The following is a 72,089-nucleotide window of genomic DNA, read 5'->3' on the forward strand; positions in this document are numbered from 1 at the left end:
TTTCCTAAATGCAACTATATGTCATGATGCAACTAACATTTATACATCCTAATGCATATGCTTCTACCAACTAATATGCCAAATAATCTAAATGCAATCCTATAATCACATTGTTTATACCGCATCAATCAAAATAAAGCCACATAGTCATTAACATAAAGAGGAAAAAGGAGATTGGAAAGATCATACCATGCGGTCTTCAATATCCTCATGTCTCGGATGTGGCGTAGTTGATCAATGTGAAAAAGGATAAACAAACAAGCAAACAAACAAGTGTATACAATATATACAATTCTAAACTAAAAAGGAATGAACATGTTTTTGGGTTTTTGCATTTTTCAAATTTTTATGGTTTTTATGTTTTTATGAAATAAAAAGGACATGTTTTTGTATTTTTCAAAAAATTTCAATTTTTATCGTTTTTGTTTTATAATTCATGTTAGAATTTCCCATCCCCACACTAGTATGGGCATTGTCCTCAATGACCAATACGATAGGAAATTATGCAAGCTATATGAAAATGCATGATTCCTAAGCTAAATGCAAACTATATGATATATATACAAAAGTGAATGCAAACTAAGCTATGTTATATGATGCATGAATTTTTGTTTGGTTGGAGAGTATAATTTAAATTAACTCCCAATGCATATGCTTGAACTTCCCCAAACCAAGTGAAAGCGAGGGAGTTCATGCATAAGAGATGCTATGCATGAATCTAAAATTGTCATTTTGGATTTTTTTTATGTGGGAACAATAAAAGACACCTCAATGGGACCGAGGTGGGAGTCCTCTAAGTGGTGCTAGGACTCGAACTCATGATCAAGAATAAATTAAAAATGTTATAAAGACAAAGCTAAAAGGAGGGGTAGGAAACTCACAATGGGTAGTGGTATCCTCCAAAAGCTTGTCTAATCCTCAATTGTCGCTCATAGCGACATCACTACCATCTCCATCATCATCATCATCATCATCATCATCATCATCATCATCCTCACTAGCATTATTGTCATTATCTACCTCCATAGACCCAGAGGCTTCACCACTATCACTTGAGCTTTCTTCTTCTTCCTCACTTCCCTATTCTTCACCTTCTTCTTCTTCATCACCACTCTCAACAACAACCTCCTCATCACCCATGCTAGCATCCCTAGGAGCATTAGGAAAGAAAACTTCCTTATCCGCCCAACTAGGCAAAGGACATGATGGGTCAAGAAGTCCTTGCCTAACTAGGTGTAAGCGGGGCGGATAGTGAGCTCTATATGCATTGACTCGGTCTTCATGGGCTTGCTTATGCATTTCTTCCATCAAAAGAGTCAAGTAATCATTCCCCACAGTAGCATTTTCGGGTCGGAATTCATGGTAGGTGAACGGGTAGGGTGGAGTGACAATAGAGGAGGAGGGCTCGGCAATGGCCTCCCTATGGTGTTGCATTATGGACTCGGCTTCCTCAGAGAGTGGGAGAAGATAGTGCGGGCATCGGACATTTAGTCGGCAAATTTTGTTCGGTAGAATGAAGGACATGGCATCTTTTGTAAGCCACTCAAATTTGTTGTCAAGATTGTCGTTCTTGACCCAATGGAATTTGTGAACCATAGTGGCTAGATTAATGAGGTGGCCTCCCTTAACCGGCTTATAAGTGTCATCTTTGTTGAAATTCCGGTTGAAGTGCTTTGCCAACCACGTTACCAATCCCTCATTTACTATAAAGGCCGCGCCTTCCTTGCCATGATCGATATTAAGCCACCTTTCGATTAAAAGTTGAAGGATATTGTATTTCTTGGTGAACTTCTTATCGACATTCAAGGTTGACTCGAGATAGATGAAATCTAATTCTGTGAAGTGATTAGTCCCCTTCCTAGCAATAAGAGTATTTCCCACAACCTTGTGCCACACCCTTATGCCCGGGTGATGAACATAAAGGGCACGACATTCATGGAAGGACTCGAATTTCCTCCCAGTAATAGCTTTCCACAAAGGGGCGGGATTATATTTTGTTAAAGGTTTCTTCACATAAGTCGAGTCATTATCAAGACCGAAAACTTTGCCAAACTCATTAAAAGACATCTTCCTATCCACATTCTCAAGGCGGAATTCAATGTTCGTTCGAGTCTCCACCTTTGTAACTTTCAAAGAACTGAGAAATTCCAAGGTGAGGGAGGGGTAGGTCAATTCTTGCATATTAAACAATGTAAGCAACCCCGTAGACTTAAAGAAATTCTTGGTTCTTTCAAGGACACCCAATTTGGTCAAGGCATCTTGGCAAATAAACTTGGTGGGTAAAATCGATTTCTTAGCAAGAGACACAAAAATTTTCCTATGAGAATCGGATGTGAAAGTTACCTCCGGATATTTTTCTAGTTGCTCAATAACCGGGATAGAAGTAGTGGCTTCCACCATAGGAATAGGAGTTTCTTGAATTTCCATTCTTGCTTGTTGAACCACCAAAGCCTTTGAAGCTTGAAGTGCTTGTTGCCTTTTGGAAAGGTTTGGTTTTGTAGGTGTCTTGCTTCCACCTTTAGTCCTAGCCATTGTTCTTCTCCTTGTATGTATCAACAACCAAAGATTTGCTTGAATTCTTCTAGTATCCTCAAGTTTCAATGAATCCCAAATTGATTTAGGATTTTCGAAATTTGCCTTTAACCCTAGAAAATCGATTCAATTTTTAAGGATTTGGATGTTTGAATGGTTTTTTGTTGACACAGGAGTGATTTGTTTGAGTTTTGAGGAAGTTTATAATTGATTTGGGTGAATTTGGTTGAGAAAATTGATTTTTGTGGATGAAGGGATTGAGGGTTTTGAGGGTTTTGAATGAAGGAAATGAAATGGGGAAAGGGGGTTTTAATCCCGTGTTTTTGAATTGCAACAGAGGGAGACGAGCGTCTGCAGCACGGGACGCTCGGATTGTTGCCCAGTCAGCTTTATAAAATGTAACCCGTGCTGAGACGAGCGTCTTCAGCAGGAGACGAGCGGATTCTTTTGAGGACGCTCGGATTCAAGGTCAGTGTGAAATCCCAGATTCTGATACAACCAAGACGAGCGGATCTTTACTGAGACGAGCGTCTTTTGGTTGAGACGAGCGGATTCCTGAGGAGACGCTCGGATTCATACTCAGTACAAATTTTTCCTTTTCAGCTCTGCCAGGACGAGCGTATTTCAGTCAGGACGCTCGGATTTACAGCCAGGACGAGCGACTTCTTCTTGAGATGCTCGGATTGCTCCTGTACCTCACGTGTTCAGTTCCACCCGTGGGTACTTTCATAACCCAAGTCATTCCGTCTTCGTTCCTTTGGTCTTCATTGTGGGGGCACTACGAAGGCTTGGATAGCCTAGGCAATTGCTATCCCACACTAATCAAAACACTACACATCAAGAAACATATAAGTCCCTCCCTCACTTTCTTTCAAAATGATAATCTTGATCGAAGTAAAATAGTAAATCCAAAAATTGACAAAAATGCAATAAGTAAAATGCAAGTTAAGGGGTTAGAATATTTACAAATGGTGGTTTAGGGAGGACTCCACCAAACTCTCATTCATGTATGAGATGTCAAGGAGGCATAGCCAAGATGTTGTTGATGTTGCTCAACACCTTGAAGAAGTAGTCGAAGGCTTGTTCATTGTCATTATAAAGATCTTCAATAGACCTTTGCATATGTTCTTCTTCATTGTGATGATTTGAGTTAACATGATCACCAAAGCCTTGTCTTGGGTCATAGCATTACCAATATAAGGATTGAATAACCTTTCAAACTCATCATCCCATAAACCGCATACTTCATTAGCTTGCTTCCCAATAGTAGCATGAGTTGATGAGAACAACTCCTCTTCCTTCTTGTCATTATGGCCAATGAGGCCTTCTTCTTCTCTTGTCATGAGTGGTGGTGAGCTATTCAAGCTCTCATTCTTGTTGAAACTTTCTTGCTCTTTGGATGGATCATCTTGGAGATTATCCACTTTCTTCTCCCATATAGGTGGTGATTCTTTGCCCATAGCTTGTCCTTTGTATTGAGATGCCAACTTCTTTCTATCACTTTCTTGGCTATAATGCATGATCAATCATGAAACATGGCTCATGTAAGTGGGGGGCTCTCATTGTCTTATCAAGGTTAAAAGTGATTGTTTCATCTCCCACTTCAAGTGTGAGCTCTCCATGTTTCACATCAATCACTGCTCCCGCGGTGTGTAAGAATGGTCTTCCTAAAATGATAGGAATGTTGGAGTCTTCCTCCATGTCAACAATAACAAAGTCCACCGGGATGAAGAACTTGCCAATTCTTACCAGCACATCCTCCCACACCCCTAAAGGTGTCTTCGTTGACCGATCCGCCATTTGAAGTGTGATATTAGTGCACTTGAGTTCTCCCATTCCTAGCCTTTTACATACCAAGTATGGCATGACACTTACACTTGCTCCAAGGTCACATAGAGCTTTGTTGATTGTAGTGTCGCCAATGGTGCATGGAATAGAGAAACTTCCCGGATCCTTGAGTTTTGGAGGTGAACTTCCTTGTAGGATGGCATTACTCACCTTAGTGAATAATGCAATAGTCTCTAGCTTCCGGATGGATTTCTTCTTTGTAAGAATATCTTTCATGTATTTCGCATAGGCCGGAACATGATTGATTAGTTCCGTGAATGGAATTGAGACTTCCAAGTTCTTCACAATCTTCATGAACTTTCCAAGTTGTTCATCGAACTTAGGCTTAGCTTGACGACTTAGAATGAAAGTCTAATCACAATAGGCTCTTTCTCCTTAGCCTTCTCTTCATTCTTCTTCTTTGAAACTTCTTGAATGGTGGTGGGTTCTTCTTCTTTCTTAGAGTTTTCAACTCTTTCCTTATCACTAGCATTCACAACATCTTCATCAATGGGCCTCTTCGGCCTTTCATACCTTGTACCACTCCTCAAATGGATGGCACTCACCGACTCATGTCTTGGGGGATTACCTTGAGGTGGTAATTGCCTCTTTTGTCTTTGAGAATTAGAAGATGCTAATTGAGACATTTGGGTTTCCAACATCTTTGTGTGAGCTAGTATGTTGTTGATGGTGATGTCTTTTGCTTGGCTATCCTTTTGCATTTGAGTGAAAAACTCTTGTTGGTTCTTTTGCATTTGGAGGACCGCTTTTTGGACATCAAAACCTTAGTCATTGAGAATGTTTCGGGAGTCTTCATAAAGACCATTCCAAAATTGTTGTACAAGGAACCACTCGCTAAGTCCATGGTGTGGACAAGATCTACAAGTGTCCTTGAATCTTTTCCATGCTTCATACAAAGATTCCTCATCCCTTTGTTTGAACCGGTGATTTGGGCTCTCAACATGTTAGTCTTTTCTGAAGGATAGAAGTTCTTGTAGAAAGCAAGTGCCAATTTCTTCCAAGAATCAATACCAAGAGTAGCCTTATCTAGGCTCTTCAACCATTGTTTCGCGGTACCAATCAAAGAAAAATGAAATAAGACCCATCGAATTTGGTCTTGAGTAACTCCGGTTTGAGAAACCGCGTCACAATAGTCACAAAAAGTCTCCATATGAGAATGAAGGTCTTCACTAGGCATCCTCCCAAATTGACTCCTCTCAACTAATTGTATAAATGAGGATTTGGCAATGAAATTACCGGTTAAATGTTGTGGTGTAGGAGTACCATTTGGTAGGTTCTCCTCGATTGGTACGGAATGTGATGAAAATTTAGGCATTGTGGGTTGATTTTGTGGCGGGTTTTGTATTGGGTTATCCTCTGCTTCTCTTATAAAAGGGTTGATAAACTCAATGTTATTTGGTTGAATGTCCACAATCTCACCAATACCTCTCAAAGTATTCCAAGCAAGTCTTCTATTGTTGGTCAAAGTTCTTTCGATTTTAAGATCAATGGGTAACAAGTTACCTTGTGATCTCCTAGACATGCAAAATATCAAACAACTTGAAAACAATTAGAACAACCTTGAGGAGATTGACTTCCCCAAGGTAAAGAAAGACACAACTAAAAACAATTAATGAAAATCAAATCAAGTTAACACCGTCCCCGGCAACGGCGCCATTTTTGGTTCGTAGGTTTTTAAACTCGTCGTCAAAAGTTACCCAACCAAAACAATATTTATAACTTCACCAACTACTCTTAGTAAAGAGGCAAGTAAAGGTCGGATCCCAAGGGACGGGTATTGATGTACGATTTTCAATTGTAAATGGTCGTGTCTTAGGGTGTCACAATTTGGGGTTGAGATAGAAGATCAATTAAAACTAATCAACAATAAAAACAAAGGTAGATAAAATGAAGGTGTAAACAATTGATTAAAAGCACTAGGGTATCATGGGTTCATAGGGGAATACATGGGAGTTGATCATACAAATATGTTCTCAAATTATAAGCAAGCAATTATTGTTGTAATGGGATCCAGTTAGTGTATATCTTACAATCCCTAAGAAGGTTTGGGTCCCGGAGCCAAATCGATTAGATTGTACAACACCTACAAGTCGACTTAATCCTTCCTATCCAACTATATGCATGGTCTAATGAGGCTCGAGTTGGTTTATGTCTTACAAGCCTTATTGAAAAGATAAGTGATGGGTAAAAAATGCAAGGATTCATAGGCTCGCATTTCATCAAACATAACATATGCATAAGTTGAAATCACAACAAGCAAACAAATAAATTATGTGAACATATTAGATTAAGCATGAATCATTCCCCATGTTGGTTTCCCCTAATTACCCATTAACCCTAGCTAAGGAAACTACTCACTCATGATCAAGTTTAACATGCTAACAAGGTTGTCAATCACATTAACAAGGGAAAACATGATGAATGAATAAAAATGATTAACAATAATTAAAGCAGGGATTAGGAGAATTATACCTATGGAGATTCCAAAATAATAATGCAAAGAATAATAGAAGTACTTGATGATTGATGAAAGGTTGTCAATCTCCCAATAAACCCAAATGATCTTCTAATTACCCAAAATAAATGATGAACAATAGAGAAATTAAGGAAATATTAAGTATTGAGATTTGTATTAAGACTAGATTAAGAGTTGATTACAAGATTAAGGAATGATTACTAATTGATTACAACTTGATTACTAGATGATTAAGAGAGCATCCTAATATAAGTAATACAATGGGGTATTTATACTAAAGATTAGGTACATAAATTAGGGTTACTAAGGGCTTAAATGACTATTAAGTCCTTATGAAAAGTTGAGGAAATGCTCCTCTCGAAGGAAATGAGCATCTCCGTTTTGCTAGTCTTGCCATGATCCGAGCGACTTTAAAACAGGCATGGGCCGCTCTCTGGGGTACGATCCGAGCGGATTGTCAAGGGAGACGCTCGGATCTTCTTGCTTCAGAACGAGCGTCTTGGTCACGGGACGCTCAGATGGTTGTGGGGAGACGCTCGGATCCTCTATGATCCACTCGTATCCCTTGGCAGAAAACATTTCTTCTTTTCTTCCTTCATAATCCGCGAGGATCAATCCAGGGATGCAAGGATCCTTTCGTCATTGCCCGTTTCACTTTATTATCTACATAGGCCTTCTAGTATCGTCTTCCCTTTGATGATTGGTCATTAGATGCGATTAATTTAGCTCCATTTCGCCATGTAAATTCAAGGTTTGCACTCCTCTCCTACAAAGGAAACAAAACCTCAAAGAATATGCAAAATAGGAAACTAAAGATAGTAAATGACCCAATTATGCGCTATAAACTATAGGAACGAGGCTAATTCGGGGACTAAATGTGCTCAAATATGAGTCACATAAAAAAGGAAGCAAGACGATGGAAGCCTCTTACTTCAATGATGCTTTTAGGGATTGGCCAGGATTTAATGGCATCAATCTTATCCTGATCCACAGAAATTCCCCTCCCAGAGATGATGTATCCTAGGAACTTAATCTCAGAAGCCAAGAAGATAAATTTCTCCAATTTTCCAAACAGTTTGCTGTCTCTCAGGATTTGGAACACTTCCTCAAGGTGGCTCAAATGTTCTCCTGTGGATTTGCTGTAGATTAGGATATCATCAAAGTACACCACATAAAATCTTCCCAAACAAGGCCTCAACACTTCTGTCATCAACCTCGTGAAAGTGTTGGGGGCATTTGATAACCCAAATGGCATAACCAGCCATTCATAGAGTCCTTGCTTAGTTTTGAAGGCGGTCTTCCACTCATCACCCTCCCTGATTCTCACTTGGTGATATCCTTGCTTAAGATCAATTTTAGAAAAGATCATGGCACCACATAACTCATCCAGCATGTCATCCAATCTAGGTATAGGGTGAAGGAAATGTAGATTCATATACATACTAACATACTCTTATATGTCAAAATTAATTTGTCATAAAATTAAACATGGATTTTATGCATGCAAACAATATAATAAAAGAGAAGAAATCATATCCTTACATTGAAATTTCGGTTCAAATGGGCACAAAAGAAATCTCCTTTTCTTTTGTTCTTGAGCTTTCCAAATGGAAGAACAAGGATTCAAGTGTAGAATCCCTCCCAAAAGCATATACCCAAGGAATACATCTTAATAAACCAATACTATTTAGATCTAGTAATAATAATGGTTTTACAATAAAATTGATACAATATAAATTGTATTTTCACTCTTGAAATTTCGGTCAAGAGGTGGTAATATTTGTGAGTTTATTTCTCTAGAATTATCATAAATTGTAGAGAGTTTTCAAGGATTTTCTTACACTAGGAAAAATAAGATGGGAGGAATGAATGATGTAAAAGAGAAGAGCTTTCCTCTCTTTTCTTGTTGGTGGCCGAAAAAGGGGCATTGGGTAGTATGCCCAATGCCTTTTGTTTTTGCTCTTCACAAGAGACTAGGCATGCAAGCCTACTACCTAGTGTCATGATTGTGTTTTTATTTAAAAATAAATAACACAATATTTACTAAACACTCACCCATATTTCGGTTTTAAGTATAAAATGGAGAATCCATTTTATTTTGTCATTTGTCAAATTTGTCACATGTAACATGTTACATGACATGTTACTATGCAATGTATTTTTATCATATTAAAAATCAACATACTCATAAAATATGTCATTTACAAAATCGACTAGTAATTCGTAATTACTTGTACCAAAATATTTCACCAATTTATAAATCGTATTTATAATAATTCATTCAAATTTAATTGTTTCTTTAAACAATAATTTCATCCGAGTAATGATACAATTCGATTACTCAGACCGTATCTCATTTAATTACATTTCAATTTGATACGTAAATTATACTCACAAAATCATCCGTCAATTTTAAGCAATTTAATTAACTCGTATTGGTATACGATTAATTAAATAATCAATTAAGAGTATTTCCCTATAGGTATGACCTAAGGGGATCAACTGATCACCACGTCGCCGCACGATAATGTCAAACTCTAGTCACCAATCATTACCGATATATGTTGACCAGTTGACAAAGAACAATATTACTTCCCAATTGTATTCTTTAAAATGAGATTTAATAATGATATTTAAATCATATGATCGCACTATTGTTGAGGACACATTTCCCAACAATCTCCCACTTGTCCTCGACAAGTGTGCGTCACCAATTCTCTTGTCCTATTACTATCTCCCACTCAATGCAAGGTGTCTTTCAGGTCGTACTTGCAAGTGATCATATCGAGAGTGGTTTCCTCGATCTGGAGAATAACTGATTGACCGGATTTATCTATCATAGATACCTTCCGAGCGTGGCCACGCATTTCCAGTTCATTACTCCTCGAGTGGCCCTGAGATATTGTTTTAACCCTGACAAGGGGATGGACAATTCCTATCGCACTCATTCCCTTTGACTAGCCACAACCATCATAACCCAAAATATGCCCATTTGACCCCATTTACGAAGGTCGTAGTAACACAAATCAAAGTTAATCTGAAACTGTGCCATCTTAGGTGAATAGTCTTTAGTCAAAAGAATCGACTCATTAGAATACTATAGCAGCTCTCGCCACGACCAGGCTATATAAATTTGCCAGAACTCTATAAGCGGTCATAAGGCCCGACAAAACGTTCCTATCAGTCTGCCTATGTGATCGACTAGTCATCTCACATGACTCTATGGCACTTGAACTTGCCATCAATCGCATCACACTCTAGTCACTTCGAGACGTCACCTCATACAAGTGACTATGGGCGAATACAATGTTAATCCGTGTTCACTTTAACGGGGTTCAATTGTCTCCACAACCCGTTTGGATGTAACAAAGTATAATAAAAGAGTTTTAAAATAAAACTCGAACGACAAATGCGATTATCACACATGAATAGTGAATGCCTGATTACCATTTCATGTTCTATAATCTAATTTGATCTTGTACGTAGTTGTTCATTTCAATTCAATTGAAATAACATGACTCATCATGTTTAGCCTTTAAGGAGGCTTTGGTTAGTAGGTTTTATCAATTTCTTGTACCTTACTCAACCTCACTACATACTCGTTTTCCTTTTGTAACTTATACATTTGCATTACAAAACTTTCTGAGTACGTGTCGAGATCCAATTAAGACATAGGCCCTCTAGCCTAAGAATAGCTCCCCTTTGTTTTCACGGTGTGCGAGACTCATCCTTCTTGCACATCTCATGATCACAAGTGTACTCAATTTCCGTTATAAACATCACTCATTGTTCTTTATTGCCTAGAACGATTCTAGAAAATCTACTTCTTAATTAACATTGCCACAATGGTATCTTAACCATCCTAATGTATTTTGATTTTGGTTTTTTCGGAAACCATGCGCAATCTCAATTGTCAATTGTCACTTGTGTAACACCCTTACACAATATTGCATCATAAACACTTTGCTTTACTTCCTTAATGCTTCAGCAAGCACTTAAGGGTAATCTTTATGACTTACTTGGTAAAGATTACTTAAATTCGATTTTGAAAACAATTCATCATACTCAAAGTATATGAAGTGTTATACATCATTACTCATTTAATTGATCCCAGAGTAGCGGAAGCAAATGGAATCAATCAAATATGTTCAATTAATTGAACTAGTCATGAATCTTATCAACATAAGACTTCTTACTGACGCTAATATCATGTGGATTTATCTTCATAAATCCGGATATTCCAGATGTATTATAATACTCCAAAAGTCTTAAATCATTCTCAATGATCAATATGTCATCCACATATCGGACTAATTAAAATTTCCGTAACTCCCACTAAACTTCATGTATAAACACAACTTCTTGACTTATCAAGAAATGTTTTATCACATGATCAAAATGTTGATTCTAACTCATTGATGTCCTACTTAAGACCTCTCTTAAGTTTCACATTATCTTAGGATTGCAAGAATCTACTAAACTCATGATATGTATTGAATACATTCCTTCTATTGAAGAAGCGGGTTTTAGATTTACTTGCTAAGTATTTCATAACCTCATAATGAAACACAATCCTTAAGAAGATCCAAATATACTTAAGCATTTCAACTAGTGCAAAACCCTTTGCAACCAATCTTGCTTTGAAATATCTCTTTATTAGTGCAAAACCCTTTGTCACTAATCAAGCCCTTTCGTTTCGGATTTTCACGGCTCTAGGCCTTGTATTGAGTTGTGACTTAAACACTCTTATGTAAGTCATATGTTCATTACTTTCTAGAAGTAATCAACTTGAATCAACCAATTTCTTTTGTAAGTTATAAGCTTTTTACTTTCTTAAAAGTAGCATGAATTCATCATTTTTAACAAGTGACGAATTTAACCTCCTAGGTTTTAAAGAAACAATATTTTACACAAAACGTCTCATGTAGCCAAGAAAGACCAGTTTCTTGCGACATAACATTCTCTCTGTGGCATTCTTTGTGGCTCTTGAATAATTTCTCCCACTCTGTCTTCTAAAATAAACTTGTATTTTAGAAAGACAACTTCATGAGCCGCAAACCCGTCGTGCTCGTGATAATTGCAAGGGAAAAATGAGCATTTGTTTCTTGTGAAAAACTTACAACCATGGTACCCTTACCATTTCATATCCCATATGATTCGATTTAGTGGAAAAATAATTTTAGACAAAATGATAAAATCCCCAAAAGGATCAAGTAACTCAAAGTAACTTGATTGAAGTTCAAACCATATCGAATAGCGTTTGATTTCTTATCCAATCACACATTATTTCATAATGCGTGCTAAGAGAGATTAACTTGTGATATTAGATCACATTTCCATTGGCTTATATCAAAGTCTTCACTTTGATAATCCCATCACGACTAAATCGTGATTTCTTGAACTCTTGAACCTCTTCAAAGATTTCTCTATTTACCTTATTAAGTGAACATATTAGTGTCAACTTAAATCGTTGGTAAAAGAAAATGATCAACCTATTTTGAATCAATGATTTACAATCTCGATCTCCTTTTCAACCAAAAGGCACGAGACATCTTGCTTTGAATACAAGATACGCACATACCATTAACAATCTAATGGTTTCAAGAGTACTCGATAACTCTTTGCGTTCATCATTCCAAAATTTTAAGGTTTAATCTTGTGTTACCAATTTGAGTCTTGCATCATCTTCATGATATATCGTTCTAGTTTGGTTTAGAATATACTCACCTTGATGATGGGCTAGCCATACATCAAATCGTGGTGTATAGGGTCACAAAAGTGAAAACCTCTTTTGTATCTTAACAAGTTTATATTCTTATTTAGAGTTTATGCACTTAATAGTCACAATTAAGTACAACTTTAAATCCAAAAACTAGATTGAGTACACAATTACTCTATCTCTCGACATTATTGTCGCTAGTCGTCATATTCTTATCATCCCATGTATCAAACATAATGATGAAAACCACCACCGGTTTCTAATATTGACGAAGTAGGACTAGCAAAAATTTATGTTTAATCAAATAAACATTTAAAGAAGAAGGTCCCATTAGATGTCCCACAACTAACTTGTTGATTCTTCAATAATTTGGGGTAGTTTTTTCTCGTGTCCAACATTTAAGACAATGGAAACTTTATCGGTCGGGATTGATAGGTTTAGTATCGTCATTCTCAACAACTTTACCTTTAACATAACCTTGTATCAATTCCATTCTAATTTTACTTCTTTAACCTCGTCCTCATCTTAACGGTTTAAGAGAATGCTCCCATTCATTTCAATGAGTCTTTGCTTTGAGAAGCAAAATTGAATTCATGAAGATTACTCTTCATTTGTTCGTTTTAGTCTTAAAACTTTCATTGAAGTGGTTGCGTTATTTTGGTCAATTATGAATTCTTGACAAAACTAATTACCAAAACAATTTATCGCTTCAAGGTACTTAATTCATTTAAGTACATGAAAAATAATCCATTGTAAGTAGAAGTGTTAGTCATGAATCAAAAACCTGTTTGATAATGAATAACTTTAATCTATACTCTTTACAAGAGATCCTTATCAATGGTTCATTTGAGGTTTTAGAAGCAAATTCATATTTGTCTTTAGTTACGATGTTTTAAGGAGATTTGAATCAAAAATCAAAATGATATCGTATATAAATTGTGGTAAAGAAATAGAACAATAATAACGGAATAGAGGAAAACTTAACATTTATCGTTTTATTAATACTTGGAAAAACAAGTATAGCATTTACATAGTGACCTCTACCCAACTATGATAAATGATTCCAAGATCCAAATTCATATTAACTTGGGCACGGTGGGGCCGATACATCCCTTATCAATATAACTCGGTGGATTAACTCTTTAATCGATTCTACTTTTAGAACTCTTGGTCGATAATATTACATTAACAATTATCTTTAGCCCAAAACACATCGACAAGGGCACGGTGGGGCCGATACATCCCTTATCAAATACTTTTGTTGAGTTCAATCCAAATTTCGAATAAATGTGTCCATGATCCAAACCCACGTTAACTTGGGCACGGTGTGGCCGATACATCCCTTATCAACATGAATTCGGTGGATTAACATTCATCACCCACTTCCCCTACGTAACAAGGTTTGTACCCCGGTGGGGCCGAGCGCACTCCCTCGCGAAATAGGTTTTCATGGTTTCTACTATTTGGTAAGGCTATGTCTCAATTGATTGTTTTAGCGAGAGGTCATGTCAATTTATTATCTATCACGTTTTAAGTGAACTAAAGCGGTGAACTACGATAATTCTAATTGACACGGTCGATAAACTCGATAAAAGACAATGCATGTTTAGTTATGGCGATTTAGCGATGCATGTGACATAAAATAAAATGCAAGCATAAAGATAAATAAATCCTAGTATGGCCTTTCCTAAAATAGAAAAACTCTTTAACTATTACATATTCGGAAACCAACTCCATTGGTCCCTTGAACTTCGGTTGTGGCACGCATCTCGAGGTAACACCGTTTTTATGTATCGCCATTCTTGAAGAAATCCGTCTTTGGGAACTCCGGAATGAATAAAATTACATAATAAATTACATAATTTCCTATTATACATTTGTAACTAAAATAAAATAAATCTATTAAATTACAAAACGGTGATACGAGATCACAATAAAATTACAACCGAATCGATATTCCCATACATTTCGGGAAATACCAATTAAATCTAAGGCCATACTAAGTAAAATTACATAATTCAAAATTACATAAATTAAAATTATGACAATCATAAAGAAAAATGCAGCATTATAATATGTATGAACATGCTCAATTTTTATGCTAAATCGCCTTTTAATTAGCCAATATCGTATATTACTCGGTTTTTACGGATTTGCGTGATTTCAACATTTTATAATCACAAAAATACATAAACTCATATTTATGCATAAGTTAATTACCCTAACCTCTTAGGACTCCAAATTTAGTCTTCACTAATAATTTGACCATAATTAACCCATATCTTATAAAATTGTTCATAAATGGACAAAAATTACAAAAATAAGCTATTAAACTTCAAATAAATCACAAAATTTCAAATAAATTCAAAATTTGAAATTTAAACTCATGAACATTCTGGAAAAATTCCATGACACTCATAATGTTCAAAATCTTAGGTTAAAAATTTCGAAAATTTTCCGGAAAAACAATGTTGCGGTTTATCGATTTTTAATAAAATAATCATAAAAAAACATGGAAAAATTATTTTCACTAACTTTTCAATTTTAGATCTGAAAAAGATAATAAAATGCAACATTAGACGTTTTTCCTAAGTCATAGATTATGTTTTATTAATTTTCTACTAATAATGTCACTATTTATGCTATTTTTCTTCAAAAATCCATAAATCATGCAAAAAGACTTCTTTATAGCCAATTATTTTACACACATCTTGTAAAATTGCATGTGACAACATATAAATTTTCTATGACCAGATTCAAAATTTAACTCATATTAACCTATTTTTCACTTAAATCCGAATTTAATAATGAAAAATTCATTTTTCGAGCATAACAAGTCCAAAAATTATGAAAATTTACAGGTTATCTCAAAATAATATATGTGACAACATATCCAAAAACCAAGTGAAAATTCGAAGTATAGCTAATTTTAGACCAAAAATGACATTTTTACTCATAAAATCACATTTAAATGCCATTATTGTAAATTATGAACAATAAAAATCCGAAAAATAACCAAAATATCCCAAAACACTTTAGGACCAGAAATATTAACATGCATGTAATAATTTCGTGATATATCATAATAACACAAATTTTACAAGTTTTATTTGTTATTCTTATAACTCGGAAAAACTTTTAACCAATTTGCATGCAAACAACCGTGGCTCTGATACCAATTGAAGGAAATGTAGATTCATATACATACTAACATACTCTTATATGTCAAAATTAATTTGTCATAAAATTAAACATGGATTTTATGCATGCAAACAATATAATAAAAGAGAAGAAATCATATCCTTACATTGAAATTTCGGTTCAAATGGGCACAAAAGAAATCTCCTTTTCTTTTGTTCTTGAGCTTTCCAAATGGAAGAACAAGGATTCAAGTGTAGAATCCCTCCCAAAAGCATATACCCAAGGAATACATCTTAATAAACCAATACTATTTAGATCTAGTAATAATAATGGTTTTACAATAAAATTGATACAATATAAATTGTATTTTCACTCTTGAAATTTCGGTCAAGAGGTGGTAATATTTGTGAGTTTATTTCTCTAGAATTATCATAAATTGTAGAGAGTTTTCAAGGATTTTCTTACACTAGGAAAAATAAGATGGGAGGAATGAATGATGTAAAAGAGAAGAGCTTTCCTCTCTTTTCTTGTTGGTGGCCGAAAAAGGGGCATTGGGTAGTATGCCCAATGCCTTTTGTTTTTGCTCTTCACAAGAGACTAGGCATGCAAGCCTACTACCTAGTGTCATGATTGTGTTTTTATTTAAAAATAAATAACACAATATTTACTAAACACTCACCCATATTTCGGTTTTAAGTATAAAATGGAGAATCCATTTTATTTTGTCATTTGTCAAATTTGTCACATGTAACATGTTACATGACATGTTACTATGCAATGTATTTTTATCATATTAAAAATCAACATACTCATAAAATATGTCATTTACAAAATCGACTAGTAATTCGTAATTACTTGTACCAAAATATTTCACCAATTTATAAATCGTATTTATAATAATTCATTCAAATTTAATTGTTTCTTTAAACAATAATTTCATCCGAGTAATGATACAATTCGATTACTCAGACCGTATCTCATTTAATTACATTTCAATTTGATACGTAAATTATACTCACAAAATCATCCGTCAATTTTAAGCAATTTAATTAACTCGTATCGGTATACGATTAATTAAATAATCAATTAAGAGTATTTCCCTATAGGTATGACCTAAGGGGATCAACTGATCACCACCGTCGCACGACAATAATGTCAAACTCTAGTCAGCCAATCATTACCGATATATGTTGACCAGTTGACAGTAACAATATTACTTCCCAATTGTATTCTTTAAAATGAGATTTAATAATGATATTTAAATCATATGATGGCACTATTGTTGAGGACACATTTCCCAACATAGGGAACCTATACTTGACTGTGATATTGTTGATAGCTCTGCTGTCAATGCACATCCTCCAAGCGCCATCCTTTTTAGGTACCACCAGTGCTGGGACAGCACAGGGACTCAGGGACTCTCTCACAAACCCCTTATTCATCAGCTCATTAATTTGCTTCTGCAATTCTCTTGTAGCATCAGGATCACACCTGTATGCAGGTCTGTTAGGGAGTACAGATCCAGGCACAAGGTCAATCTGGTGCTCAATACCTCTTAGTGGGGGCAATCCACTAGGCAATTCAGCAGGAAAGACATCCTGGTATTGTTCCAGTAATGGCCTAACCTTTGCTGGCAGTTGATGCTCCACATCCCCATGAATTTCCTTGGACAACAAGATGAGAACAGGCTGCTCTTGTTGCATTTCCTTGACCATTTCTGCTTCAGATAGAAATAAAACTCCGTTGAGTCCATCAGTCACACTTGGACTCCCATAGTTCTTCTGATTAGGTGGTAGAGGGGTCAATGTGATCTTCTTGCTACCCTTCTTGAAGGAATAGGTATTGCTCCTTCCCTGGTCGATAGAATTTTTGTCAAATTCCCAGGGTCTACCCAACAGTAGGTGGCAAGCATCCATAGGGACCACATCACACAAGATCTCATCTTTATAAACATTGCCAATTGAAAATGGAACCAGGCACTGTTTATCAACCTTAACCTCTGCTCCCTTGTTTAGCCATCTGAGCTTGTAAGGGTTGGGGTGCTCCTGGGTGCTGAGATTGAGCTTATTAACCATGGTGACAGATGCCACATTGGTGCAGCTCCCACCATCAATGATTAAATTGCATACCCTTCCTTGAATAATACATCTACTCCTGAAAATGAGGGATCTCTGATCCTCCTCCAATGGTGCTTGTTGAGAGTGCATTACCCTCCATAAAACAAGACTATGGTCTGTATCAGGGTGAGCCAAGACTTGTTCCTGGTTGGGTTCCTCATCAAGAGTTGTCTCCTCATTCACTGGCTCCTCCTCACACTCAACTGAACCCTCTCTTTCCCACTCCTCTACTTCCATTGCTGTCAATGCTCTCTTGGAAGGACATTCCTTCCTGAAGTGGACATACCCTTGGCATTGAAAGCATTTAATCTTTTCTTTGGTCAAAGGTGGGTTGGACTTAGGGAACATGGGTGCCTTCCCCTTGTCTCCTCCTGCCTGGGACACTGGTTTAGGTGTCTCAGCAATTTTAACACCAGTGTAGGGTCTAAAGACAGGTTTGGGTTTAGGTGTAGCAGGTTTAGACTTCCCCATTTTTTCCACTCTGAGTGCCAAGTTGACAACATCATCATAAGACCAAAGTGGTTGGGTTCTAACCTTAGTAGCAATGTTCTTATCAAGTCCTTCTAAGAACCTAGCAATCATTTGCTCAGTCTTCTCATTTATCTCACACTGTAAGGTTAGCCGTTCAAACTCCCTCAAATAGGTCTCAAGTGGTCTCTCATCCTGTCTAAGCTTAGATAAATTAATGAATAGGTCCTGGGAATAATCTTTTGTAACAAACTTATCCAACAATTTCTTTTTAAGCTTGGACCAAGATTTAATGGGTTCTTTCCCTTCCCTTAACCTCTGATTTTTAAGGTTGTCATACCACAGTGATGCATAACCCTTTAACTTTAACACTACAACTTTACAAGCCTTAGCATCATTGTAATAATTTTTGAACTCAAATATCTTTTCAACATCCCTAATATATTCTAGTAAGTCATCAGGGTTAAGACTACCAAAAAAATCAGGAATTTCTACCTTTAGATGCTTGTCTGCTTGCTCAAGAGCCTCCTCTTGTGTTCTGATGCTCTCCTCAGAATCTGACTCATAACCAGGTGGTGGTTGTCCTCTCCCTGCTCCATGAAGAAGCCTTTGTCTCTACCTCTTCCTCTGGCAGCTGGCTGTCTCCTTGGATCATGGTTTGGAAATCTTTCCATTACCACATGAACAACATTAAGTAGTGTGTCTACATTTCCTGCAAGTGTTTATATTTTGGTCTCAATACCAGCAAGTCTCTCTTCACTCATGGTCATTTTTGTGTTTTTAATGTAGGTAGGGATAATAATCTCACAGCTTCTCTCAACCCAAGACTAACATAAAGGTGGAATTGTGTTAAACCTTGCACTGATACCAAAATGCAGTGTAAACCCTATGGACAGGCAACAATGCTGCTGGACCTTGCAGGACACCTTAAAAATATTAAATGACCTTGAAAAATTCTGAAATTTTATGACAAATAAGATTTAATATTGTTCTAGGACTGTACCAATTTTCATGAATTTTCAAGGACTCTAAATATTTTTAATGTCAACTGAAACAGCCTGAAATCCTGGGATTGCAGACAGACTGGCTCAAATGGTTCTATGACTTGTTTGAGTGACAAAAGGATATAACTAAGACCCTAAATTTCCACAGAAGACTCACAGGAAATCTAAGATTATAACTCACCAAATTTCAGACTCAAATCCAAAGCTAAACACAGGATTAAAGTTTGAACTTTGCTCAACACAATTAAACTGAACCACAGATAGACACAGGTTCAACTTAATAATGCCAAACTGACTTTGATCAATTAATTACAGAGATCACAGGTTAATCACCAGGCCAGGTTTCCAAACTACAGTTTAAACACAAGTTTGAAAGAAATGAGAGAAATCTCAAGGCTAATTTTCATTCAAAAACAATCTGCCTGAAACAGATGAGACACAGGTCCTTATATAGGCCTTGTCTTTGCATTACAGTTCGAAACCCTAGCATCCAATGGTCCAGAATTAATCTAAGATGAATACAAACAACATAAATTATCTTACAAGCTGGTAAATAAAGTGAACAAGTGAAAACAAAAGCAAATAGGTAAAACAGACTGAAATAAAGCATGGTTGCAGGCTGTCACTGTCAGTTGTCCTCTTGTGCACAGTTTGCTGTTCATTTGGTGGCTAGCTGAAGTCAAGGCTTCTTGTTGTTATCTATGGCAGGCTTTGTGGAAAAAGTTGCAACAACTCTTTTCAAGGAGTCTCACAAATGCCTCACCAAATAAGGAAATGTTGTTTTATGCTTTAACTTCAACATGTGACTACCTTGCTTTCCTTTTGCTGGAATTTCTGCTGAATTACATTGCATTTTAGGATGACTGGTAGGATGCTTAGGGAGCTAGCTTGGACTTTCAGTTGAGGCCTGCCCCAGCTGGCCATATAGACAGCTGATAACTGAACCTGGTGAACCTCTTGACTGGTTGTGTTGGGGGTGGTTCAAGGGATGTTGTTGCTGTGGTCTAATCAGGGTTGGGAGCCCCTAATCCAGCTCCTGCTGCACAAGTAGTACAATTTTCATTGTATGGAGTGATAAGAAGGTGTCATAAGTGGTGATGATGAGTGTGATTAATAAGAGAATTTTGATGAGTCACTTTGCTATTGCCTTGGGATAAGGCAATAGTGACCACTACTACATCTTTGGTGATATAAGAAGGGTAGAGTTGCGTGAAGAGTCAGAGTTGGAGTTGTGTCGTGTTTTGTCTTAAGGGATGATATAAGGAGGGCGAGTGAAAGAGAAGAGTGTGTTACAACAAATTTGAGTCTAGAAGACATATATATATATATATATATATATATATATATATATATATATATATAGAAGAAGGATCAAGTGAGTCCACCAAAAAGCATTGAGTCCCTAAGTCCTATTTGGAGCCATTAAAAAGATGGGATGAAGGGTTGAGATTGAAGAGGAAAAACAAGAGATTAGTGCAAAAAGTAGGGAATCATTACTAATTAAACACTTTCCCTCACTACCTTCACTAATCAACCACTAATTTTACTATATAACATTTATTTTCCACTCACTCATCTCTCATCCACACAATTTCCATTCCTTTCATCTCTCTAAAAAACCCAAAAACAAAAAAAAAACACCCCTCTCTTCCTCACTCACCCACCACCGCCCAAACCCCGACCCCGATTACTGCCGCCACCACCAACTCGCAACTCTGCCGCCACCAACACCACCAACAAAAAAAAAACGCAGCCCCCAAAAAAACCACTGCCGCCACCACCAACACATTACCCGCCTCCTTCCTCTCCAACCACCGCCCACAACAGCTCCACCCGACACCACCTCAGCCATTTTTATTTTTTTTTTATTTTTTCAGATCTGCCACCTACGCCGCCATTCACCACCGCGCACTAATGACACCACCACTCCCTCCTCTCCACCATCTCACCCATGCCGCACCACCACCTCCAACACGACTCCCCTCTTCTCTTTCTGTCGCACCGCCCACAACCACCATCAACGCCGCCACAACAACACACCTCCTTCCTCTCCAACCCCAGCCACCGTCGCCGCCTCCAACCACCACCCATAGCAACACCAACAGCCGCCCAGTTCTAGATCTAAATTTAGTAAAAACGAAGGGTTGTTGTTCCAGATCTGGCTTTTTACATACGTTTTATTATGTTTTTTTGTTTAAATTTTGGTCGATGATGTTCATATGATTTGAAGAAATGAAAAGTTGTTGCTGTTGATGTATAGTTGTATACGTTGTTTTGTTTTTAATTTCCTGTATTGCTTTTTTTTTTTCTTTTTTTTTTTTCAAAGAATGGTTGTAGGTGTTTATTTGGTGATTGTTTTGTTTTGTTTTATAAGGGTTTGTGTTTGTGACTGTGTCACGGTTTTTGTGTTATTTTTTTTATTTTTTAGTTTTTTTTAATTTGAAAGTTTTCTTTAGCCTAAATATCGTCTTGTTTTAGATTTTAAAATCGTATTATTATGATATTTATTCTTAGATCTAATAAATATATTTATTATACTCATATTTCTTTACATTTACACACATTTTTCAGATTTACACTCATATTTCTTTACATTTACACTCATATTTCCTTACATTTACACGCATTTTTCAGATTTACACTCGTATTTCTTTACATTTACACTCATATATCTGTACATGTACACTCGTTAAAATTATATAAATTTGCACTCATAGTTTTTGTGGATATGAGTTGGTGGTGGAGGACGACGTTGGTGGTGTTTGTTGGTAGTCGGACTAAAGTTAGACTTGTAAAGGACCAAAGTTACACTCAAAGGAACAAAGTTACACTCTTAAACCTTCAAATTTACACTCGTAGACCTTCAAATTTACACTTAAAATACTACATTTACACTAGTAAAACATCACATTTACACTTGGTAACATGTTAAGATTATATAAATTCAAACTTTTATATAAAAAATTGCCTAAAAAATCAAATTTACACTCTTAAAATATTACATTTACACTCGTAAAACATCAGATTTACACTTGTAAAATGTTAAAATTATATAATTTCAAAATTTCCGTCACAAAAAAACAAATTTACACTCTTAAAATATTACATTTGCACTCGTAAAACATCAGATTTACACTTGTAAAATGTTAAAATTATATAAATTCAAAATTTCCGTCACAAAAATTTAAATTTACACTCTTAAAATTTTACATTTACACTCGTAAAACATCACATTTACACTTGTAAAATGTTAAAATTATATAAATTCAAAATTTCCGTCACAAAAAATCAAATTTACACTTTTAAAATTTTACATTTACACTCGTAAAACATCACATTTACACTTGTAAAACGTTAAAATTATATAAATTCAAAATTTCCGTCACAAAAAAACAAATTTACACTCTTAAAATGTTACATTTACACTCGTAAAACCTCGCATTTACACTTGTAAAATGTTAAAATTATATAAATTCAAAATTTGCGTCACAAAAAATCAAATTTACACTCTTAAAATGTTACATTTACACTCGTAAAACATCACATTTACACTTGTAAAATGTTAAAATTATATAAATTCAAAATTTTCGTCACAAAAAATCAAATTTACACTCTTAAAATGTTACATTTACACTCGTAAAACATCACATTTACACTTGTAAAATGTTAAAATTATATAAATTCAAAATTTCCGTCACAAAAAATCAAATTTACACTCTTAAAATGTTACATTTACACTCGTAAAACATCACATTTACACTTGTAAAACTCATACAACATTACATTTACACTTCTGAAATGTAAAACTCAAAACTGATTAATTAGGGGCTAGAGAGAGAAAGAAAAATTAATTAGTGTATAGAAATTTGATTAGCGGTAATTTTTTTTGGTAATTTTCAATCTAAACCACCCATCTCAATCCAACCATCAACATTTTTTACCTTTTCTTTTTAATAGCTCTTAATCAAATTCATCTCAACCATCCATTGAGTCCATCCAATGACCTTTAGAGGGACTTATGGACTCAATGGCACATGTTGGACTCATTAGAACTCCTCTCTCTCTCTCTATATATATATATAGAATTAGGATCACATGAGTCCACCCTATCTTTTTGAGTCCGTGAGTCCATGATATAATATCACACGTTATATTAAATAATATCACAACTTACAGTATCACACGTTATACTAAACAATATCATAGCTGGAAAAAAAACTTTTTGAAAAAAAAAAAAAAAAATCGTGATATTGTTTTGTAATACAATATCACAGCTTTTACGAAAAAAAATTGTTAAAAAAAATTTTCGAAAAAAAAATATTGAAAAAAAAAAAAATTTGAAAAAAAAAATTTCTTGATATTGTTTTGTAATACAATATCACAAGTTATGCTAAACAATATCACACGTTATACTAAACAATATCACAGCTTACACGAAAAAAAATTGTTAAAAAAAAATTTCGAAAAAAAAATTTTCGAAAAAAAAAATTCGAAAAAAAAATTGAAAAAAAAAAATTTCGAAAAAAAAATTTCGAAAAAAAATTTTATTTTGAAAAAAAAAATTTCGTGATATTGTTTTGTATAGTGCGTAATATTGTTTTATGGACTCATGGACTCAAATATTTAGGTGGACTCACCGGATCCCACCTCTATATATATATATAGAGGCCGGATCCGGTGAGGCACCTCATTACGGCGAGGCGGCCGGTCTCATCAAATTCATTCATGTTGGGGCGGACTGTGAATGTTGCGCGCTTCAAATTTGGGCTCAAAATTTGGCCCACTGACTTTATTATATCCCAAATATTAAAAACACAGACTCAAATTTTCTTCATCATCAAGCTACAGTTCTTCTTATACTTGCAGCCATCTTTCCCAAATCTCCTCCATAACCTAATCAATAGCAGCGATTGTTCGTAAATTCCAATTGCAGCGATTTGCCGATCAACACAGCTACAACAATATCGTGTTTTGATCAACAAGCTACAACAAGGAAACAGGTATTTTAGCAAATTGATCGACAATTGCAGTTATGATGATATTGTGCGATAATTTCAGAAGATTTGGTTCGAATTTCATCAAATTGAGCGATTTTGTAAATATAATGTTCGAAATTGATGCAGATTGCGCGATTTCCTTTACCTAGCGATTTTGTACTACTTATTACATAATTTTTGACGATTTTTGCAGCTCAAATTGCCATGGAGATTGTAGATAAAACAATGGTTGATGATAATAATGTTTGTGAAACAAGTATTTTCTTTTATTGAAGCTCTAATTATTGTTTTCTATTTCAGTTTTAATTTGTGAAATTTTGATGATAATCGAACTTCAGGTCTTTGTTTTGATGTTGTGAATCTCGAAGTCTATTTTGTGAATCACAGAGCTTCTTTTGTGAATAATTGAATTTTTGTGAACCATTTTGTTGCTATTTAAGATGGACTGTGATGATTACTGAGGATCATTTAGCAGTTGTGGATATGTTAATGAGAAGATTTTAGTGTTAAGCTTGTATGCGGGTAGCTTGTTTTTGTTTGCTAATTTGATGAGATATAAGTATCAACTATCAAAATCGAGGATTTAAGCTTCTTACTCGATTTCAAAACACATTTATGTCATTGGGTTTTATCCCAATCATGAAGTTCAATACAAGGGAGTTGTTCTTGGTTGGCGTAGTTCTTTTTGTTTATTTTGTTCTTTGCCTTATTTTGTGAATCTCAGTTCTTATTTTGTGAATCTCATACCTTATTCAGTGAATCTTAAGGCTTGTTTTGTGAAACTTGATCATCATAAGTGGTTAAAATCACCTATTTTGCTCTTTTCTTTATTAGGTGAATCTCAGACTTTGTTTTGTGAATCTCAGACCTTGTTCAGTGAATCTTAGAGGTTGTTTTGTGAAACTTGGTCATCATAAGTGGTTAAAATCACCTATTTTGTTCTTTTCCTTATTTGGTGAATCCCATACCTTATTTTGTGAATCTCATACCTTATTCAGTGAATCTTACGGCTTATTTTGTGAAACTTGATCATCATAAGTGGTTAAAATAACCTATTTTGCTCTTTTCTTTATTAGGTGAATCTCAGACTTTGTTTTGTGAATCTCAGACCTTGTTCAGTGAATCTTAGAGCTTATTTTATGAAACTTGGTCATCATAAGTGGTTAAAATCACGTTTTTTGCTCTTTTCCTTATTTGGTGAATCTCAGACCTTATTTTGTGAATCTCATACCTTATTCAGTGAATCTTAAGGCTTGTTTTGTGAAACTTGATCATCATAAGTGGTTAAAATAACCTATTTTGCTCTTTTCTTTATTAGGTGAATCTCAGACTTTGTTTTGTGAATCCCAGACCTTGTTCAGTGAATCTTAGAGGTTGTTTTGTGAAACTTGGTCATCATAAGTGGTTAAAATCACGTTTTTTTGCTCTTTTCCTTATTTGGTGAATCTCAGACCTTATTTTGTGAATCTCATACTTTATTTAGTGAATCTTAGGGCTTGTTTTGTGAAACTTGGTCATCATAAGTGGTTAAAATCACCTTTTTTGCTTTTTTCTTTATTCGGTGAATCTCGGACTTTGTTTTGTGAATCTCGATCTTGTTCGATGAATCTTAGAGCTTGTTTTGTGAAACTTGGTCTTAAAATCACCTTTTTTGCTCTTTTCCTTATTTGGTGAATCTCAGACCTTATTTTGTGAATCTCATACCTTATTCAGATTTTAAATGCATATAATGTGCCTTATACGGTCATCGACGGAACTAGTTTGTCTTCAGATCATTAGAATTGGTTTTTCGCGCTTTATAATCCGTAACTATAACTATGTTATCATAATAGGATATTGTGTTATAATACCTGGCTTTTGTGTCACAGAATATTATTTGGCTCTATGGAATAACGTAACAAGTTAATAGAATAACACGGTTACTCTATGTGATAACATGACAAGTTCTCGGAATAACACTACATGCTCTTTGGAATAACATGAGAAACATATGACTCGAATACTCGGGTGAAGTGGTGACTTATAAACTTATATTGTGGCCATTACATCAACTGTAGTGTGTTGGTGGAATATTCAGTTTCTACTAAACTAGCTCATTAGCTCAATTGGTAGAGCATTTGTGCAATTGCACAAAGGATGTAGGTTCAATTCCTACATGAGCTTCTATTATCAATATATGTAATATAAGTGTTACTTTATCAAATAAACAGTGTTATTATATATACGAAACAATGTTACATTATCAAATAACTAGTGTTATTCTTAGCTAGCATCACTTTGTTCGATAATTATTGTTACCACATAGAACAACTAATGTTACTACAAAGTGCAACTAGTGCTTTATATATGTTCGTCTATGTGGGGCTCGAACCCACACCATGTGCAATAACACATTGCTCTACCTTTTGAGCTAATAGACGACAATGGCCAAATCCGATATGAAAGTAGACAATTATAAGTCACACTAGACCTAATCTTGTGAATCTTGGACTTGATTTTGAGACTTGGGGATTATCTTGTGAATCTTTGGACTTAATTTTGTGAATCTAGGACCTAATTTTGTGAAATCAAGAGGGGAGTTTGTTGTACAATCCACTGATGGTGACCCTTCGTAAATAATTACTCTGTCTGCCAGATATGTTGCCATGAAAAATCATGTTCAACAACAAAGGCAGTCTACTGACGATGGAGTATGTACCTCTTAATCACCTTTGCGGCTACAATACGCTGCTCTGAGTCGAGATATGCACTTGGTTCATCTATCAGATAGATATCTGCCGGCTAGATCAGCAAAAAAGCTATTAAAAACTTATCAAGTTACAGTAAAAACAGGCAGCCGGGAGCAATGGACAAAGATTTACCTTTCCCAAACACACAGTCAATAACAACTTCTCGGTCCATTAACTGCTCTATTTGCAAAGGCTTCATGACATCCGACACAAATTGAGGTTGCGTATAGAACTCGCTTATCTTCTGATGAAGCAGGTATCTAACTGTGTGTGGAAATTTTGGGCTGATCTTTTGGGGCTTGTATGAAACATTGAAGCTCGGCACTCCCACATCAGAGTCTCCCACCTTGTCGGGTTTTATCAGACCAGCCTGAATTTTGACAATTACGGCGACATTAATTCAGTTTTTCACTGTAAGCAAGCTTCAGTATATTTATACTCACATACTATCACCATACAATAAGTTATGAGAGACAGTTACCAGCATACGAATAAATGTGGTCTTCCCCGTCCCATTTTCACCCAGCATCAACACAATCTGGGGATCCGTAAATTCACCTGCACTGACAGATAGCCTAAAGCCACCCTGAGTTTTTGTCATAGAAGGGTATTTGTAACGAGCATATGACTGGCCTTCCACAGCATTTTCCTGAGGCGTCTCTGCAACCTAAGAATACAATATGAAACGAATAAATACCTAAATAACATTAGACTTTGAGACTGTCACTTGTAAGTTGTGAAAAAACATGGCAACTAGGAGTATGTCTAGGTGTACCTTGAATGTAAGGGATACATCACGGAAGCGCAAGTTTTCAGTGGGCACAAATCCGGACAAGAATATATTGATACCTTCTCTAACAGAGAAGGGTAAGGTAACAACTCCATAAGCACCCGATTGTACCGTATAAACAAAGAAATGAAATCCGAAAGATAGTCCGAACACTAAGATCATGCTCGACTACAATAACAAAGCCGACGGTGTAAGGCAAGCACAAGTTATGATTAGTAGTAGTTTACGACATTTTAAATGCTGGATTTGAAAACTGTTGCTTTAAGAAATTAACGGGAAATGGAGACAATAAAAATGGGATGGACGAAGTAATAGAATAAGAGCGGATACCTATTAGGCCTAAGCAACGATCTAACTACTTTAGCAGCTTTGAGCCTTTGCTTCACGTCAAGGTAACTTGAAGGCTCATCAAACATATAAATCTCAGCATTTTGCATAGCCACCACAGCAATGGTAAACCTCTGCAGTTCTCCTCCAGAAAGATCCACAACATTACGATCCAAAACATTGTTAAGTTCAAGATCAGTCAATATTTCAGCCTTCACATCTCTCTCATTTTTCTTATCTAACACTTCTCCGACATTTCCCTGGACTGCCTTTGGAATATTATCCACGTACTGAGGCTTTATGATTGCCTGTTCATTAAAATAAATCAAGTATGATGCAAAGACAAAGAATCTGTCAAAATGATCAGTCCATCAGGTCAGATCAATATATTTTTCAGGTTAAACCCTAACCCTAACAGTAAATTTGCGGATCATTTCATTTACAGGCTCCTGTCAAATTTAGAAAGAGTAACAATTGTTCACAAGGAACCAGGTGCCAAAGGAATGGCGCGCGCGCACACACACACAGACAAAAACATTGCATTGGGGACACAGAGAGTACAAAGAGAATCAGGAGAAAAATCACTTAGAGAAAGACAGCACCTTCACGCCATCTTGCAGTAAGCGGGTGAAATAATTTTGAAGCTCAGACCCACGAAAGTAGGTCAAAATTTCTTGCCCGGTTTGGGGGTTCGCACGTAACACATTAGTTAAGTGAGGAGAAGAAACAGAAAGATGTCAAGAATTAATCAACAAATTCCGCAGAAACAAACAACTACATCAAAACGCCCCAGATTAGGCTTCAACTTCCCAGCTAGCACTTTAAGAGCAGTTGATTTTCCAATACCATTAGTTCCAACCAAACCGAGAACTTGTCCTGGCCTCGGAACAGGTAACCTGTAGTACATTAGTTAAACCATTCAAAAGTGAAACAAAATAAAAAATCGAAACAAAAATCACAAATTAATTCTTCTAACCTATGTAACTTGAATGTGTTTGGACCATATCGATGTGTTGTATCTTTATCCATATCTTTAGGTAAGTTGATAATTTGGATAGCTTTAAAAGGGCATTTCTACATACAGACGTAACGCAATATCCTTAGTGACCTTAACACAAGCATTGAAATGGTAGAAGAATGGACTACAGAGTTGAGTTGTCAACCTTGACGCACTGACGACACCCAGTGCAAAGTTCCTCTGAAATTAAGGCAAGTTTTGCTGATGCAGTGACCTCAATACATTGCTTTCCTGAAAATGAAGCGGAAATCAGAAACAGACAGGAAGTTCACAAATCACAAGTAAAGATAGTATGATTCAGCGCCATAAATACCAATCGATAATGCACATTGAACCACTTTCCTACTATAAACAGTCCACCAATTCCGCGAAAATTAAGTAAAAAAGTGCACACATGCAAACACAAGAGGACTTAATCAAGAGAATTGTCAAGGTACACATGACAAAACCGCACCTGTCGTAATCACAGGACAGGCCTTCTTGCACTTTTGACTGCACTTCTTTGGCTTACAACGATCTGAGCGAACAATGGCTAGACGGGGCAAATGGTCGGACATCTTGCTACTTCTTTAGACGGACGCCAAACACTTTATCTTGGTAACTGGAAGGAAAAAAAAGGACAGAATGGAACTGAATAAAAATTAAAAAGCATCTATGCCAACATCACGAACTATTACAGTAAAATTTTAGTTACCAAAAAACCCGTTTTACAAACCTACTTGTACTACTCCCAAACAACACAGTAAAAACAGGCAGTCTACTGACGATGGAGTATGTAAAAATAGATCAGCAAAAAAGGTAAATGTCAACTAATTCGGGTTCCGCCTGAGTGTTTAATGTAGAATTCCTGAAACAGAATCATAAGAGTGCATATTAACACGCCTGTCATATAAACCATTTCATGATAAAGTGTATTATGACACTGACTCATATGACACTAGCTCTTAAAGACTAATTGACAGCCAAGATCGTGAAAGTATACCAGAGAAGCACGCCTTCCTTGAGTATCAACGGTTGCATGAAATACGACATATTCCATATCCGTCAAGGTGCATACAACATCAAATAAGAGCTTAGGCCGATCTTTACACTGAACATTGACAACCGAGTACCCCCTCTCATTCCAATTCTGAACTGAGACCTCAGGATTATCTTTAAAAGAGCTAATTGATGACGTTCTCTCATAATCGCGATCATCAAACATCATTTGATGAAGTCTTCGTTCGCATGTATGAGTTCTGACCATCGAAACACTCATCTTGGCGCTCCTAATGTCATTGTCCCCTTTAAGAACCAACCTCAATTTCGACTCAATTTTCCTAATCCGATGTGAATCCTCAATTTGGGACCCGGAATCACAATCCTTAATGTATATAAGAAATGCAATTCGACCATTGTGCGTCCACAATTTGGCATCCACCACACTGAAATTTAAGTCAGCTAAGACCGCAAACACCTCCGATAATAAGCCTACCCTATCCGTAGAAATATCCACAACATTACTTCGTTAAGTTCAAGATCAGACAATATTGTGAACAAAATTTAACTAAATAAGCAACAAAATCAAAATCTAGTAAAGAAACGGAAAGGAACATACGAAGAAACGGAGAATCGACTTAAATAGATTGTAAGTGTTCCTACCGTGCTTGATTATGCTTAAAAGAATCAAAACCTCGCATAAGAACAAAGCGAAAATTTAACGAATTAAATAAGTCGATTGAAAATTAGGTAAAAATTACGGAATGATAATAGAGGTCGAAAGCGAATTGAATAAAAAATTAGGTGACCGATATTACCTAAATTGCGGATGATAATGGAGGTCGAAAAGCTTAGTGATAATGGCGGATGAAAGCTCAAATGAAAAATGGTGTTGAAATCGAGTGAATTGGGAAGACGGAGCTCGGATGAAGATGGTTGAAGAGAGAAAAATGAGAGGAGTAAATGATTGTAGGAGGGCAAACATTTGGTTAGTGTTAGGAGGTATATAGGGAGACACGTGTAAAAATATGGTGTGTCTCTAATTTTTTTAGATCCGATGGTTTAGAAGGTGTCACCGCCCACCCTGCAGAAAAGGTCTACCACACGATTCAATCTCTCTCTCTCTCTCTCTCTCTATATATATATATATATATATATATATATATATATATATATATATATATATATATATATATATATATATATATATATATATATATATATATTGAATAACAACAAAATAAAAGTAGACCGCATAGCGCGGTGGATTAGCGCGTCTGACTTCGGATGAGAAGGTCGTGGGTTCGACTTCCACTGTGGTCATTATTTTTTTGGTTATCAATGGGGGTTTCCGTTGTAGCCATGGATTTACGACATGTGAAGGAAGCTCTCCTCTCCTCTCTAGAGTTTAACTTACTTTTACTTTTAAGAGTCGGTTTCCAACCCTAACAAAATAAACAAATAAAACTCCAATTGCCATTGACAGATGAGAATGGTGATTTGAGAAGCTTTTGAAATTATCTCTCTAGAAACCCTAATTTACCCTCTTACAATAATCAGATTGATTGATTGATTGAATGGATCCTCAAATCTCATATAGTTTGTTCGATCGACGCCCTTTCCTCAAATGCAAAGCTCCCGCTGTTAAATGGGTTAAACATTGGTTCGTATTCTTTATTTTCAGATTACTACTACTATTTACTTGTTTTCTCATCATTGTATTCTTATTCTTATATTGTATAGGGTTCCTCAAGAGGCTGTCGCAACCGGAGGCAAATGTTTTCTCATGAAATGGATTACAGGTATTTTGAATCAACTTTGCTCACCTTTTCTTCTACTCCTTCCTTTCCTGTCTGCCATTGATTTTATATAATGCACATCAACTTGGTTTTCATATACCCGGTTTCTCTATTCTCACTCCACTGAGTATTAATATATACGCACTTTGCGGGGCTCTTATTCTAGGGTTTTCAACGCCCTATGAACCCGGATACTTGTTAATTCGTATACAACACTGGACATAACTCCTTCACTTATTGGATTCAAATATGCAATGTTCCAATCGTCCCGCTCTTAGATTGAGCACAAGGAGAACATAACAAATTAAATGAATTTAGATAAACTCAAGCCTAATAGTCCATCTATATTACTGTCCACTCAGAATATATATCTGAAGCTCTACTTACAGCAACTGCACTTTTCTAAGTAGATCCCCGTTGTCCATTTCGTGTTTAGTCTTCCTTAACACTTTAAACTCCTTTTAACCCTCAAAATATTGTATGTAACTCCCTTGCATTTTCCAAGTGACTCTTGTGCATTTTCATGTTGCCCTCACATTTATATATTTTTTGATGTCCACGGATTTCTTTATCAGAGGACGCTTTAAAGGCGTTGAAGGAGAAGAGTAGTAAAGAACCAGTTGTACCTGAACCAGAGCCTGAACCCACAACAGAGGTTCTTTTCCTCTGCAGCTATGAAGGTTGTGGAAAGACTTTTATTGATGCTGGCCATTTGAGGAAGCATTCCAATATCCACGGAGAGAGACAGCACACGTGTCATTACGAAGGCTGTGGAAAGGTAATGTAATATTTGTCCGGGTCTCTTTCACGCCCTTAGTTGTTTTTTGTTTTTTGGTTTTTTTTTTTTTTTTTTTTTTTTTTTTTTTTTTATGGCAGTCTATCGCAGTCTATCGCAATGTGTCAATATGTGTGTATTTACCTTTTAGTGGTGAGCTCATAGAGATGTGTGATAGGGAATCTAGATTCACATATATTCCCGATAGCCCATTATTGTTCTTGCCATACACATGTGTGATAGGGAATCTAGATTCTATATATGGTGTGGCTGAGAGGCTGTCTTAATGCCAGTGCTTTTAGTCGATGCATTTTCATTAGTCGTGTGGCTTGTTGAATGACGACTATAGCAAGGCATTGAAGCTCTTTACGTAATATAACATTTTTTTTTAGTTTCTACTTATACATTAACGGGGAATTAACAGTTTCATAGATCCATTGATTCCATACTATTGAAGGTTCGCTAAGTTACACATTTTCTTAGTGTGTAATTCCTAAAATTATTATGGAAGGGGGCGGGGTAGGCTCCTGGTTATGCAATTCAAGCAATGGAAAACTTTTGTTCTTTCTTATCTAGTAGTGAAGAGTCTATCGATCCGAAATACTCAAGAGGGGGGGGGGGGGGGGGGTGAATTGAGAATTTAAAACTTTTTGAAAGCTTTTTCGATTGTATGAGTGTAATTGATTATTTAAAGTTTATTGATTAAACTTTAACTAATCAACCAATGAATGTAAAACAAAATAAACAAGCGAACGAAAGAGAGGAGACACACGGTTTTTGAAGTGGTTCAGTTTCACAAGTCGAAACCTACGTCCACTATTCTCGATTAATAAATTTAGTACTTTTTTACGGATTACAAATTTACTAACCCAACTCGTACAACTAACTCTAGCTGTAACTCAATGAGTACCGTTAAATACTCGAGTGACTAACTTACGCTAATAAGAAAGCGCTAATGATTCTTGCAAAGGTTCACGTTAATGAACAAGTAAGAAATCAAATAAGCACTATTATCTTATAACGATAACTTAACAAATGAATATACGAGTTTAAAACACACGACCTTTCAAAAATAACAAAACGGTTTTCTGCTTTGAAACACACGATTTTGCTTTGTAAAAATAAGATCAATTTTTATGCTTAAAGTCTCTTAATTAAATGTTGCAAAGAGCAAAGTATTTATAGGAAGGAAAGAGCAAGGCAATTTGGTTTTTAGAAACCCTAATGGCTGAATAATATGCGATATGTTAACAAATCATATCTTCTATTATTTCTTTCCTAAAAGCCTAAAAGATAATAAAGAATATTCCAAAAGATAGAATATAATTTATTCAATTATTATCTTTACTATAAATTCTAAGATATGATAAGATTTTCTATAACAAGAATATCTTTTATCATAAACAAATATATTAAGTAAGATATATAAGATATGTAAAGATATAGAATCTTTACCAAACATATCTTAGTCTACACGAGATGTCACGGCTCATATGCCTCGAACCCTAGCTCAATATATGGGTTAGAATTTAGGTTTTAAGAGAGGCTTTGTTGAAACCCTAATTAGTAGCATGGTCCAACTCATAAGTTGACCCAAAACGACTACTAGTAAACGTTCAACAAAGAACCGAACTCCGCACTAAACCGGGCTTTATCAAGTAAATACTTTTATCAAAACATTTAAAAATAAACTTTAAACAATTTTAAAAAAATTTTTAAAACATTATATGTCGTGTATAGTAAACTCAGCATCTTAATGTTATAGTAAGAGAGCTATAACATTGAGCTCTTTTACTAGTAATGTTATAGCTGCAAAGCTATAACTTTAAGCTCATTCTTGGTTATCATTACGAGATAATCACCTATACTATTCTAATCTTCAAGGAGATCTTCGAGTATAGGCTACGTCATTATCCAAGCTTGATTAATCTTTAGACGGACTTCGTCTTCACATAAATCTTGAATGAATCTTCACATCGTTTGATCTTGAATTGAGGCTTGATTCTTATATACTTCCATCACAACTTCCTTTGTTGTTTGTATTAGATAAATCGAATCTAAAAGACTTAGACAAACGATTACACGCAAGTACGCAACAAGTATATAAATTATAAAGCACCTTGACATCATCAAAACATAAACATATATACTATATGGTTCAACAAATAGTTTCCCACCAGTACACACCAAAGTTCCCGTGATTCAAAATTGACACTCATAGTTGTAGACTATAGGAACTTTGGTGTGTATTGGAAATAGTATTAAAGTATAGAACTTTCAACTATGTCAATTGTGAGACATAAAGATTGAAATGAAAATTTTACATTTGGGAAAGCCATATGCTTATTCTAATTTCTTTTGTTCTATAAATCACATTTTCTCGATGAACAGAAATTTCTGGATAGCTCAAAGTTGAAGAGGCACTTTCTTATCCATACCGGTGAGAGAGACTTCGTATGTCCTGTTGAAGGATGTGGCAAGGTGATGCATCTAACTATTCTGTAAACTTTTTTCTGCTAGCAGTTATTGAATATGCATGTATGATGCCTGGCACTCTTGGAGGCATTGATTTGTCCATCTGCATGGACTATGGACTCTAGCACAGGATAAATTCTATTGAAAAGTTATTTCTTCAGTCCCCAGGAAGTCACTACTCGTTTTTTCCTTAGTGTAATTGTCTTACTTTCCTTTTTGATTGTTACGATTAGATTTGCTTATGTTGATTGAACAATCTGTTTGATTCGTGTCTAATTTGGTTTCATCTCTTCTCCTTTTTTTGCTTAATTCTTTCCTTTGCACACTTTTAAAGTATGATATAATGATAATGCAGGCATTTTCGTTGGATTTCAATTTACGCTCTCATATGAAAACACATTCCCAAGAAAATTATCATATTTGCCCATATCAAGAGTGTGGGAAGAGATATGCACACGAATACAAGCTCAAAAATCATATTGCAGCTCAACATGAGAAGGTGCGTGCCCCACATGCACCAAGTCCTGTTAGAATTGCAGTGATTATTGTTTGACTCCAATCACACATTTTCTTATATATATATATATATATATATATATATATATATATATATATATATATATATATATATATATATATATATGAATTATGATTCTGCTTTGCTGTCAGCTTTCTTTGCCCTACCAAGTTGTAGCGTTATAATCTTTTAACGACAGTTTTATAGCTTGTCAGCGCCTTTGTTTTAAAGGGTATGAAACACACTTAGACAATGCAGTCCGTCCCTTCATGATTAGATGCAGGGGTGAGGTGAATCCGCACGCTTCATTTACGCACGAAGACCACTGTTTTTGCAAACAAATTTCATAATGGAAAGGCTCAACATGTTAGGAAAAAAGCGTAGAAATTGCATAGTACTGTCGTGGAAATTGCATAGTACAAAAAAAAGTGAAGGGTAAACTTAAAGAACTACAAAAAAAAGTGTGGAAATTGCATAGTACTGTCGTGCCGTGCCTACTGCCTCATTAACTGCTTCTTAGGCAAAACGCTCATTGGTGTGCTGATGCATTTTTGCTATTGCCAGTGAGCCTTGTGCTTCATAGCCGAAGCTCAGTTTTTTTAAAACTAAGGCCAGGACATTTTGGATATAGTTAGCATATAATTCTGTATTTCACAGATGTCTGAAATTGCCTCTATATCATGTTGTGGTGTCTTTACTTCAATAATATCTGTAAGACCAGATAATATCTGAAGTTCGTTTTTTGTTAGTCTAGCGTTAAAGTCTGAAGTAGAATGGAAGATAGTGACATGACAGAAAATATGCCCGTATCTTGTATGCTTGGTGAGAAGCTTAGTTCCTTTTCATCGAGATTGAATGAAGTTAACATGCTGGACAAAATTATGCCTTGGTCATGAAAACCATTCTGTTTATGATCACTCATAATTGTGGCTCTGATATTTTGAGACAGGAATCACAGTGAGTGAGCTAATTCCTCGGGCTGGATGCATCATTAGATCATGCAAACTAATTTGATTAAATCTTTCTTTGCATTAATATTCATATTTGGCTGATATGTATTACGTAGTAGTATATAACTATATATCTGAATATTTTAATTGATTTAAAAACATACTGTGGTGAGACCCTCTGTCAATTCACTTTTTGTACATTTTACATAAATTCTGACAGTTGCTGAAATGCGTTGTCGTTTCAGAATTCGGCAGAACCAGTGAAATACACGCCTCCAATCGAAAAACCCATAAAAATACAGAAGCCTGCTTCCTCGACTTATGGCTCTGCTACCTCAGATAGACCATATGCGTGCCCTTATGAAGGATGCAACAAGGCCTACATCCATGAGTATAAGCTGAATCTTCATTTAAGGAGAGAGCATCCTGGCCATTATTCTGAAGAAAATCCAAAGACTTCACAGTCTCACAATGTCGATAATGAGTTGGATGATGCCAGTGACCAAGATGCTTATGGTGCTGCAATTAGGGCAAATCCAAAGAATTTGAAGCCAAGTAAACGGAAGCCTGACCTTAAGGTACCTTTGGCAAAAATCTCTCGGCGTAAAGGCTCCAGCGTTTCTCCTGCAGATTTGAATGTGGTAAAGAAACCGTGGCCAATAAAAGAAGAGGTTTATCAGGAAGAGGATAGTGAAGAAACTGAAGAGGACCGTGATAATGGTGAAGATGGATGGAGGTATGCAGACAATAATGATGAGGATGACGAGGAGACAGAAGATGAGGATTAGCCACCAAAATATTGTGCCATGTATTCACTCGGTGAATTTGTTTGGATATCTTTGTACCGATTTTCGGAAACGGTAATGCCAATAACTTGGTTGGACTAGGGATTTAAGTATAAACAAGTATTTTATGGAAAAGGGCGTGAAGTACATAAATATATATTGTTTTAATTAAGGGTTATGCTCAATCATGGACATGATTATTCAATCGTCCATGATTGACCAATTTACCTCTCATTTTTTTTTTGAGTTAAACAGGGGGCTATAATATTATTTAGCGCTTGCAAAAAACCAGCCACATACATAACATCGTCACCCTTGTGCAAAGTCTAGCAGCAAGATGAGCCACAGTATTACCCCCTCGCTTAATGTGAGAGCACCGACTACTAACAAAAGAAAACAACAATTGATTAATATCCTCAACAACTAAACCCATATAATACCTCCTAATGGTTGGTTCACCCATTCAACTCATTCACTAGCACCAACGAATCCGTCTCGATATGTACCTTCTCCATTCTCAACCTCACAGCCACTTCAAATCCAAACAGGATAGCTCTAGCCTTTGCTTCTTCCACAGACCTCATTCTCACAACACGCTGGCAGCTAACCACCACTACTGCTCCATGGTGATCCCTCCCAACCATTCCTAAACCCATCATCCCATCTTCAAAGAAACCCGCATCCGTGTTAATTTTAATCTCACCATATCCAGGAGGACTCCACCTGCTACTCGATCAGGTACCTTGAGAAACCAATAAGGGTGTGATTTGGTGAGGGGGGCTTTTCTTCAAATAATAGGGAATTCCTGATGGTCCAAATAGCCCACATCGTCATCAGAAATCTTGCCATAGCTTCCGCATCCAGCTTATGAAACAACCAAAAGATTAAATCCTGACATGACTCCGTTGGAGCCTCACTAATTAACGCATGAAAGCCTTCATTGACCCAGATATCTTGCACTGTATTACACATAAACAGGGCATGGACAACACATTCAACCTCGACGCCGCACCTAGAGCACGTTGAGTTCTCTATGACATGGCTTCGAACCAGATTTTGGTTGATAGGAAGCACATTCGTACAAGCTCTCCATGTAAAATGGGCAAGTTTCGACAGAATTTTCAACCTCCATAATCTTTTCCAAAGCTGGTCACCAGAGCCATCGTCTCCCTGTCGCAAGATAAGCTCTCTCCCTCACTTCCCAAGCCGATAGCCAGATTTTACCAAGTAACACCCGTTATTATTTGGCCACCAGTACATAATATCAATAGGCTGCCTCGTACTTAGCGGGATTGAGAGAACATCATTAGCATCCTCGTCTGACATAACCCTCCGCAAGACATCTTCACGCCACCTCATCCCGACAGGGTCAATAAGCTCCACTACTTTCATGTTCGGATTTATGTCCCCAACTGGTGTAGGGATACGACTCACGTTCTCCCCTGGGAGCCAAGCATCATGCCACACATTTATATGGGTGCCCATTTCCCACCCGTCATTTAAGCCCTTCGAGAAGAAGTGACTTAGCTGTCCATAAGCTTCTCCAGGTATAGATAGGGTCGTAGCCCAAACGAGCTTCTAACACTGAGTCATGCCTGAAATACCTAGCCTTTAGAACCCGCAAGCTAAAGAGTCCGGATTGGTCAATATTCTCCACACTTGCTTCGCCAGGAGGGCTTGGCTAAAGACCCGAAGATCGCGAAAACCCATTTCTCCGGTCGTCTTCGGCTCGTACAGCTTTTCCCATCTCATCCAATGAATTTTCCTATGGGTCACAGTGGACCCCTACCAAAACGTCGCTAAAGCTGAGTGCAGCTCCTCAATAGTGCCATCCGGGAAAGCAAATAGGCTCATCATATAGGTCGGGATGGTCTTCCAACCTTGCATTTTCTTCACACCCGCTCCTTAATACACGTAAAGATGGCCTTTTTTGATCTCCCAATAATAGTGGTAGACCAAGATATTTCTCGTGCTTCTCGACTTCACGGACACCAAGAATCTCTTTGATATCCTTTCTCAAGTTTGACCCTACCTTTTTGCTGAACACGATCTCGGATTTCGAAAAATTTATTTTTTTGTCCGAATGTTCTTTCATATTCGCCTATGATGGTAGCGATAGTCGAACATTCTCTCAACGTGGCCCTTGCAAAAAGAATGCCGTTATCTGCAAAAAAAAAGGTGTGAAATTTTTGGTGCTGCTCAACACAAGCGAGCTCCGTGTATATCTCCTCGTTCAGCCGCTTTCCTAAGCATGAGAGAAAACACTTCAACGCATGAAAGAAACAAATAGGGAAATATAGGATCACCTTATAGTAACCATGCCTTGGACGTATCAAATCAGAGCGGCTTCCATTAATCAGAAAAGAGTGCGACACCGCAGTAACACATTCCATCACTCTCTCTACCCAACGGCCCGAAAACCCCATTTCCTCAACACCGCCTCCAGAAAACACCACTCCACTCGGTCGTACGCTTTACTCATGTCAAGTTTCAGCGCAAAGTTCCCAGTTCGACCTTCTCCTTTTCTCTTCATAGCATGAAAAATTTCGAAAGCGATGAGTGCATTATCAGTAATTAGGCGCCCCGGGGTAAAATCACTATGGTTTTCTGAAATAATTTCATTCAGGAAAACCTTTAGCCGATGCGAGAATTTTAGAAATAATTTTGTATAAGACATTACACATAATCGGTCTATATTCCGTAATCTTTTTTGGAGACTTGCACTTAGGAATTAGAACAACAGAAGTTTTATTCACATTACTTTAATCCATTTCCCCATTCCACCAGTTCCTAATGAAAACATAAACATCATCCCCAACGAGCTCCCATATATTCCGTCGGGGCCAAGAGCCTTATGAGGATGCATATTAAATAAAGCCAATTTAATTTCCTTTTTGCTTCGGTTTTATTAAGCCCCTGGTTCATGTCCTCTGTAACAAGACAATCAACACTTTCCAAGACATCCTCCAAGTTAGACGGATTACTGGACTCAAACAAGTCACCAAAATATTTTAGAACAATTCTCCAAATTCTTTCATCACCGTCATGCCACTGCCTATCGTCTTACAGCACTTGGATAAGGTTCCTTTCCTCCTCTCTTTAGCTTTGTGATGGAAGTAGGCCGTATTTTTATCACCATCTCGGAGTTCACACTTACGTGCTCCAATATATCAATACAACTCAACTTGCCTATGACGAACATCGAGCTCCTCTAAAATAGTTTTACATGTGGGAAATATCGGTATATTCCATCAAGAAAATTCGGATTATAACGAAATTATGAAATATGAAATTACGAGTCGTAAACGAAATGCATAAACAAAAGAATAGAGATTAGAATTAACCTCCGGTCCTAGCAATTTGACTTAAGAACAAATATCGAGATCGATATTCTCCTAATCGTTGCACCTAAGATGCTCCGAGAAATGCCCTTTTCTTGCTAGAAAGAGAACCCTAATTTCTCATAATTTTAGGGTAGTTTTTAGGGTTTTGATGAGAGTATTTTTGGTGAAAAATCAAGTGAGAAAATGATCCCCTTCTCTCCTCTTTTAACCGTCCAAAAGGGAGAAAAAGAAGGGAAGAAATTTTCTTCTTATTTTTCTCCTCTTTTTCGAGTGAAACCATACTCTTTTATCACCTGGTCGAAACGATGATTCCAACTCCGAGAAGCTTGCTTAAGTCCATAAATGGAACGTTTAAGCTTGCCCACTTTCTTAGGATTTTCAGGATCTATGAAACTTTCGGGTTGTACCATGTACAATTCCTCCTCCAAATAACCGTTTAAGAAGGCGTTTTTCACATCCATCTGCCAAATTTCATAGTCATGAAAAGCGGCAATTGCTAAGATTATCCGAATGGAACGCAGCATAACTACGAGTGCAAAGATTTCATCATAATGCAATCCGTGCACTTGAGTGAAACCTTTTGCCACTAGTCGTGCCTTATAGGTATCTGGTTGCCCTTCTACAGAATGCTTTATTTTGTAAAGCCATTTGCACTGAAGAGGTCGTACCTTGTTAGGTAAATCAACAAGATCTCATACGTCATTTTCATACATGGAGTCCATCTCGGATCGCATGGCTTCAAGCCATAGCTTAGAGTCGGAATAGGTCATGACACCTTTATAGGTAGCGGGTTCATTACTCTCTAAGAGCAAAACGTCATTTTCCTCGACCATACCAATGTATCTGTCCGGAGGATTAGAGACTCTACCCGACCTCCTAGGTTCCTGAGGAATATTAACCGTATCATTAGTTGAAGGAACATCTTCCTCCATCTGTTCCTCGGTTGTTGGTTCTTGAATCTTCGACAGCTCGAAGGTTCAATTACTTGACTTGTTCTCGAGAAATTATTTCTCTAAGAACTTTGCACTAGCCGCAACAAAAACTCGATGTTCGGTAGGCGAATAGAAGTAATGACCAAACATTCCTTTTGGATAACCAATAAAGTATGTCTTGACTGATCGCGGGCCGAGCTTATCCTCGTGTCTCCACTTGACATAAGCCTCGCAGCCCCAAACCCAAATAAAGGACAAGTTAGGGACCGTTCCCTTTCATATCTCATACGAAGTCTTGTCGACAGCTTTAGACGGACTTCGGTTAAGTATAAGAGCAGCTGACAAAAGAGCAAAACCACATAATGAATCAGGTGCTACCGTGTGACTCATCATGGATCGAACCATATCAAGTAGTGTTCGATTTCTCCGTTCGGACACACCATTTAATTGAGGTGTTCCAGGTGGAGTTAATTATAAAACTATTCCACAGTCTTTAAGGTGTTGATCAAACTCATTTGAAAGATATTCGCCACCACGATTTGAACGGAGTACTTTAACCTTTCTTTCCAGTTGGTTCTCAACCTTATTCTGGTATTCCTTGAATTTTTCAAAAGACTCACTTTTATGCTTCATTAAGTAGACATATCCGTATCTACTCAAATCATCCGTGAAAGTGATAAAATATCTATAGCCGTCTCTTGCAGTGATTGACATAGGTCCACATACATCACTATGTATGAGTCCTAATAGGTCATTAGCGCGCATTCCAACACCTTTGAAGGAAATTCGAGTCATTTTGCCGATAAGACATGATTCACACGTGCCAAATGATGAGAAATCAAATGTGGAGATAGTCCCACTCTCAATGAGTTTCTTTACACGTTTTTCATTTATGTGTCCCATTCGACAATCCCATAGATAAGTTTGATCTTTGTCACCAACCTTTAATTTCTTATTATTCACATGTAATATATCTGTGGTTTGATCTAAGATATAAATTCCATTCATGGAAACTGCTTTGCCATAAACCATTTCATTAAAAGAGAAAATACAGCTATTGTCCTTTATTGAAAATGAAAAACCGTCTTTTTCAAGTACGAAAACAGAAATAATATTCTTAGATAAACTGGGTACATAGTAACAGTTATATAAATATAACTCAAAACCACTAGGGAGCTGGATTACGTATGTTCCCATTGAGACTGCAGCAACTCTTGCTCCATTCCCGACTCGTAGGTCCACATCACCCTTTGCGAGGGATGTGATATTTTTAGGCCCTGCAAATGATTAAACAGATGAGAACCACAACCAGTATCAAGTACCCAAGTTCCGAAACTTGCATGGTTAATCTCAATCATATGAATATAAGATGACATACCAACAGGAGTGACGCGGCCTGCTTTTATGTCCTCACGGTACACGGGACAGTTCCTCCTCCAATGCCCAGTCTTGTGACAATGGTGGCACTCAACGTTACCGCCCTTGCTCTTTTCCTTGCCTTGTGAGCCACTAGTCTCACTAGGCCCACTCTTACCGTTTCCTGACTTTTTAAACTTTGGCTTTCTTACAGTTAGGTCGCCGTGAGCTTTGCCCTTACCCTTATTCTTGTTGGAAATTATGAGAACATCTTACTTCATGCTCCCACTCAATTTCATATCCTTCTCGGTCTGTACGAGAAGTGAGTGTAGCTCATGAGGACTTTTCTTCATGTCATTCATGTAGTAATTTGCCCTGAAAAGGGCAAAACCATCATAAAGTGAATGAAGCATACGGTCAATGACTATGCTCTCACTGATTTTGCAATCAAGTGCCTCCAGTTTCTCGACATTCTCAATCATGTCAAGAATGTGTGGGCTAACCGGTTGGCCCTTCTGGAGTTTCGCCTCAAAGAAGCGACAGGTATGCTCATAAGTAATGATTCTCGGTGCTTTTGAGAACTCATTAGTGAGCGTGGTGAAAATCTTGTTTGCACCTTGGGCAATGAAGCGTCTTTGCAAATTGGTTTCCATTGCAAAAATGAGTACGTTCTTTATCGCACCCGCTTCCATGACGAAGTCACTATAAGCAAGTGATTCGTTAGCTCTTGTATTGGGGCCTGGGTTTGGCGGTATTGGCTCAGTCAAGTACTTGAGCTTACCGTCAGCAATGGCAGCATTCCGTAATGATGCCTCCCAGTCCGCAAAGTTGGACCCGTCATTCTTCAGTCGTGTGGACTTATTCATGTGGTCCATGAAAGTTTTGAGCTAGGACTCGCGTGCAAGTGTGGCACTTGGCATAGGGATATCATTATTTCCAGCCATTTGTTGTAAGCAGTATTATCAATATAAAACGAATTCTACACTGCGAAAAGAAGAAGAAAAACATAATAAGCATACTCATCGTTATGATTTAAGTCTAATGCAAAACTGTTATAATGCGAAGACTCAAGCATTTATACAATTGACCTCCCTCAAGAATTATATAAATGATCCCAAGACTCAATTATCTGTAAATTGATAAGCCAACCTCTTGGCTAATTCTACTGTTAGAATTCTTGGTTGATAAATTTCTGTAAATTTTATCTATAGTCCATCATAATCTCGAGAAACTCTTCAGATTATAATGTTGAGGTAAAATAAGTCAACACAAACTACTTACCCAACGTAGAAGGGGTCATATGGAGAGTAAAGTCCTATATGCCTACCGACGAAGAAGGGATTCATAGTTGTTTGGCCTATAAAGACTAGTCTCAATTTTGGTTTTAGAGGAAGATCCCATCAACTTTATTTTAATACATTTTAAGTGAACTAATATCTAGCATGCGAGAATGAATAAACTAAGATGATGGCTTAAAATAGTGTGACATCTTTATGTCCATGATAACTAACATCCAAACTATATGAGTCAATTTTCATGCATATAAGTAGGTGGTTTGGTTTAGGCGGAATATGATGCACTAACTATCATGCGAAGAAAAGCAACAAGAATGGAAAAACGTAAAACAAAAATAAAGTCCTAGTGTGGCCTATCTACCAAAATGAAGATAAATACAACTTTGGAATCCTTCCAAGGACCCGAGAAGCTTGTCTTGATGTTCCATCTTGGTCCATGTAGCGGGAGTGAGCAATCCAATCTCCATCTTTAGTCTTCTCAAAATTACAATTAATAAATTACAAAATAAACCTATTTACATTCTAATTTCAAAAACATAATAATAAAGAAAATCAAAGAAGATTCGAGATCTCAAAATTACATTAAGATTATGTTTCCATCATTACGAAAACATAATCAACTAAGGCCACACTAGGTAATACAAATTACAACCGATTGCAAAAATACGTAAATAAACCATTCAATAATTCATACAACTAAAGAAAATGCATCAACAAAAATTAATCATTTAAGACATAATTCCTTAATTATGTAGAGTAATTTATCCAAACCACCTATTTTAAAATGATCAAAATTATGTGATAATTCCTCAATTACTCACAATCATTCCAATCTTAATACATATTAACTTGTAATATGAATTAATCTAACATTATTTTAAACCACTTTAAAATAATTGGGTATCTAAAATTTTGTGAACTTTTTCACAACTCACAATCATACATTATAGATTTAATGTATAATAATTATTGGCCAAAACACAAAAAAAAACAATTTTTTTTTAAATGCTCTCGGCATTCCTAAAAAAAACGAAAAACAGTTTTTTTTTTATAAATGCTCTCGGCATTCCTAAAAAAACGAAAACCAGTTTTTTTTTTTTTTTTTTTTTTTTTTTTTTTTTTTAATATTCGAAAACAACCCTTTTAATGTGAACAAATTTGTTTAATGTTGCTACTATAACAAGATTGGCATAATCATCAATGTTTAATTTAAACATAGATCCAAACTAGATGATTCAATTTAACCTCTTAAAATGAATATCTAAATTATGATTAAATCGATTATCTGAATATTTGATTCATCACAATTGATTTGAACATTATTAAATTTAATGAATCATGATTCTTAAACAACAATTTAACACCATGTATGCCAAAACTATATAGCAAAAACAAATGAACATCATCTATCAAAACAATTTCCATTTACATTTCAATTTAATTCTTAATAAATCAAAACATCTACAAATTTATCATATTATCATCTTAACATGTTAAAACAACAATATCAATAAATCAAAATGGAAACAAGGCATAAAAAAAAAACAAAAAATATCTCGGCAAAAAAAAAATTGGTGCGGCCGAATTTTTTTTTTCTTTCAATTTTTTTTTTGTTTTAATCCATTTATGAAAATCATATAAAGTAATTTCGTGGCCTATGCTCTGATACCACTTGTGGGAAATATCGGTATATTCCATCAAGAAAATTCGGATTATAACGAAATTATGAAATATGAAATTACGAGTCATAAACGAAATGCATAAACAAAAGAATAGAGATTAGAATTAACCTCCGGTCCTAGAAACTTGGCTTAAGAACAAATATCGAGATCGATATTCTCCTAATAGTTGCACCCAAGATGCTCCGAGAAATGCCCTTTTCTTGCTAGAAAGAGAACCCTAATTTCTCATAATTTTAGGGTAGTTTTTAGAGTTTTGATGAGAGTATTTTTGGTGAAAAATCAAGTGAGAAAATGATCCCCCTCTCTCCTCTTTTAACCGTCCAAAAGGGAGAAAAAGAAGGGAAGAAATTTTCTTCTTATTTTTCTCCTCTTTTTCGTGTAACAACACAAACAATTAAGGAGAAAATCTTCTTATTTTTTTAGGTTGTTATCATATTGTATAAAATGCGTATATATATCAATTGTCATTTATGTCGTCACGTATTAATAAGTCCACACACAACAGTTTGTAGTCGATTTATTTATACCGGTCTGTCATCATGTATTAAGACAATTTCGTATAATATATACATTAACTATAAATATCGCATATTTATAATTTGCTAATTAAATATAACCGTTTATGTTTAATTACGAATTAACATCTTAATTCGTTTAAGCTAACATTATATACATTAATTAAATATAACAGTTTTTATTCAATTTACGAATTAACAATTAATTCGTCTCAGCTGATATTATTTAATTGTATTAAATAATCGACTCATCATCGTATTAACTAACCTTTTAGTCAAATACATGGACTAACCTTTTAGTCATATAAGGCATCAATGTGATTATATTTTCATACAATCACATCTCTCAAACACATCCTTTAGGTGTGACTTTTTAGGACCGATTGATCACCGCCATCGTATAATAATAACGTCAAACTTCTAGCAAGCCAACCGTTATTAGTAAACGTTAATCAACTGATAAAATACTAAGTATACCCTGTGAACCTATAAGAGATTTATACACGTTATCACACTAATTGTGGAGGACACTAGCTCCAACATTACAACGAGCCAACATATCAGCCGATGGAGGTTTGCATTGCCACCTAGCAAGTTCCTTCTCCTTCCATTTTAATTTTTTCTTAATGTCCCCGAACTTCTTTTTTTTGCCCAAGTCGCAAGCTTGCCAGAGCACCAAGCCAGCTTATCCTCCACCCCCACGTTTCCTGCTCCCATGCATTCCCCGAACTTCTTGTTTTAGTTAGTTTTAGTTAGCATATTACGAGTGCGATGAGACGGGGATATAAAACGTACCTGCGGAAACTCAGGTAAAGTCTCTGTGGAAGTGTCAGCATTGCGTCGGGCAGCAGCCCGTAAAGCGGCAGCGCAAAACCCCGTACCCTTCTCCGCACGTGAACCAGAAGCGACTGCAGGAACAGTAACAACGGCAGCAGCAGTGATGACAGTAGGAACAAGGGCAGTGGTAGTGACCGGTGTGGGCGTCGACACAACAGGGGTCGATACCACTGTAGTAACAGCAACGGAAGCAGTAGTAGCCGCGGTGGTGACAGTGGCGGTGGTAACAATAAGGACCACCGTCTGAGAAACAGACGAAGTAGTAGTAGAAGTAGAAGCGAAGTTTGTCGACATACTACTATCCATCCTACAATCAAAAGCAAGTTCCAAATCAACACACAATCCACTAATTCGGATTTTTCCCCAAATCGATTTCTAAAACCCTAATTCGCACAAAATCAAGGTAAAATCGCAATTAAACATTAAATAAAAGGGAGTGGAACTTACTTGAATAATTACCCAAAAAAAAGATCAATTAAAATCAACAAGAACACAAATTAATCGAAATAAATTCGATTTTTTGAAACCCTAACTTCGCAAATAACTTCAAATTATTCGAAATTGATGAAGTAAATAAGGGGAAATGATTTAATTGATGATAATAAAAGTCTTTGGGTAATTTATTTGGTAAATTAGGGAAGAGAAATGGTGTTTTAGGTCGAGGGAATTAGGGAATGTCGAAGGGTTAGGAAAGAGCAAAGGGGGAAATTATGAAAATAGAATAAGGAAGAAGGTACTCCCTCGTGTGTTATGCGCAGAAAACTGCTCGATCGAGTGGTTTTCAGTTACTCGATCAAGAGCTTTGTTCCTCCTTTTGCTCGATCGAGTGGCTGTAACATATGTTTGGGCTGAAATTAGCACAACAAAGGAGGCCCACTTAATAAAATGAAAGCTGTGGAAGGAGTGATAAGGAGGAAGGAAGCCCGCGGATGGAGAAAGGGGAAACGGGCTCAAGGAAGATTAGAAGCCCATCTTGGAAGGCGTCCGGATTAAGGAAAGAAGTGTCAGGGAGAAGATAGGGAAAAGATAGGGAGAAGTTAGGGAGATCAGGGAGAATTGGCAAGGGAGTCCGGGTTTGGAAAGAGTCCTTATGGAAATTATATTCTCTTTCCATATTCGAGGTAGGACATATCTAGGGTTCTTACCCTATAAATAGCCAAGAAAGCAAATCAAGAAGACATTCATTGGACACACCACATTCACATCCACATTCAAGATCACACCTCGACATATCATACTCAAATATACGTTCGTCTTGGATCTTGCAGGCCTGACGCCTTGGGCCAGCTGGATTAGCCTTGTGCCACAATTGTAATCATCCTCCTATTCATATAGTGCAATACTTGGCAGGGTACCGTCCCTCTCGCGGTTGTTCCCACATTGGGTTTTCCGCGTCACCAAATCTTACGTGTCAATTTACATTACGCACTTTATTTCTCTATTTATTTGTTTACATACGAACGAGCATACACACAACCAACGAGTAAGACTACATTGACCCTAATTAATCGACTTGGGTAAAAATACCTAAACAGTTTGGCGCCCACCGTGAGGCATTGTGGTCGTCAATCGTTGATATTCTAGATATACAATGGAAAAGCAAGCATCTGAAGCCGTGTCAGGGAGCAGGCAACCATCGCCACCACCACCGTCTACCCAAAATCCAACATCAACAGTGGCCACGCAGGCTCCCGGACACACCTCAAGAATCATACCGACAACAAAAGCCTCTCTACCTCCCGGGACTCTTTGTCGTGACCCGAGGCCAGGTCGGATAAGGGAACAAGCAAGTTCGGGCATCACTCCGCCACCTAGTCCCACACAAATCTTACTCACTGGCGTGGAAAATCTTTTAAAGCTATGGAAAACATGAGAGAAGACCAAAAAGAGAGCAGATGATCTTTGAAGCAAGAAGGAGAGAAAGAGAGCCGGGCACAAATTGATATCCTAAAAAAGCGATCTGTCACTCCAAAGTAAGTGGGACGGTGAAGGAAGATCTCCTTTAGTAGATCGACACGGGAGCATCGGCGTGAGGCGGATACCGGTGAACTAATAACAAGATTAGATTTGGCTACAAAGTATCGTCGGATGGAAGAATAACCCCACGAGGGTTAGGATACCTCACACGTATAGATAGGGCGCCGGCTAACTGCATAGGGACACAGACAGGTGGCCTCCCCGTCAGCAGCCCCGCAACAATCGATCAGACACCATTAGCAGGATCCGAGTCGAACCAGCAAGTGAACTGGCAGCAGGGGACAATCGTTACTATAACCCCCCTGGCTGCCGGAGCCTATCAGAACCTTCAAGAACCCGGATCAGGAGGAAATATGCAGACGGCTGACAGACGGACCCCAGATTCAGCCAGTATAACCAATCAGCAGTACTTGGAACTAAAGGAGATGCTGAGCAGGGTCCCAGGGCTACCACCCCCACTCGAGAAAGCGACTAGACGATTCGCCGATTCACCATTCGTAGACACCATATCCATCACAGCCATGCCAAAGGGATTCACAAATCCAAATATGCCTCTCTTCGACGGCACAACAGATCCCTTTGACCATATCAGCCAGTATAAGCAGAAAATGATGACGGTAACAGCTATAGGGCAAGTCAAGGAGGCTTACATGTGTAAAGGATTCGGGTCCACCCTAACAGGACCGACACTTCGATGGTTTGTGAGCCTGCCCAACAGGTCGATATCTACATTTGCAGAATTGGTGAACGCATTTACTCCACAGTTCGCAAGCAGCAGAAAGCCACAGAAGCACGCAGGAGACATGTACAGAATCGTCCAGGGAGCAGGAGAGAGCATTAGGGAATACAATACTAGGTTCAACAATGAGAAGGTAGCAGTACGAGAATGCGATGTCTCAACAGCAGTAGAAGCCTTCAGAAGAGGCCTCCACCATGACTCTGACCTATACAAGCAGTTAACCATGCATCCATGTCATAGTTTCGAGGTAGTACAGGAGAAGGCAGCCGCCGCAATCAGGTTGGAGGAAGATGTCTTAGCCAGAGCCAGCTTGCTAAGCGCGCCTAGTATCTCCAGTACCTCAGCCATGGATAAGTCAGGAAGAAAACAAACCACCAGCAAGAAGGATGAGAGGTACAGACCATACGGGAGGGGAGTCAATAGAATCGAAGAAAATCAGCTACTCCCTACTCTGGCAGAATACGGATTCACCACAGGAATCAGAGGAATCTTAAAGGCACTCAGGGAGATGGGAGATGGAGTTAGGTGGCCCAACCCACCAGTAGGAGAGCAAGCGTGGAGGAAGGACAGCAAGAAGAAGTGTGAATTCCACCAGGATATTGGGCACAACACTGAGGATTGCTACACATTACGAAGAGAGATCAAGAGCCTGTACGAACAGGGAAAGCTGAGCCACCTATTACCACGTGGGGGCAAGCAGGAAGATAAGGTAGGCTCCGCCAAGCCGACAGACCCACCCACATGTACCAAAATTATAAACGTGATAACAGGCAGCTCAGACTTAAGCGGGCTGACATATTCAGCAGCTAAGAGACGTGCTACAGAAACCAAAGGAGATAGGCCAGCCAATTCGTGCAGAATTTCTCACAGTGACCTGCCAGCGGTCAGCTTTGATGAAGGAGATGCATACGATGAGCGAGAACATCATGACGCACTTATTATCACCTTATCAATGGCCAATTGCACATTTAGAAAGGTCTTGGTAGATACAGGAAGCTCGGTCAACTTAATCAAGCTGAAAACTATAGAAAATATGGGATTCAGCGAGAAGGATTTGCAGAAGAAGACTATTCCGCTAGTAGGCTTTAGTGGAGAAACAGCCAGCTCGCTAGGGGAGATAGTCATCCCAACCTATGTGGGGGGAGACAACAAGCAAGTCAAGTACCTGGTTATAGATGGCCCCTCTACATACAACGTCATCTTGGGAAGACCATGGTTGCACCAGATGAAGGCAGTCCCCTCAACATACCACCAGTGCATAAAATTCCCCACACCATGGGGAGTAGAAACGATAAGAGGAGATCAGGAGGAAGCTAGAAGCTGCTATAAGAAGGCACTCAAGTGCACTGCCAGCCCCCCGCATAGCAATTACAGAAGCAGCCTATCCAGGACGAATACATCGAACCTCTAGCAGAAGAGCTGGATCAAATCAACCTGGATAAGCTGCACCCAGAACGAATCGTGCTCATTGAAGCAGGATGCACAGGGAGCTTAAGACAGCAGCTAATCAAGTTCTTACAGGATAACATGGATTATTTTGCATGGTCACACGATGACATGATAGGAATAGATCCGTCCATCATAACGCATAAGCTTAGTGTGGACTCAAAGTGTAAGCCCGTCCAACAGAGAAGAAGGAAGTTTGCAGCGGAGAGAAATAAGGTAATCAACCATGAAGTAGATAGCCTGCTGGCATCGAAGAAAATAAGAGAAGTAAAATATCCAGAATGGCTGTCTAACGTAGTGGTGGTGCCTAAGAAGAATGGGAAATGGAGAGTATGTGTGGACTTCACCGATCTCAACAAAGCATGCCCTAAATATCCATTCCCGCTGCCTCATATTGATGCAATGGTGGACGCAACAGCTGGACATGAGATGTTAACATTCCTAGACGCATGGAGTGGATACAATCAGATCAAGATGGATCCTGCAGATCAAGAGAAGACGGCATTTATGTCTGAAAGAGGAATATATTGCTACAACGTCATGCCATTCGGCCTAAAGAATGCAGGCTCCACATATCAAAGGCTGGTTAACAGAATGTTCAAATAACAGATAGGAAGAACAATGGAGGTGTATATTGATGACATGGTGGTGAAATCAGAGAAGGCCAAAGATGACATGCGGCATCTAGCAGAAACATTCAGCACCCTCAGGGAATACAAGATGAAGCTAAACCCATCTAAATGCACCTTCGGAGTATCTTCTGGCAAATTCTTGGGTATATCGTAACTCAAAGAGGGATAGAGGCCAGCATCGAGCAGATCAAAGCCGTCTTGCAGCTGGAGTCACCTGAGAAGCCTAAAGATATTCAAAGACTAGCCGGGAAAGTAGCAGTCCTGAACAGGTTCATTTCAAGATCTTCGAGATAAATGCGGTCGTTTTACGACGTACTAAGGAAAAGCCGAAGTTTGAATGGACCTCGAGCACGAGCAAGCCTTCGAGAGTCTGAAGCATTACCTCGGCGCCCCGCCGTTGCTATCAAAGCCGAGTCGGGAGAACCACTATTCCTATACCTAGCCGTCACAGAGGTAGCAGTGAGTCTTTGTCCGGTCGAGAGCAAGAAAGGGAGCAGAAGCCGAGTATACTACGTGAGCAAGTCTCTCTGTCACGGCAGAGACCAGTACACATCCCTTGAAAAGTTAGTATTAGCATTGGTAGTAGCATCTCGCAAACTGCGCCCCTATTTTGAATCCCACATCATACATGTCGTGACCAACTACCCGCTAAAAGCTATCATGAGGAAGCCTGAACTGTCAGGCAGAATGTCGAAATGGTCTGTACACCTCAGTGGGTACGACATCCAATATGACCCCAGAACAGCAATCAAATCACAAGCATTAGCCAATTTCGTATCAGACTTCAGTCCTGCCATCCAGAATCTAGCAGATACAGAGATCCTCACCTTAGAAGGAAGTAAGGAGGCAGAAGTCTGGTAGATGCATATTGACGGAGCCTCCAACCAAAGGGGGGGCAGGCGTAGGATTAATCCTGCGGTCACCACAGGGAGACCTGATAGCACAAGCATTAAGATGTGAATTCAAGGCAACCAATAATGAAACAGAGTATGAGGCCTTGATATTAGGAATGAAGCTAGCTTTGGAGTTAGGGGTCAGACACCTGCTCATATCCAGTGACTCTCTATTAATAGTCAACCACGTGAATGATGAGTTTATAGCTAGAGATTCAAAGATGATTGCGTACCTAAAAGTAGCAAAGGAGTTAAAACAGAAATTCGAAACTTGCAAGCTTAAACAGATCCCTAGAGATCATAACGTGGAAGCAGACGCCCTAGCAACCCTGGGGGCAACATTTAAACCAACAGAGCTATCCAGCATTCCAATAGCACACATGCTGGAACCGTCTATCCAGAAGGCGGACGGAATAGACAGAGGTGAACTGGAGGATCCACAGAGCGAGAAAGAAATCCGAGCAGTTACAGAGGAAGGTGAGAGCTCCCAGCCAAACAGGCAGCCAAACCAAATAGCCGATCAGGCAGACGACTGGCGCACACCTTACCTAGACTGGCTACGCTATAACAAGCTACCAGATGACAAGAAGGAAGTGAGAGCTTTCAGAGTGAAGGCCTCCAGATTCCTACTTATTGATGATACATTGTTCAGAAAATCGCTAGCAGGCCCCTACCTACGGTGCCTGGACAAGGAAGAAGCACAGACTGTGTTGCATGCTCTCCACAGTGGCGAATGTGGAAACCATGCAGGGGGCAGGAGTCTGGCAAATAAAGCCCTCATACAGGGATACTATTGGCCTACAATGAAGGCAGATGCAACAAAATACGCACGAAAATGTGACGCCTGCCAGCGCTCAGCACCAATGATCCATCAGCCAGCAGAACCCCTGCACCCTATTATTTTCCCCTGGCCATTCATGGCATGGGGCATGGATATAGTAGGCCCTCTACCACGGGCCACAGGAAATAGAACCTGGATGCTAGCAATGACAGATTACTTCTCCAAGTGGATAGAGGCAGAAGCATTCACGGAGGTAAAGGACAAACAGGTCATTTCATTCATAAAACGAAACATCATTTGCAGATTTGGTATCCCATCAGAAATCATATGTGACAATGGCTCACAATTCATCTCAAACGATACCGAGGGATACTGTGCCAGGTGGAACATCACCTTAAAAAAGTCAGCACCTAGGACTCCAAAGTCCAACGGGCAAGCTGAATCCAGCAACAAAATCATCATGGACAATCTAAGAAGGAGGTTACAGGAGTTAGGAGGAAAGTGGGCAGATGAATTGCCACTAGTGTTATGGTCAGACAGAACGACACCAAAGATAGCAACAGGCCAAACACCCTTCAGCCTGGTGTTTGGCGCAGAAGCAGTCATTCCGTCAGAAGTTCTAGTCCCCACTCACAGGTATGAATATATGACAGGGGAACTAAATAATGCAGAGATGACCAGAAGCCTGGACACAATTGACGAGCTGCGAGCAAGCGCAAAAATCCGTCTGGCTGCCTACAAACAGTCTGTGGCCAGGAGTTATAACAAGAATGTGAAGGTTAGGCTCCTAGAGGTAGGAGACCTGGTTCTCCGAGAGGTGTTTCAAAACACCAAGAATCGAAAAGCAGGCAAATTCGCCTACAAATGGGAAGGACCATACCAGGTAGAAGGAGTTGTTGGCCATGGTGCATACAGACTGATGACTATGAACGGTCAAATCATACAACGCCCATGGAACATACTTCACCTGAAGAGATATTACTTTTAATAATAAGTAGACTCTAGCTTTCAGAATGATGTACTATGGAAAGCCAAACCGTCTTTTAAAATTAAAATAAAAATCCGGTAGTAGGCATACTGCCAATTTCACTTCTATTTCTGGTGTCTCTAGTTATTTTTAAGATTTTAAACTACTATTAGATGGTGTGGTCTGGCAGCGTCCTGGGACCACAATTGTTCTGGTACCCCATGAGATGGCGACAGGTACTTCACACCATTTTAATAGATTCTCTTATTTTTAGGCTTATCTAAGTACACCACTTTGAATTCTGGTATCTATGGTACTTTGAAAGGATGTCTAGCAGACATCAAGCGCCAACGCGGGGTGACAAGGCACATGGCACTCCAACATGCCTAACCTATTTTCTCCACAAGGAGCACCCTCACCAAAGTGATCATGGAACATACGAAAGGGAGCCTGGTTGATGGTGAATACGCTTATCCAAAGAACCCCGATACCACCCCCGGACGTAGCTCGCACTAATCGCAATTAATCTGGGCCCCATCATGCATGCACACGAACATGGAACGTAGGGATATCTGCGCTACCAGAATCCTGCAGCGTCTCCATCGGTCCTAGAATGACGATAAACTTGCCTCAATGACGCCCCTATCGGCTTTAAACGAGATGAACACACCTTGCGTCATGAACAAGGTTAAGTAGTCAAAATACGGCATACGCCTAAATCACCATCGGTCGACACGACAAACTAGTTTATCCGGATCGGCCTTTTCGGTGATCAGTGCCGGGTCTAAATCGCCTCCTAGGTTGACACGACCACTCCTCCTTACATTGCGGCATACGCCTAAATCAGCCACCACGGTGACACTAGACTAGCTCGGTCATAACGTCGGCCTTCTCGGGGATGAGGACTCGCCTAAATCAGTCAAACAGGCTGACACGGCAAATTTCCTAAAAATAGGGAAAATAAACAACAAGCACACGATATGTAAGCTAAAGCCTTGCCAAACTTGGACAAGGGGCATTTCAAATATGGCCAAAGTACGGCCCAAAGTTTAACCGCCACCTTGGCGGAGCAACCACAGAAAGAGTTTTAAAAAATTACAAAGTCTGCCACCTCTGGGCCAGACTACCAAAAGTTCATCAAAACACAAAAAACTTAATTATTAGTCACATTAATGACCTCCACCTCTGGCACCTCCTCTGCCTGCTGACCCCCCGTTTCAGGTACCGCACCAGCCTGTGCATCCTCAGCCGCCATAGCTCCCTGAGCTCTGTCAGCAGCATCCTGGGACATCCCAGCTCCATCCCCAGCAGCTTGCTTAGCCAGTGTAGGAGAATTCACCTCCCCAACTTCAGGCATCAGCACACTCAGATCAGGTTGGGTGGGGTAGAGCATCTCCAGCTGCTTCTCCTCTTCCTCTATAGCCTACTGGGTAGAAGCCTCCTCGAGGGCAGCACGCATCCCGCTGATCTTTCCCCGCCAGGTAGCATAGGCAACAACGTTGGTGGCCAGGGAGATCAACTCACTGATCTTATCATCAGAGCGCTTGAGGGAGTCAGAGAAAGTATTGCACACCGCCTGAGTACGCGCCAGCTGATCAACCCCCTCTTTCAGCTTCTTCTCGGTGAGAGCAAGCTCAGTCTTCAGCTCCACCACACGCTCATTCAGATCGATCATTTCTTTGTGCAGATCGCAACAGATCTTCTTGACTCCCGGTTCTTGGCATCTTTGGTATCACGGCTGGTAAATCCGCACTATGTTGATTATCTTCTGTTGTAGAGTGCAGACTGGAGGGTCAGGGCGGGGAAAAATCAAGAGTCGCAAGGAAGTCAAGAGGCGAATCTAAGTAAAGGCATGACAGGTAGAAAATGAAGAATATTTACCATGAAGGCGTTGTGCACATCATTTTCAACCATCTCCTCTGGGGAGAACTCCGAAAACGTTTCCTCAATAGGAGGAAAGAGCAGCTGATCAATCTCCGGCCAGTAGGGCACCTTGTCCACATTCCCAAAGCCCTCTGGGAAATGAGCAATAATGCCTTCGCTATATGAAACCCGAGGACTGGCAGGAGGAGTAGGCGGATGGCGAGATAACAGGTTGACCTCCAAGGGCTCACATGCAGCAGAACTGGAAACTGTGGGAGGAGTCTGGAAGGAGGCAGCAGGAGCACTCCTCTTGGAGGCAGAGGCCACATCAGGGCTGGCAGAAGGTCTCTTTCTTTTGGTACTTTGGAGGATGATTTCCAACTGATCGACTTTTGAACCTGCAAGCGCATATAGCCTCAGACGACAGAATACTTAAAACAACAGCAAAAACAGAAATAAAAAGTGGTTGCAGAAGTCTTACCAGAAGACATACTGTGAGCTGACTGAGGAGGATTGGAGGAGGAAGCAGGTGAAAAACCAGGAACCAGATCTGGAAACTTTCCCTCAGATTCGAGAGATCTTGAACAGCTTTGTTCTTTGCAGGGCGGGGATCTTGGCACCAATACGGGTAAGGTCACAGGGGCCTGCACGAAGACGATGAAGTAAGCTAGTAAGCAGCGAGATAAAACAAATCAGGTGACAGGAAGACTACTTACTCGAAGTTAGAACCCATTTCTCAAAAATGTAGTCAGCAGGAGGCTGGATGGAGTCCTTCCTCATGTAGAAGAAGTCCTCAAACCATTTCTCATCACGGGATTTTGACACGTGTCTGAAGGGAGCCTCTCCACGGCCCCGGAATGAGAATTGACCCCTGCCCAGGGATCTGATGTTGTACATATGGGCTAGTTCACCCAGAGTAACATGTTTACCAGTGCTCTGGCCAGCGGCCAGAGAATAGAGAAGAACTCTCCAAATGGCAGCAGAAATTTGTGCCATGGCGAAGTTGTTGGTGAAGATGAAGTCTTGAATGAGTTTAGGGAAAGGAAAACGGAAGCCATATCTAAACGGGTACAGGTAGAAACTAACCCACCCTGGACGAAGGGCGTCGGCTTTTTGTCCCGGTTCAGGGATGGCGATATCCATCCCGTCACCAAGACCAAGCAGATTCTTGATCGTGGGAATGTCGGCCGGAGTTAGAGCAAAATCACAGTCGTGGGGGTGCTTAAAAAGTCCCCGAGAAGGAAAAGTGGGGTCAAGATTACGGTCGGATGGTGTTGAGGTTGACGAAGATTGTCGAGTTTTACCCATGGTGGAGAGAGAAGGTGAAAATTAAAGAAGGAAGGAGGAAGGATTACCTGATGAAGGAAACGGAGGAAGAGGAACAGTGAAGTCGGCGAGGAACGAAGGAAAAGGAAAGTTGAGGGTTAAAGAGAGAGAAGATTTTTTGAAATAATTTGGGACTAATGAGAGTGGAAGATGGACGTTGGAGTTATAAAGAGGAGAGAGGGAGTTGGGTGCGAGAAAAGAGGAGAAGGGCGGCTGAAGTGATGGATTGCATGGGAAGGAGTAAAAAAGACGGCGTAGGGTTTTTTGGCATTTGGTTACGTAAAATTCCTTGCACGATACTTGAAAGCGTACTTCACAAGAAATTTGGGGCAAACTATTTGGGCTAAAATTAGCACAACAAAGGAGGCCCACTTAATAAAATAAAAGCTGTGGAAGGAGTGATAAGGAGGAAGGAAGCCCGCGGATGGAGAAAGGGGAAACGGGCTCAAGGAAGATTAGAAGCCCATCTTGGAAGGCGTCCGGATTAAGGAAAGAAGTGTCAGGGAGAAGATAGGGAGAAGATAGGGAGAAGTTAGGGAGATCAGGGAGAATTGGCAAGGGAGTCCGGGTTTGGAAAGAGTCCTTATGGAAATTATATTCTCTTTCTATATTCGAGGTAGGACATATCTAGGGTTCTTACCCTATAAATAGCCAAGAAAGCAAATCAAGAAGACATTCATTGGACACACCACATTCACATCCACATTCAAGATCACACCTCGACATATCATACTCAAATATACGTTCGTCTTGGATCTTGCAGGCCTGACACCTAGGGCCAGCAGGATTAGCCTTGTGCCACGATTGTAATCATCCTCCTATTCATATAGTGCAATACTTGGCAGGGTACCGTCCCTCCCGCGGTTTTTCCCACATTAGGTTTTCCGCGTCACCAAATCTTACGTATCAATTTACATTACGCACTTTATTTCTCTATTTATTTGTTTACATACGAACGAGCATACACACAACCAACGAGTAAGACTACATTGACCCTAATTAATCGACTTGGGTAAAAATACCTAAACAACATACTCGATCAAGAACTTTTCTTCTTGCTTGAGACTTTGCTCGATCGAGAGCTTTAAACTACTCGATCGAGAACCTTTCCTCTTCAACTTTGCTCGATCGAGTACAGGACAACTCGATCGAGAACCCCTAAATTAAGCCATCTCGATCGACAATTTTGAACAGCTCGATCGAAGGCTTTATCTTGGCATTTTGCTCGATCGAGCACATAAATTGTTTGATCGAGGTCTTTCTTCCGGGCACGCTTTCCAATGATCAAAAATCTCCCAAAACATGCATAAAACGCAAAAATACTAACCGCAAAAATACCAAATCCATAGTACGCAGTCTATATTCCGTTTTAAGCTAACTAAAACTAACTAAGCTATTACTATTGTCTAAACGCAATAAAGAAGTCTAAGAAATCCAAAATACATATTGTTTTTACAAGCCGAATAGCACCATGGCTCATCTTCCAAAACACTTGAACAACCCGAAAGAGGGCTTCTGACTGGAAGAGGTCCCTTCAGCATCGCGGACCATCCTTTTAGGCCTCCATGTACTTGAATTGATCAAAGGAGTGTAGTCCGCATCTACATATGCCTTTACTCTCTTCTTTACTTTGTCGGACCTGTTCTTCTCTTCTTCTTTCGCGCCTTTGACACCGTCTTTAGCAACGAGCTCAAATTCCAATGTACTCTTATCACTGGGGTCTCCAATGTCCAATCTGTCTAGACCTGTAACAGCAGAAATGACAGAATGGTCCTCCATATTGCTCCCAATCTGGGACGGAGGTGTAAATACGGTAGCACAAGATTCAACATTAGCAGTTGGAGATTCCCTATTAGGGTCTGTTGAGGGAATAACATTGCAGGCCTTGACTTGCATAAGGGCCCTATGAACACTAGACTGGTAAAAGGTCAGTTCCTCATCACCTACCTGAAAAGTCAAAGTCTGCCCCCCGACATCTAATACTGCACGAGCGGTATATAGAAATTGTCGTCCTAAAATAATAGGAGTATACAAGTGTTCGGGGATGTCTAAGACTATGAAATCGACGAGAATAAAGAACTTCCCTATCTTAACAGGTATGTCCTCTAAGACACCTAAAGGCCGTGATATAGTACGATCGGCCATCTGTACGGACATATTAGTACAATGAAATTTGGTTAAACCAAGCCTCTTGGCAAGGGACAATGGTGAAACACTCACGCTAGCTCCCAAGTCGCATAAAGCATTATCAATTAAATGGGTCCCAATGTGACATGGTATAGAGAAACTACCCGGGTCAGACAACTTAGGTGGGGTCTTATTTTGAATAAGGGCAGAGCCCGCTTCAGTCAAAGCCACTGTCTAATGGTCATTTATGTGCCTCCTACGCGATAAAATGTCGTTCATAAATTTCATATAGGAGGGTACCTAGGTTAGTAATTCAGCAAACGGTACAGTAACATGAAGACTTTTCAAAATTTCGGCAAACTTACCGAATTGTTGCTCAATCTTCTTACTCCGCAATCTTCCTGGAAATGGGACCCTAATTGGAATAGCTAGGCCTTCATTTTTCTTCGACAACGAGTTGTCACATTCAGCATTAGAATCACTCGATCGAGCAACAATACCTCTCGATCGAGAACTTTTCTCAGCTATAGTGCTCGATCGAGCACTTTGATCCACTCGATCGAGAACAGTGTTTTCCTCAGTGCTCGATCGAGCACTTTCATTCCCTCGATCGAGAACTTTTTCAGCAATTTCACTCGATCGACCTCTAGAAACCGGTCGATCGAGAACATCTCGTGAATTCAACACTTTTTCATCAAAAGACGACTGTTCATGTACAACAATTTTAACTTCCGGGTCTGTAAATCCAGCATTTTTAGTCGGCATTTTAGGTCCCTCATAAGAAAGACCACTCCCCAAATTGATCAGATTCACCGTCTCGTGTGGTTTCTTGTCAGGTTGTGATGGTAAATGACCCGGTTGTCTTGAAGCTTGATTAGTAGCCAGTTGAGCCATCTGGGATTCAAGTGACTTAATGGAAGCATCCTTTGCTTGGTCACTTTTTTGCAATTGAATAGTCAATGATTGCACCATCGACTTCAACTCGGCTATATCACTTATTCCACTAGGAAAGGCACCTTGTTGCGGTAGTGGGAAAGAAGGAGGCTTTTGGAAGCCTTGTTGTTGATTTTTATGAGGCAGTAGATAAGCTTGTTGTTGCTGTGGTGGAGGTGTAGGATTCAAAACATTCTAACTAGTCCATCTCAAATTAGGATGAACTCCAGCTTGGTTGTTATAATAGGAGCCTTCTTGCCTATATTGTTGAAAGGCATAGACTTGCTCCTTCTCAGCTAAGCACTCCACTACAGAATGACCATCAGTACCACCACATCTCTCATATGCGACGGTCTCTTGTTTAGTAAAAAAGTGAACCATCTGTTGATTTCCCGCGGCCTGCAACTCGAGCTTATCAAATCTTGCATTCATGGCTTCCAGTTGAGCCACAAGTGCACTATTATCTGTAGAGACCGTTCTAGTACCACTTCTAGGATTCCCATATTCAGCATAATGGGTGGCCATCTCTTCTATAATACCTCAACCCTTATCATCATCAATGTTCTTCTGAAATCTACCATTGGCTGCAGCATCTAAAATAGCGCGGTGGTCATCATACAACCCATTGTAGAACTGGTTGCATAAAAACCACTGGTTAAACTCATGATGTGGGACAGACCGAACCAACTTTTTAAATCTACCCTATGCTTCATACAAATTATCAGTCGGAGTTTTCTTGAAACTCGTAATCTGCCCTCTCAATGCGTTAGTTCTCTGCGGAGGGAAGTATCTTTTGTAGAAAGCAAGAGCCAAGGTCTTCCAATCAGTAATCCCAGCTGCAGTCCTATCCAAATCAGTTAACCACTCTCGGGCTCCGTCAGTAAGAGAAAAAGGAAACAGGACTTCCTTTATCTTGTCTTGTGTCACTCCCTTAGTAGCGGGAATGGTGGAACAATAATCTGTGAAGACCTTCATATGCTTCCTCGGATCCTCACCAGCTACTCCTATATATAGGTTTGTTTCCACCAGATTAATATAAGAGTGGCGGATATCAAAGGTATTATCCTCTTCATCACTCGAAAGCTTGAAACCCTTAGGAATAGAGTCAGCTGTCGGCTCAGAATGACTAGCAATATTAGGCATCTTCGCAGATTTGGTTGCAGAAATAGAAGTGTCTTCCTCTAAAGACTGATCTTCCGCAAAAGTGAAATTTTCAAGAACAGGTTTAAGAGTACTCAAGACTTCCTCTTGACGAATCTTTCTCAACAAGTTCTGTCTATGGCAAAAAGTCCGCTCCGGTTCAGGATCAGCTGGTACTAATTCTGACCTGTTGGACCTGGGCATACACAAAACTAAGAAAGAAAAAGAATAAGAATTGCCTCAAGGAATTAAAAATCCCTTGAGACTAAAACAAACTAAAATAAACAAGTAAATAGGCTAATTGCCTCCTCGGCAGCGGCGCCAAAATTAGACACGGTTGTTGTAACCCTATCAAAATTAAACCAGTCGGCTCTAACTAATATAACAGAGGTAAATCGGGTATCATATTCCACATGAAGGCTATTGTATCTACTTGTTATTCTAGTTCGTCACGGTAACCAATTGGGGGGTGTTTGAGTTGATTTCTAAACTACTGAACTGAAAATAAAGCAGAGAAAGAGAACAATAAAAAGAAAAAGACGAAAAAGGGATTGATCAAATAAAGAGAGAAATGCCAGGATGTCGGTTCACCATGATATCACACAATTCTGTTAAGGGTAGGTCAGTCAGTCTGATGTGAGAAATGTAAAGGAAAGGTTCTTCCGGTCCGCTATCCGCACTAAAACACTACTAACTTAGCTTCCGCCCTCATTAGAGTAATCTATCGTTCATAGCAGGTCTATTCATTCCAATCTTCCGATCTAGGTCTGAACTTAACCGGGTTAATTAATTTAGAAGCGTGCACTCAACTAAACAATTACAGATATATTGTCATGAATCAATTCTTACATGTAAAACCTCCTAACCTAATTATAACATCATTGTTTTACTATCATGGCTCCCCTAATCCTAGCAACAAGGGATTTAGCTACAAACTAACAAAGATTAATAGAGCAATAATAAACATTATAAAGAGATGATTAAGAAGAAATAACATAAACTAATAACAAAACTAATTAAAATAGAAAATAAAAGCAAGGATTAAAGTTATGCAAAAGGAGAAATAACGCTTGAATAAAAGAGAGAAAGAAAGATTACAAAGATTCGAATCTGGAAAATGAAGAGCAAAGTAACGTTTAACAAGAGAAGAAAAGTGTCTGCTTAATACTACAGGATTAGTGAATGAAAAGATCCTTAAAACGTAATTAAGTCTTTCCTTTATATAGGAAAGATATTTATTTCACCTAAGTTCGAAACTAGGATATTAAGTAAATAAGATTATACGAGAAAATCTCGCATCAGATAGCAAAGTGCTCGATCGAGTACTTTCAGACTCCTCGATTGAACACTCTTCCAGCAGAACCTCTTGATCGAGTAATTAATATACTCGATCAAGGACCTCTAAAATACCACCTCTCGATCGAGAACAGCAGGGTCTCGATTGAGATCTTCTTTGCATCCATAAGTACTCGATCGAACAGATTGGCCAACAAAAGGCTTCGATTGAGTCAATCACTGCTAAACCAGCTCCTTGCTTTGTTGATTTAGCTTCCGAGACCACTTCACGCTTTCTGAGGCGGTAGTAATTCCGCTCCAATTCTTCCATCTCCATAAATGCAAGCTAAAGGGGAAACAAAAGGCTTGATTCCGCTACTTTCGGGTCCATTCCTGCAAGTAAAGCCAAACGAACCAAAGTAGACTGTTCGGAGCATTTCGTAATATAAAACTACGAGAATCGCATAGAAATACGTGCATAAAAGGCTTAAAAAGACTATATAAAATGCACGTATCAAATCTCCCCAAACCAAACCTTTGCTTGTCCCCAAGCAAACTATATGCAAATCTAATGGAACGGAATAGAAATATCAGAGCTAGCTACAAGTTGTGCACTTAAACCGATTTAATGTAAGCAAATTAATACTTATAGCAAAACTGTCAAATGCAAACGAGTTATAAGATGTTTATAATTAGGCTGAACTGTCGACCTTGCAAGACCTTTGATAATGGACTCTCACGGGTCACTCTTCTCTCATGAAGCAAAGGGTAAGCACATGAATGTAAGAGAGAAAGAAATATAGCCGCTCACCTAAACTACGATCGACATAAACATGCATGCAGCTAATATGATAGACAATTCTAACTACCGTGCACATACATTCCAACCAATCAAGGTCCCGTCACAGCCAAGGGCTTACAAAAGTATGGAAAAGTGAGGTAATGGGTAAGAAGGACAAAACATTTTTGGGTATGTGAGGTACTAAGTCAAGCTAGCTACCTAAACAAAACCAAATTAAACAATATCTGCTTCTAATCCATCAAAAATTAAGCACAATGCCCTTAATTGGCATACAAACTCACTAACCAACCACAAACAACTCCTCATAAGATAAAGATAAGAGCATAGGAGTAAGACTGTTTCATCAAATTTTCATTTTTTTTCTTTTTCTTTCTTTTTTTCTCGGTTTTCTTTCTGATTTTTTCTTTTTTTCTAATGCCTTTTTCTATTTCATCATCCTCTTCTTTCTTTTCTACCAACTTCATCTTTACAAAACAAACCAAATTGGCACAATAAACAATATACCCGCGGAAATAATCACTAACTAGCTTGACAAGGCAGGCTATGTTTGGGATGTAGTTAAGCGGTCAAAAGGCAAGTTTGGCTAATTGTGGATTTAAATGGGTAAAAATAGAAGAAAGGGGATGTAAGCACCTCCCTGCATCTGACACCAACTACTAACCCGAATGTATGTAGGCAAAAACCAATTGAATTTCATATATGTGCAAATTAATGATACATGCTATACAAGGAGTAACTACTCACATTCCTACATGAACTGGTCATAAATGACACCAGTTTTAAGGCTCTAATTCCTTAGAAATTGTAAGTAGGTTGCCAAAATTTCATGTCAAGTCTATTTGTTCAGCTAAATTTTAACATTAACTCGTAGATATGCAATAAGACAAAGCTAAAGATATCAATTTTTGCAAGACTTAAGTAAAAAGGACCAAAAGTAGTGCAATTTCATCATTAAAATCTACCATTCTGACTCAACGTATATGCAAAAGTAGACGTGAATATTTTTTTGAATTTTTCGAAATTTTTAATTTTTTTGGATTTTTTCATTTTTTTTTGAAAATAAGAGACAATGCAAACAGAAATTCAATAAACGTGAATGCAAAACAGATGCAAATGCAGACTCAAAGGATGCATTACCCTCCCCAAACCAAAACGGACAATGCCCTCATTATCCTCCAGCATACACCAGCAGAATAATAGGGGACGGAAAAAATACAACCAAATGCAAACAAATGAAATAAACTAAAGGAGATGAAAATAAATAAAAGCAAGAAATACTTACAAAATGAACCTCCCCAAACCAGTCAGCAAACTGGGGAAGTGAGTAAACACCACACTACTCGTCACCACCCTCCTCCTCAACCACCTCGTAGGTGGGGTCCTGCTCCTCCTCTCCTCTCCTCTAACGACCTCCAGTAGCAAGCTCAGCCCTAAACCTCTCCTCCCTCTTAGCAGTGTCCTCCTCGCTCGCAGGCTGTGGGTACCCCTCCGCCGGGTACCAGTAGAAGGAAGGGTGTGGCCAGTCAGTTGGAATAGGACGTCCTAGCATCATGTGGTACTCGTAAAGAGGGAATAAGGCAAGTGCCTGATCCCGCTCCATACGAGCCACTCTCCTGCACACATCCAAAGAAGTCCATCACGACGCCCTTGGTTCATGACCTCGGGCGCCTCAAAAGTAGGATGTGCAACAAAATTAGCCTGTAAAACCGGCTGAGGGACGGAGGGTGTAGGTGTAGGCGTGGGCGTGGGCGTGGGCGTGGGTGTGTGCCCAGCCTGTGTTTGTCTAGACCCGTCTCTGACTTCCCTAACAGCAGGGGAAGTCCTCTTCCGCTTCCTAGAAGGGGTAAAGTCAAAGAGGTAAGAAGGTGGAGGTGGTGGAAGTCTACCCGTTACAGTAGTCAATGGTAAAAGACAGAGTAGAGAGGGTGAAGGTAAAGTTACGGACGTGGAAGTGCCAATATTTCACGTTCGATGGTCAGCTGCCAACCAATTCATAGAAGACATGACTGGAATGTCGATGACAATATCCTTATCTATAAATTTAAGGCCACGGGGAAAATCGAGGAAAAGGCGGCGGGCAATGCGACTCACTAACCCACTACAAGCTATCGTGCCCGATACTTTCTGCCTGATAGTGTTAAGATGTTGAGCAGTCAAGTAAGAAATGTTAAAAACAAAGGAGTTACCGCTGTCAATGTTCAGGTAACCCGCTAAAATAGACAGCTCGACATTGTTAACATTGTTAGGCTTGTGACGGCTAAAAATGGTCTCTCCTAGCAGACGGAGAAAGTAACGGGCTGGGGGTAAGTGGACGTGAGCAACACGTCGCTGACTGAAGGGAGTGTGTGCAAGTGTAGGCCAAAGCAGAGCCATGAGCTTTCTAGGAGGCTCGAGAAGACAGTCACTAACCAAACCCAACCGTTCCCCAAACTCAGCTAAAGTCCAGGTGAAAGTGGTGTTAAACAGTCTGAAAGTAATGCACTTGCTCCCGTGGTCAGTCGCATAGGCCGTAGGGGAAAAGGTGAAAGAGCTGAAAAATTATAAGGTCGATTGTCGATAGGTGAGCTCTTTCAAGGTGGCCAAACCCGACATTCCCGTCCCGTTGAGTAGCTCAACAACGGGCTCAAAAATTCCCAATTTCTCTAAGGATGGTCGACACAAGAAACGGGTGGATGTTATGTCACATTCCATTAAATTTAAAAAACGAGTGCGATGGGATGGGGATGTAAAACGTACCTGCGAAAACTCAGGTAAAGTCTCCGTGGAAGTGTCAGCATCGCGTCGGGCAGCAGCCCGTAAAGCGGCAGCACGAAACCCCGTATCCTTCCCCGCACGTGAACCAGAAGCGGCTGCAGGAACAGTAACAACAGCAGCAGCAGTGACGACAGCAGGAACAAGGGCAGTGGTAGTGACCGGTGTAGGTGTCGACACAGCAGGGTCGACACCACTGTTGTAACAACAGCGGAAACAGTAGTAGCCGCGGTGGTTATAGTGGCGGTGGTAACAACAGGGACCACCGTCTGAGACACAGACGGAGTAGTAGCAGAAGTAGAAGCGGAGCTTGTCGACATACTACTATCCATCCTACAATCAAAAGCAAGTTCCAAATCAACACACAATCCACTAATTCGGATTTTTCCCCCAAATCGATTTCGAAAACCCTAATTCGCACAAAATCAAGGTAAAATCGCAATTAAACATTCAATAAAAGGGAGTGGAACTTACTTGAATTATTACCCAGCAAAAAGATCAATTAAAATCAACAAGAACACAAATTAATCAAAATAAATTCGATTTTTCGAAACCCTTACTTCGCAAATAGCTTCGAATTATTCGAAAATTGATGAAGTAAATAAGGGGGAATGATTTAATTGATGATAAGAAAAGTATCTGGGTAATTTATATGGTAAATTAGGGAAGAGAAATGGTGTTTTAAGTCGAGGGAATTAGGGAATGTTGAAGGTTTAGGGAAGAGAAAAGGGGGAAATTATGAAAATAAAATAAGGAAGAAGGTACTCCCTCGTTTGTTATGCGCAGAAAACTGCTCGATCGAGTGGTTTTCAGTTACTCGATCGAGAGCTTTGTTCCTACTTTTACTTGATCGAGTGGCTGTAACATACTCGATCGAGAACTTTTCTTCTTGCTTGAGACTTTGCTCGATCGAGAGCTTTAAACTACTCGATCGAGAACCTTTCCTCTTCAACTTTGCTAGATCGAGTACAGGACAACTCGATCGAGAACCCCTAAATTAAGCCATCTCGATCGACAATTTTGAACAGTTCGATCGAAGGCTTTATCTTGGCATTTTGCTCGATCGAGCACATAAAGTGTTCGATCGAGGTCTTTCTTCTGGGCACGCTTTCCAATGATCAAAAATCTCCCAAAACCTGCATAAAACGCAAAAATACTTCCCGGAAAAATACCAAATCCATAGTACGCAGTCTATATTCTGTTTTAAGCTAACTAAAACTAACTAAGCTATTACTATTGTCTAAACGCAATAAAGAAGTCTAAGAAATCCAAATACAAATTGTTTTTACAAGCCGAATAGCACTACGGCTCATCTTCCAAAACACTTGAACAACCCGAAAGAGGGCTTCTGACTGGAGGAGGTCCCTTCAGCATTTCGGACCGTCCTTTTAGGCCTCCATGTACTTGAATTGATCAAAGGAGAGTAGTCCGCATCTACATATGCCTTTACTCTCTTCTTTACTTTGTCGGACCTGTTCTTCTCTTCTTCTTCCGCGCCTTTCGCGCCTTTGACACCGTCTTTAGCAACGAGCTCAAATTCCAATGTACTCTTATCACCGGGGTCTCCAATGTCCAATCCGTCTAGACCTATAACAATAGAAATAACAGAATGATCCTCCATATTGCTCCCAATCTGGGGCGGAGGTTTTAATACGGCAGCACATGATTCAACATTAGCAGTTGGAGATTCCATATCAGGGTCTGTAGAGGGAATAACATTGCAGACCTTGACTTGCATAGGGGCCCTACAAACACTAGACTGGTAAAAGGTCAGTTCCTCATCACCTACCTGAAAAGTCAAAGTCTGCCCCCCGACATCTATTACTGCACGAGCGGTATATAGAAATGGTCGTCCTAAAATAATAGGAGTATACGAGTCTTCGGGGATGTCTAAGACTAGGAAATCGACGAGAATAAAGAACTTTCCTATCTTAACAGGTATGTCCTCTAAGACATCTAAAGGCCGTGATACAGTACGATCGGCTATCTGTACGGTCATATTAGTACAATGAAATTTGGTTAAACCAAGCCTCTTGGCAAGGGACAATGGTAAAACACTCACGCTAGCTCCCAAGTCGCATAAAGCATTATCAATTAAATGGGTCCCAATGTGTCATGGTATAGAGAAACTGCCCGGGTCAGACAACTTAGGTGAGGTCTTATTTTGAATAAGGGCAGAGCCCGCTTCAGTCAAAGCCACCGTCTCATGGTCATTTATGTGCCTCCTACGCGCTAAAATGTCTTTCATAAATTTCATATAGGAAGGTACCTGGGTGATTAACTCAGCAAATGGTACAGTAACATGAAGACTTTTCAAAATTTCGGCAAACTTATTGAATTGTTGCTCAATCTTCTTGCTCTGCAATCTTCCTGGAAATGGGACCGTAATTGGAATAGCTAGGCTTTCATTTTTCTTCGATAACGAATTGTCACATTCAGCATTAGAATCACTCGATCGAGCAACAATACCTCTCGATCGAGAACGTTTCTCAGCAATAGTGCTCGATCGAGCACTTTGATTCACTCGATCGAGAACAGTGTTTTCCTCAGTGCTCGATCGAGCACTTTCATTCCCTCGATCGAGAACTTTTTCAGCAATTTCAAGAAACCGGTCGATCAAGGACATCTCGTGAATTCAGCACCTTTTCATCAAATGAAGACTGTTCATGTACAACAACTTCAACTTCCGAGTCTGTAAATCCAGCATTTTCAGTCGGCATTTTGGTTCCCTCATAAGAAATACCACTCCTCAAATTGATCAGATTCACCGTCTCCTGTGGTTTCTTGTCAGGTTGTGATGGTAAATGACCCGGTTGTCGTGAAGCTTGATTAGTAGCCAGTTGAGCCATCTGGGATTCAAGCGACTTAATGGAAGCATCCTTTGCTTGGTCACTTTTTTGCAATTGAATAGTCAATGATTGCACCATCGACTTCAACTTAGCTATATCACTTATTCCACTAGAAGAGGCACCTTGTCGCGACGGTGGGAAAGAATGAGGCTTTTGGAAGCCTTGTTGTTGATTTTTATGAGGCGGTACATAAGCTTGTTGTTGCTGCGGTGGAGGTGTGGGATTCAAAACATTCTGACTAGTCCATCTTAAATTAGGATGAACTCCAGCTTGGTTTTTATAATAGGAGCCTCCTTGCCTATATTGTTGAAAGGCATAGACTTGCTCCTTCTCAGCTAGGCACTCCACTGCAGAATGACCATCAGTACCACCACATCTCTCATATGAGACGGTCTCTTATTTAGTCAACAAGTGAACCGTTTGTTGATTTCCCGCGGCCTGTAACTCGAGCTTATCAAATCTTGCATTCATGGCTTCCAGTTGAGCCACAAGTGCACTATTATCTGTAGAGACCGTTCTAGTACCACTTCTAGGATTCCCATATTCAGCACAATGGGTGGCCATCTCTTCTATAATACCTCGGCCCTTATCATCATCAATGTTCTTCTGAAATCTACCATTGGCTGCAACATCTAAAATAGTGCGGTGGTCATCATACAACCCATTATAGAACTAGTTGCATAAAAACCACTGGTTAAACCCATGATGTGGGACAGACCGAACCAACTTTTTAAATCAACTCATGCTTGAAACAAATTCTCAGTCAGAGTTTGCTTGAAGCTCGTAATCTGCCTTCTCAATGCGTTAGTTCCCTGCGGAGGGAAGTATCTTTTGTAGAAAGCAAGAGCCAAGGTCTCCCAATCAGTAATCTCAGCTGTAGTCGGGTATCGTATTCTACAGAGAGGCTATTGTATCTACTTGTTATTCTAGTCCGTCACGGTAACCAACTGGGGGGGGAGGGGGGGGGGGTTGTTTGAGTTGATTTTTAAACTACTGAACTGAAAATAAAACAGAGAAAGAGAACAATAAAAACGAAAAGACGAAAAAGGGATTGATCAAATAAAGAAATAAATGCCAGGATGTCGATTCACCATGATATCACACAATTCTGTTAAGGGTAGGTCAGTCGGTCTGATGTGAGAAGGGTAAAGGATAGGTCCTTCCGGTCCGCTATCCGCCCTAAAATACTACTAACTTAACTTCCGCCCTCATTAGAGTAATCTATCATTCATAGCAGGTCTATTCATTCCAATCTTCCGATCTAGGTCTGAAATTAACCGGGTTAATTTATTTAGAAGCGTGCACTCAACTAAACAATTACAGTTATATTGTCACGAATCAATTGTCACATGTAAAACCTCCTAACCTAATTATAACATCATTGTTTTACTATCATGGCTACCCTAATCCTAGCAACAAGGGATTTAGCTACTCATGGCGATAATAAAACTAACAAAGATTAATAGAACAATAATAAACATTATAAAAGATGATTAAGAAGAAATAACATAAACTAATAACAAAACTAATTAAAACAAAAATTAAAAGCAAGGATTAAAGGTATGCAAAAGGAGAAATAAAGCTTGAATAAAAGATAAAAAGAAAGATTACAAAGATTCGGATCCGGAAAATGAAGAGCAAAGTAACATTTAACAAGAGAAGAAAAGTGTCTGCTTAATACTATAGGATTAGTGAATGAAAAGATCTTGAAAACCTAATTAAGTCTTTCCTTTATATAGGAAAGATATTTATTTCACCTAAGTTCGAAACTAGGATATTAAGTAAATACGATTATACGAGAAAATCTCGCATCAGATAGCAAAGTGCTCGATCGAGTACTTTCAGACTCCTCGATTGAACACTCTTCCAGCAGAACCTCTCGATCGAGTAATTAATATACTCGATTGAGTATCAGTGTCCTAATGATGTTAGCTGGACTTGGAAGAAGGTTTGCAAGTTAAGGACTGAATTGCAGAATGCCTACTCTCAGAATGAATGGAACTTGCTACCTCGTAAAGAATATTCAGTCTGAAAAGGTTACTCTTGGCTGCAGCAGGCACTCCCTGAAGTGGCATGGCATCATCAAGTTTGGAATAAGTGGACTGTCCCTAAACATGGAATGATTGCTTGGATGAATCAGCATAAGGGCCTCAACACCAAAGACAAACTATTTCGCCTTAAT

General features: G+C 38.8%; 4 protein-coding genes, 2 non-coding genes and 1 pseudogene across 6 annotated transcripts in view; 4 read left to right on the forward strand and 3 right to left on the reverse strand.

Moving 5' to 3' along the window:
* The first annotated feature begins 5,217 nt into the window (after positions 1-5,217).
* LOC141625630 (small nucleolar RNA R71) lies at positions 5,218-5,323 on the forward strand. The gene has a single exon (XR_012535399.1). It is a non-coding gene; the product is annotated as a small nucleolar RNA R71 (small nucleolar RNA).
* Positions 5,324-7,748: 2,425 nt separating this feature from the next.
* On the reverse strand, positions 7,749-19,065 carry LOC141619091 (uncharacterized). The gene is made up of 3 exons (XM_074436122.1): positions 19,044-19,065; positions 17,034-18,891; positions 7,749-8,259 (listed from the first exon to the last, which is right to left on the reverse strand). The coding sequence occupies exons 1-3, from the start codon at positions 19,063-19,065 to the stop codon at positions 7,749-7,751; spliced, it is 2,391 nt and encodes a 796-aa protein (XP_074292223.1).
* A 7,707-nt stretch (positions 19,066-26,772) lies between these two features.
* On the reverse strand, positions 26,773-29,726 carry LOC141619093 (ABC transporter E family member 2-like; annotated as a pseudogene).
* A 193-nt stretch (positions 29,727-29,919) lies between these two features.
* LOC141619094 (ACT domain-containing protein ACR8-like) lies at positions 29,920-30,845 on the reverse strand. Its single transcript, XM_074436123.1, has 3 exons — positions 30,808-30,845; positions 30,149-30,668; positions 29,920-30,013 (listed from the first exon to the last, which is right to left on the reverse strand). Exons 1-3 carry the CDS (start codon positions 30,843-30,845, stop codon positions 29,972-29,974), a joined length of 600 nt encoding a protein of 199 aa, XP_074292224.1. The 3' UTR covers positions 29,920-29,971.
* A 546-nt stretch (positions 30,846-31,391) lies between these two features.
* LOC141623777 (zinc finger transcription factor YY1-like) lies at positions 31,392-37,617 on the forward strand. The gene is made up of 6 exons (XM_074439928.1): positions 31,392-31,807; positions 31,888-31,946; positions 32,519-32,721; positions 35,110-35,199; positions 35,549-35,692; positions 36,906-37,617. The coding sequence occupies exons 1-6, from the start codon at positions 31,722-31,724 to the stop codon at positions 37,446-37,448; spliced, it is 1,125 nt and encodes a 374-aa protein (XP_074296029.1). The 5' UTR covers positions 31,392-31,721; the 3' UTR covers positions 37,449-37,617.
* TRNAR-UCG (transfer RNA arginine (anticodon UCG)) lies at positions 31,394-31,467 on the forward strand. The gene has a single exon. It is a non-coding gene; the product is annotated as a tRNA-Arg (tRNA).
* A 34,409-nt stretch (positions 37,618-72,026) lies between the features above and the next one.
* The window catches only part of LOC141619095 (uncharacterized), a 444-nt gene continuing 381 nt past the window's right edge, over positions 72,027-72,089 (forward strand). The window contains exon 1 of the mRNA XM_074436124.1: positions 72,027-72,089. This exon is cut by the window's right edge and continues 381 nt beyond it. Within this exon, the coding sequence (XP_074292225.1) occupies positions 72,027-72,089 (63 nt within the window).

Source organism: Silene latifolia, chromosome X, assembly GCF_048544455.1.
Source record: "Silene latifolia isolate original U9 population chromosome X, ASM4854445v1, whole genome shotgun sequence".
Taxonomy (NCBI): domain Eukaryota; kingdom Viridiplantae; phylum Streptophyta; class Magnoliopsida; order Caryophyllales; family Caryophyllaceae; genus Silene; species Silene latifolia.

Excerpts from the sequence above, each read along its gene's own strand:
- LOC141623777 (XM_074439928.1), top strand. The coding sequence starts at position 31,722 with ATGGATCCTCAAATCTCATATAGTTTGTTCGATCGACGCCCTTTCCTC. Across the intron at positions 31,947-32,518 it reads TCTCATGAAATGGATTACAG|AGGACGCTTTAAAGGCGTTG; the intron begins GTATTTTGAATC and ends TTTCTTTATCAG. Across the intron at positions 35,200-35,548 it reads CTGTTGAAGGATGTGGCAAG|GCATTTTCGTTGGATTTCAA; the intron begins GTGATGCATCTA and ends ATGATAATGCAG.
- LOC141619091 (XM_074436122.1), bottom strand. The coding sequence starts at position 19,065 with ATGAGTGAAGAGAGACTTGCTG. Across the intron at positions 18,892-19,043 it reads GAGTGAAGAGAGACTTGCTG|GGAGAGGACAACCACCACCT; the intron begins GTATTGAGACCA and ends TTCATGGAGCAG. Across the intron at positions 8,260-17,033 it reads ATCAACAATATCACAGTCAA|ATTGGATGACATGCTGGATG; the intron begins GTATAGGTTCCC and ends CCCTATACCTAG.
- LOC141619094 (XM_074436123.1), bottom strand. The coding sequence starts at position 30,845 with ATGCGAGGTTTTGATTCTTTTAAGCATAATCAAGCACG. Across the intron at positions 30,669-30,807 it reads TTTAAGCATAATCAAGCACG|TAATGTTGTGGATATTTCTA; the intron begins GTAGGAACACTT and ends AACTTAACGAAG. Across the intron at positions 30,014-30,148 it reads AAGGAAGGCGTGCTTCTCTG|GAATTCTACATTAAACACTC; the intron begins GTATACTTTCAC and ends ATTCTGTTTCAG.